Source organism: Sorghum bicolor, chromosome 3 (genome assembly GCF_000003195.3).
Source record: "Sorghum bicolor cultivar BTx623 chromosome 3, Sorghum_bicolor_NCBIv3, whole genome shotgun sequence".
Classification (NCBI taxonomy): Eukaryota; Viridiplantae; Streptophyta; class Magnoliopsida; order Poales; family Poaceae; genus Sorghum; species Sorghum bicolor.
The window spans coordinates 7,578,971-7,651,059 of NC_012872.2; the positions used below are offsets into that span (position 1 = coordinate 7,578,971).

At 41.8% G+C, this 72,089-nt stretch overlaps 4 protein-coding genes across 7 annotated transcripts; 3 read left to right on the forward strand and 1 right to left on the reverse strand.

Annotated features, from left to right (window-relative positions):
- On the forward strand, positions 24,437-26,879 carry LOC8073365 (transcription factor MYB2). The gene is made up of 2 exons (XM_002455216.2): positions 24,437-25,348; positions 25,453-26,879. The coding sequence occupies exons 1-2, from the start codon at positions 25,168-25,170 to the stop codon at positions 26,439-26,441; spliced, it is 1,170 nt and encodes a 389-aa protein (XP_002455261.1). The 5' UTR covers positions 24,437-25,167; the 3' UTR covers positions 26,442-26,879.
- Positions 44,640-47,567, forward strand: LOC8073366. Of its 2 annotated transcripts, none has more exons than XM_021455920.1 (5): positions 44,640-45,009; positions 45,111-45,224; positions 45,422-45,538; positions 45,639-45,902; positions 46,163-47,567. In XM_021455920.1, exons 1-5 carry the CDS (start codon positions 44,838-44,840, stop codon positions 47,401-47,403), a joined length of 1,908 nt encoding a protein of 635 aa, XP_021311595.1. In that variant the 5' UTR covers positions 44,640-44,837; the 3' UTR covers positions 47,404-47,567. The 2 variants fall into 2 exon arrangements, with proteins under 2 accessions (XP_021311595.1, XP_002455262.1); XM_002455217.2 differs by having other exon boundaries at positions 44,643-45,009; positions 45,335-45,538.
- On the reverse strand, positions 52,082-58,068 carry LOC110433293 (mannose-6-phosphate isomerase 1-like). Of its 3 annotated transcripts, XM_021455109.1 has the most exons (8): positions 57,579-58,068; positions 57,289-57,456; positions 55,469-55,681; positions 54,459-54,523; positions 54,182-54,254; positions 53,049-53,315; positions 52,570-52,672; positions 52,082-52,479 (listed from the first exon to the last, which is right to left on the reverse strand). In XM_021455109.1, the coding sequence occupies exons 1-8, from the start codon at positions 57,915-57,917 to the stop codon at positions 52,352-52,354; spliced, it is 1,356 nt and encodes a 451-aa protein (XP_021310784.1). In that variant the 5' UTR covers positions 57,918-58,068; the 3' UTR covers positions 52,082-52,351. The 3 variants fall into 3 exon arrangements, with proteins under 3 accessions (XP_021310784.1, XP_021310783.1, XP_021310785.1); XM_021455108.1 differs by having other exon boundaries at positions 52,082-52,672; positions 57,579-58,061; XM_021455110.1 differs by lacking the exons at positions 54,182-54,254; positions 54,459-54,523 and having other exon boundaries at positions 52,082-52,672; positions 57,579-58,047.
- On the forward strand, positions 67,522-70,261 carry LOC110433613 (serine/threonine-protein phosphatase 7 long form homolog). The gene is made up of 7 exons (XM_021456091.1): positions 67,522-67,784; positions 67,868-68,172; positions 68,254-68,462; positions 68,949-69,243; positions 69,338-69,424; positions 69,519-69,648; positions 69,747-70,261. Exons 1-7 carry the CDS (start codon positions 67,748-67,750, stop codon positions 69,986-69,988), a joined length of 1,305 nt encoding a protein of 434 aa, XP_021311766.1. The 5' UTR covers positions 67,522-67,747; the 3' UTR covers positions 69,989-70,261.

Consider the following 72,089-nt stretch of genomic DNA (forward strand, 5'->3'; position numbering starts at 1 on the left):
GACATAAATGCTCCATTAACATGTTTGGAAAATGATATATATTTTTTGTTAGTAAATAAATCCAATAAAAGTTATAATTTTGTGTTGTTATGCATTAGAGAATGCATATATTAGCACTTAGCTTGAGATGCCTACTTATTTTAAAGCTAAAATGTAACATACTAATATCGTATGGAGGCAAAGTTTATATCAAATGTATAGAGCCCGAAGAGATATACAACTTCTTAGTTGATGAAATTTTCATTTGAAATTATTTGAGGTCCATAAAATATGTTTTAAATTATTAGAATTTCAAACTTTAATTTTTTTTGAATCTTTCAAATGACCTCAAATAGAGATACAACCTAAACCAAAGTTATAGTACTCGATGAGATATAAAACTTTATAATTCAAACTTTTTTATTTAAAATTATTTAGGTTCTCAAATATTCATTACAAGATCCACTAAAGTGAAAACAAAAAGAAAGAAACATTCACTTAGTCAAAAAAACATCGTGGTGTAGTGGTAAGTTAGCTTCACCCAGATTCTCAAGTCATGAGTTTGATTCTCAGCTACAATAAATATGAGATTATTTCTCTTTTTTCCCATGCATATCCTTGAGGGTCATCGGCACTCAAGAAAACATCTATCCTTGGGTGTTTTTACATTTTCTTGGGTGTCATCGGCACTCAAGGAAACCTATATCCTTGGGTGTTTTTATATTTTTTTGAGTGTCATTGGCACTCAAGAAAATCTATATTCTTGGATGTCGTTACATTTTTCTTGACGATGTTAAAAATCTGACCACTGATTTATTTTCTTGACGGTTCAACCCTCAACGAATTGATTTGTGGCGGCCGGCACTCAAGGAAATAGTATTTCCTTGTCTCTCTATCTTTGGCGGCCATTCCTTGAATGCTAGCCTCCAACATTGATTTTCTTGATGAATTTAGGGGTTTTCTTGAGGGTTTGTGACCCTCAAAGGTATTCAGTTTTATGGTAGTATGCAGTGGCGGACTGGCAAGTGCAGCCACAAGTGAGCTTGGCAGCGGATTTAGTGCAAGCTCTGTAACAGCGTGGGCAATAATAGACTAGAGGGTGTAGTCACAGGTGGTAACAACACAGTTGTAATACAAATAGTCAATTTTTATCGATTATTACCGCTGGTTACCGCTGGTCCGCCACTTTCACTATTGGTTTGTACAACTAGTGGCGATGGGGTCCCCAACCAATTGTGTTGATATTTTCGTAGTAATGATGTAGTATGTAACTAATAGTCATGAACTACCAATAAGTCAATTTCCATAGAAAATATCTTCATTTTCATAAACATTTGGCTAGTGCGGGTACACTTCCTTTGCCCTTTTTGTTGATTACTCACAAAATACTATATTTTCAAGATGATATTAAATCCACCAACTACAACTATACATGAGACAACTATAATAGTCTACTGATGGGATTGTGAAAGGTCCTAATATAGCTAAAGAAAGAGAAGGGGTGAATAGCCTATTAAAAAAATCTACAAACTCACTAGAGCAAGAGGTTAGTAAATAACAAAGCAAAACCTTTTGCTCTAGCTCTAATGGAGTGTTTGCAAGCCACCTATCCAACAATTCTAGTTGCTATTGTCACTAGACACACAAAAGCTATGTTTCTACTTACGCTAGAAAACTACCTAAAGTTTCTATACAAGCAAGTAAGCTACTCTAGTATGGAGGGGATGAACCAATCACAATAATATGAAGTCTAATCACCGAGAGAAATCCAATAAAACAATCACAATGGAGACATAAGATTTTTCTCCCGAGGTCCACGTGCTTATCGGCATGCAACGTTCCCGTAGTGTCGACCAACACTTGTTGGTTCAGCGGCTAAGAGGTGTTGCATGAACCTCGTCCTCACTAAGGACACCACAAGAACCGACCCACAAGTGAGGTAGCTCAATGATACACACAATCCACTAGAGTTGTTTTTGGCTCTCCGCCGGAAAAGGCACAAAACCCCTCACAATCACCGGGAGACGGCCACGAACAATCATCAACTCGTGTCAATCCTCCTCCGCTGCTCCAAGCCGTCTAGGTGGCGACAACTACCAAGAGTAACAAGAAAACCGCAACCATGACGATCCCCAAGTGCCACTAGATGCAATCACTTAAGCAAATGTACTTAGAATCACCTCCAATCTCACTATGATGATTAATCTATGAAGGAGATGAGTGGAAAGTGTTTGCTTAGACTCACAAAGATGTTAAGTATGCTAGAATACCAAGAGAGTGAGTCCCAATCTGGCCAAACGCTATTTATAGACACCCCCAAACAAATAGAGCTGTTGACTCTCTCATTAGACAGAAAATAGGGGCATCGAACGCGCAGACGGTTAGCCGTCAGACACTGGAACCCAACATCTGATGCTCAGATGATAGCCACATGTCTAGCTTTTGAATCTCACGCATCGATCTCTAACGGTCATTTAAACGTTTGAGTTCGTTTGAGTTCACAGGTTCAAAGCATTGAACGCATCAGGTGGTACGCACCGGACGCGCCCTTCAACACTAGACGCTACTCAGGGAGCTCTGCAAAACGCACAAGCGTCGGACGTGTCCGACGCTACCTCACCGGACGCTCCCTGGCATCCGATGATCACAGCTAGAGAAGCTCACTCGCGCACTCGTTGACGTTAGTACTCACCGGACGCGTAGTTCAACATTGTGCTGCTCAACTACTATACACCGGACGCTGGGTCAACGTCTGGTGAGTGTTTTCCAGTAAAAAACACTCCTACGACTTCTTCAAATTTTTCATAGACGCAATAAAAAAATATGCATTCATTTTCACAAAAGCGCCGACAGTGTGTATATATATATAACTATTACTCTATAGCTAGCTAGAAAATAACTTATTATGTAGCCACTTAATTTGAGTTACGATAATTACTATGTTAATTTATAAGATTATAGTAACTCCATACTAAGTGGTTTAATATAACATTATGGTAAATATCTCAATGAGTTATAGTAACTCAACTATTATAAATATGTATTTATATTATCGTAAATTAGTATATAAAATTATCGTAAATAGAGGTGGCTATAAAATAACTTATTTTGTAGCTGGCTACTATATATATATATATATATAGTGTTAGAAAATAAATAAGGAGAAAAATATGAAATTTCATACAAGTAATTTTTATTAGCGAGAGATAAATAACTAAAGCTTATGTATTCTAAGACCAGTCTCAATGTATAATTTCATGACACTGTTACCAAGACTATAAACTAGGTAACCGTGTCGTATGAGTTTCATGGGGATGAAACTCCTCTCTCATCTGATGATACTCCTTCATTTAATGACTCTGCCAAGTCAGCAATTTTACTTATATGGCACCCTATTTAATGTGCATGACACTCTTATGAAACATGTATTGAGACTGACCTAATAGCCCATGTAAAAGCACAGTTTGATAGACTAGTAACATAAACAAGAGTAAACACCCCTAATATTGCTGCAACTAAATTACATCTACTCCTTCCGTCATATAATATAGTACATTCTAACTTTTAAAATTTGTCCTCAAATATAATGCATTCTTGAGGAGAGAATTTACATTAAATAATTTTTATTTATCAACCAATCACCATTAATCACATTAATAATAACATCTAATTAGAAAATAAAATAGAAGTACATGTGTTTTTTATATTTTCTCTTATTTTTTAAAAAAATTTTAAAATACACTATATTACATGACAAAGGGAGTATAATGTAAACAAAAAGAGAATAGAATAATCCACACCGTGCTCTCCATTAAAAAAGAACAGGTCCTTTTCAGACTCACATTAAAAGAGCTATAGCCTGTACCCAAAGTCCAGCGCATGCTGATGCAAATGCTTATTCCATTTTCATATTGCTTTGTACATTTGCGAGATAATTATAATATGCAGTGAGCGGTTTCGTGATCCAGACAGATGATAACCCCTTGGTTACGGTAGTGCGTGGTCCATAGCGAAAGTTTGCCGAGTGTTAAATTTTGGACCACCAATTAGATTTTTTTTTGTCGTCTGAGCTAGTCTAGTTGTTTGTTACTTTGAGCTAGAATTATCGTGAGCATTCCTAGCTAGAGTACTCGAGATCGATCAGCAACCTAGGTTGGTCCATTTAAGCTATGTACACATAGATGATCTATATCATCACACACATTCTAGTTTATTATGCGAAGGAAAGTTGTAAATAGCAGCATTTAGCTACAAATAATTGATTGGACTACGGAAATGAATCAATACACAATAATTAGTCAGATATATATTGTACCACATGGTACTCAGATAACATTGGAGCAGGTAGTATATATTGTATCACACGCATGATCCTTAATTAGTTCAACCCATGAATCATACTGGCTAGCATGTACCTATTATATGTAGACTAAAATATAGCACGTTCTGGATTAATTCTTTTGTTTTTTGAAGTGAGTGCAAAAGATCAAAACATGTTGTCGCACATGTGTGGATTTTCATAGGCGGCACGCTGGGTTTAAGAGAATCGAAGGTCGTAAGGCCCATAACAACCATTGTACATATATAGTTTCCATCTCATAAATCAACTAGCTGAACAAATAACAGAAATGAATATTATCAAGCAAAATTTGGTAGTCAGCTAGGCCTTGTTTACTTTAAAAAATTTTACAAAATAGGAATAGTAGCACTTTCGTTTGTATTTGACAAATATTGTTCAATTATGGACTAACTAGACTCAAAAGATTCGTCTCGTCAATTCCGACCAATCTATACAATTAGTTTTTATTTTCATCTATATTTAATACTGCATGCATACGTCTTAGAATCTGAAAAATTTTGCAAAATTTTTGAGGAACTAAACAAGGCCCTAGGTTGTATTGGCAAATTTGAGCTTATTACTGGTCCATCAAACCCATGTTCTTGCATGTGTTAGGAAGACAAAAGGTTTGTGTATGAATAAATAGAAGGCACACACATAGTCATTTTTTTATATTTTCTATCTCAACCGTTCGTAATCTAACAAAACTTATACTGATACTTTCTCTTACATTTATCTAGTTGTGATAAACTTTTTTATATGATTTCCCATCCCCATTCATAGATTGTCCCTTTTCATTGCACCTCTATATGTACTTTACATGTGTTTTGTTGAAATCTTAATTTCAGCTATGTTATTAACATGTAAACTGAGATCCTCACTACTTCCTGCATACTTCCTCCATCCAAAAAAGAATAAAAACTCGCTCCCCAAGGAGTCAAATAATCCCAAGTTTGACTTGTACCTTAAAATAAATTTATAATGAAAATATATTTTACACTTAATCTAGTGAAACTTATTACAAATTGTAAATAGTAGTTTTTTATATATTTGATCGAACTTGTATTGTTTGACTTCTTTTGGTGTGAAAATTTAATTCTTCTTGTGGTGGAGGAATTATATACATATCTATGTGGTTCACATGGTGACTGTTGCCCAAACATCACAAACACAAGGGTAGAATAAATCCCAGAGGTCAGCTGGACCAATGGGTCGCCTGGATTAAATTTGAAGTTTGCAAAACTACTTTTACAATAGGGTGGCTGCTGCTTATATAGAGTAGGGCCTCTACAAACTACTCAGCATATTCTTGCATAAAGCAAGATGCTCTAGGCTACTTGGTCGCCAAGGCTTCTTATGATCAACTTGAGGGACAAGGAATCTATAATGCATAAAGTAAAAATGCAGAAAAGTAAGATACAAGGGCTGAGCTTAACACTGTCAATCTCCCCCTTAAGCCTAGCACTAGGTGATCATCTTCAAGCCGATCCTCTCGCTCATCTCCTGGAACTTGGTCTTGCCCAAAGACTTGGTGAGAATGTCAGCTAGCTGATCTATGGTGGGAATGTAGTTGGCCTTAATGCTCCCTTCTTCCAGGCAGTCCTTGATGAAATGTCGTCCCGCTGGTGCTTTTGCTTGTGTCGATGTCGTCGGCGAGGTCACTGTCGCAGTAGCTGATGAAGCGCACGGTGTCGGGAGCCCTCTTGTAGTGGAGCACACGCTTGATGCCTTGCTGATGCTCCTTAGTTGGTCGTTCCATGAATTAGCTTAGGTACTCGATCGTGAATGCTAGGTCTGGCCGAGTGTGCACGAGGTACCAGAGGCTACCGATGAGCCGTCAATAGTGCATAGGGTCCACCTTCTTCGTCGTGCTCTCACGAGTGAGCTTCAGCTTCTCCTCCATGGGCGTGGCAGCTGGGTTGTAGTACTCCATCTTCCCCAGCTCGAGAATAACTATACATAGTGAGCTTGACAAAGAGTGATGCCCTTGGCATCTTGATGAACCTCGACACCGAGATAGAAAGAGAGGAGGCCGAGGTTGCTCATCTCAAACTGATCCTTCATGGCGGCCTTGAAGCTTTCCACCTCCTTCCAGTTGGCATCGGTGATGATCAGATCATCGACATAGACGTCGACTAGCAGGACAGAACGCCCACTGCCCCGCTGGTACGTTGCCGCCTCGTGTGCGCTCTGCTGGAAACCCATCTTCTTCGGGGTGGTGTCCAGCTTTGTATTCCAGGCATGCGGAGCTTGCCTTAGCCCGTACAAGGCTTTATGTAGCCGGTACACCTTTCCTTCCTCTCCGGTGATGGTGAAGCCTGGTGGCTGGCGCACATACACCTCCTCCTTGAGGTCTTCGTTGAGGAAGGCGAACTTCATGTCCATGTGATGCACCTTCCAACCTTCCTGTGCTGCTATTGCAAGGAGAACCCACATGGACTCCATCCTTACCACAAGCGCAAAGACATACTCGAAGTCGATGCCTTCCTGCTAGACGAATCCTCTTGCCACTATCCTCGCCTTGTGCTTGGTCACCATCCCCTTCTCATCCTTCTTGAGCTTGAACACCTATTTGAGTGAGATTGGTCAGTGGCTGGCGCGTAGGTGCATGAGATCCTAGGTCCTGTTCTTCCCCACTGCCTAGAGCTTCTGCTCCATGGCAGCCTCCCATGTTGGATCACCCTTGGCTTTCGCATAAATGGTCAGCTCACTAGAGTGCGTGAGGTGGAGCTGGGCGAAGAGACATGGCACTAGTCATGGAGGAGATTCATCGCTGATGATATTTGTCACCATGCAATAGCAGGGGGCTCATCATCATAGTACGTGTCAAGCCGATTGTCGTCTCCCTCCAGTGGTGTGGCATGCTCAACTGGAGGTGAGAGGAACAAAGCTGGTGCTGCTGGTGAGATCTTAGCGTTACCCAGGTTTGGTGACACCCGGGGAAGGGGAATTGCCCCTCCTTGCTCTCTCGAAGCTGGTGTTGACGAACATGGCGTGGTTGGAGCAGAGCTTGGAGCAGAGAATAGAGATGTCGTAGAGCGTGTTGCCTCTATTTCATCTTCCCAGAAGTGCTCGATGCTGAACTCTTCCTCCGCTAGAGCTTGACTTGTTCCTTCCTTGATCCAGTCCCACACACAACTCTCATCAAAGACAAAATTGCGTGAGACGTGGACGCGCTGAGTTGTTGGGTCAAGGACTTAGTATGCCCTAGCGCTGTCAGCATAGCCGATGATGATGTCAGGATGGCTATGGTCATCGTGCTTCTTGAGCTAGGACAGATCCTTGGTGAAGGCCATGTAGCCAAATGTGCGTAGATGCCCCACCTCTAGTGTCTTGCTGTTGTAGGCTTCATATGGCGTCATGCCCTACAGTGCCTTGGTCGGCACCTTGTTCAAGAGATGAACGACAATTACCATGGCCTCACCCCAAAAGCGCATCGGTAGTCCTCCCTACCTCAACAGCGCTCACGCCATGGTGACAATCGTCTAGTTCCTCCGCTCCACCACATTGTTCTACTGCAGCAGTATGGAGTGTTGTAGTGGTGCTAGATGCCCTCCTTGGCACAGTACAACATGAAATCAGCAATGATGAACTCGACCCTATTGTTCGTGCGCAGTGTCTACAGCTTCTTTCTGCTCTTCTTCTTGCCACAACCTAGAGGTGCTTGGTGGCATCCGCGGTGGTGTCCTTGATCATCAGTAGCGCCACCCACATGTACCACATGGTGTCATTGACCAGTAGTAGGAAGTAGCTACCTGTCGTCGGGAGCTACCAGTGTGATGGGGCCATAGAGGTCTCCATGGACAAGCTCTAATGGGTCTTGCACGCAGTACTTGACCTTGGACGGGAACGGTGCACAGTGATGCTTGGTGATGACACAAGTGTCATAGAACTATCCAACATGGTTGATTGTCGGCATCCCACACGCCATGCCACCCTTGGAGAGTTGGTGAAGAGTGTCAAAGTGGAGGTGTTCGTATCTCTCGTGCTAGCACTAGGCTTCATCTTCCTTGTGAGCGGCGAGGCAGAACAACTTGGCCATGTTGATGTGGAGGATGTAGAGGCAGTTGGTGCTATGGTGAACCTTGACGAGGAGCCGCCTACACCTGTCCCAAATCCTCATGACACCATCTTTGATCTCCACCTTGGACCCTTCTTCGTTGAGCTGGCCGAGACTCACAATTGAGTTTCAAAGCACCAAAATGAAGTACACCCCATGGAGTACTCGATGCTCTCCGTTCTTCGCCTCGAAGATGATGGAGACAATGCCTGATATGTCCACCTTTGACTCATCACCAAACTTCACCGTAACTCTACTCGTAATGTCTAGGTCGGTGAAGAGCTCTCAGCATCTAGTCATGGGTGGCGCCGCTGTCCAGGTACCAGCCATCGAGCTTGTCGCAACTGCCGGAGTCGGTGTTGAGGTAGACGGACGCTCAAGGCTCTTCAAGGTTGAGCTTGGTGTTCTTGGCATAGAAGGTGGAAGCTTGAACTTTTCCAGGGCTCTCTTCCATGTCCAAGAGCCCATGCACAAGGAACAAGGCATGGTCCTCCTGTGCTTCCGCCATGCACGCAGTGCCTCCACGCTCCCGATCACGACGAGGATTAGGGCAGTCACGTGCTTAGTAGCCAGTGCGATTACAATTGAGGCGGTTGTCATTGCGGTTATGAAAGGTCCAAATGGATAGAGGGGGGTGAATAGCCTATTTAAATTTTCTACAAATCTCAACTAGACAAATCGATTAGTAAAACAAATAGCGAAGCTATTCTAGCACTAGCTCAACTAAGCTATGCAAGCCACCTAAAGTCTAGTACAAGGCTGAGCACTAAGTCACAACAACAAAGCACAACTAAAGCTAACTACACTCCTAAACAAGAACTAAACTACACAGGCTAAACAACTAGGAAGGTAAGCAAGTAAGTAAAAGAGTGGAGAGTGATTGTTATACCGACGTTGCAGAGAAGAGATATATCCAACCAATCACTCGCAATCACAATCGCAAAGAGAATCCTCGGCAATAGATGACACAAGTTTTTTACCAAGGTTCACTTGCTTTCCGGCAAACTAGTCCTCGTTGTGGCGATACACCCACTTGATGGATCATGAGCTAATTGGCAATTCAAAGCCAAAACCTCAGCGGGTGCCACACATCCACTCACAAGATGGGGATCCTCCAAGCCACGAACAATCCACTAGAGTAGCCAATTGTGATCTCCCATGGACAAGGCTCAAGAACCCCTCACAGATCACTTGGTGAGGCTCGAAACAATCTCCAATCACGAGCTCAACACCACCGTTGCTCCAAGCCATCTAGGGCGTCGGGAAACACCCAAGAGTAACAAGAAATCTGCAGCAAACTCAAGGATCAAGTGCCACTAGATACAACTCTCAATGCAATACACTTGAATCTCACTCAATATCACTAAGATTAGCAATCAAGCAAGGAGATGAGTGGAGGGAGTGTTCTCTATCTCAATGTATGCCTCAAGTAATCAAATGTGCAAGAGAGAACCACACAAAGCCGGCCACCTTCTATTTATAAGCCCCTCAACAAATAGAGTCATTGGCTCTCTTATTGGGCTGGACTCAGGGTCACCAGACTCTCTTCAGCGAACCACCAGACGCTGCGGCCCTACGTCCGGTGCGTGGATAGCTACCACGCGTCAACGATTTGATTCTCATGCTTTGATCTCTAACGGTCACCAGTGGACCACCGGACGCAGACAAGTGAGCACCAGAGGTGTTCGGTACTCACCGGTCCCGTACGTAGAGAGAGTTGCAAAACGCTCTCACACCGGACGCTAAGCACTGGACTCACTCTAGTGCGTCCGGTGCTTTGTTAGAAAACCTCGCAGACTAGCTCGCTGATCCTAACAGACACTAGACACACGAACAGCAAAGCAAACCCCTTGCGTTCGGTGCTGCACGTCCGATGCACTCTGCTCACTGAGCTAGACACCGACAGTACACCGGACGCTAAGGCCAGCATCCGTGCCTCCACGCACTGTGTCCGGTGAGTGTCCCACGACTTCTGCAAAGAATTCCATCAGCACAATAAAAATTATACACTTGATTTTCTCAAAAACGTCGAGTCCCACCGAGCTTGCGAGATGTTGAGGGAGAGAGGAACCCAAACCCCTCTCAACCCAAGGAACTCCACCTCCTTTGTAAATGTGCTAACAACACCAAGTGTCCACCACCAATGTGCATGTGTGTTAGCATTTCACAAACATTTTCCCAAAGGAGTTAGGTTAGCACTTTACTAGATTCTAATGCATATGCTTAAGATATGGACCTAGTAGCACTTGATTTGAGAGATGACCGTGATTTCCCCTCTTGATAGTCGACTATCTATCCTAAATTCGGTCAATCACTTCTCTACTCAACTTAGACCGACAAAAGCAAAACCCTATGTTTATACCTTTGCCTTGATCACTTTACTCCTTGTCTATCATCATGATCTCCACCTCATGCTTCATCTTTTTGTAATCATGTGGCCACCATTTCATGCCACCTTGCACCTTCATCACATGTGTTGCTATGCCTAACTTAAATCACTTAAACACAAGGCATTACCAACTTGGTGTCATTAATTACCAAAACCAAACTTAGGCTTTTAGGTTAGCGTGGCGATCGCCGCCAGTGACCCATGTCTTGTATTTTCTACCACGATCTAATGCGCCACCATGATCCCCTGCCTTGGCCTTGTTCTTCTTGCCTCTATTGGGGTGTCAGTGATGCTCTGCTTGTTCCTTGGATGTCCCAGTGGCTTCCTTCTTCTTCTTCTTATTATTATTATCGAAGGACCACCACTGCTTAGCGGTGTAGAGGAGCTTCCCGGAAGCTAGCTTCACCTCTGGTGCACGCTCGCAATCCTAGACCGCCTTTAGATGCTCGGTAACATCCTCGACCGAGAGTTGCCTAAAGTTTAACAGAGTCTCGATGGAGAGCACCATCTGATCATACTTCTTCGTCATGCATCTGATAAACTTCTCCGTGGTGTGCTTGTCATCGAGATCGGTGTCACCATTATAGGCCATTTGCTCCATGAGGTTGGTGAGGCGCAGTGCGAAGTCCTTGACTTGCTCCCTTACACAAATTACAAGAGCTTCCCACTCACCTCAGAGCCACTGTAGGGTGGCACGCTGAATGCGCTCACCGCTGACACGCCTGGTCACAATCGCCTCCCAAGCGAGCTTGGCAGTTTCCTTGTTGGCAATGGTGGCACCTAGCTCTAGTGGGAGGCAGCACAGAGAGCCTCCAAGACGCACTGATCATCCTCATACTGCACATTGCCGTAGCAGACCGCCTCCTGGAGCCCTTGTGCCTGGAGCTTGACCTTCATTAGTAGGCTCCACTCGTGGTAGTTGGAGCGGGTGAGCTGCGGCCATGCACCATCAATGTCGCGGTAGACCTGCACCACAAAGGAGCACCCACGACGACTACGATAGCGCTAAGAAGACGGTGACACATGACAGTGGCGTTCCGGCTGCGCAAATGCTCGACCGGTCCACCCGCCTCCTCCCTCCTCAGCTCTGTGTGTAGAGCGGTGGCTATGCCACCATGGCCTAAGCCGTGGCTGTACTGCTGCAGCTGCCTATGTCACCTCTGTGGCTACCGCTTCTGCCGCGGCGAGATGGGCCTCAGGGCTGCCGGGGCCAATGGCCTTGCCGCTCCTCCTTGGTGAGCCATCACTCTTGCTCCCAACGGCTGCGGTGGCCAGATGCACTATCTCAGTGGAGTTGGAAGCCATGGAGAAGACGGTGGCAGCGGGGTGGGGGCTTTGCTAACCCTAGGCTCTTGATGCCAAATGTTGCCCAAACATCACAAACACAAGGGTAGGATAAATCCTAGAGGTTAGCTTGACCAATGGGTCGCTTGGATTGAATGTAAAGTTTGCAAAGCTACTTTTACAATAGGGTGACTGCTGCTTATATAGAGCAGGGACTCTACCAACTACTCAGCGTATTCTTGCATAAAGCAAGAGGCTACTTGGTTGCCAAGGCTTCTCATGATCAATTTGAGGGCCAAGGAACCCATAATGCATAAAGTAAAAATGCAGAAACTTGAGGGCCTCTACTCAGGGTGGGCACAATAACCAAAACCGAGGAACCGAACCGAAAGAACCGGAACCAAAACTAAAAGAACCGGAACCGAAAAAATCGGTTCCTTATTCGATTCCAAGTTTTGAGGAACCGAAATAACCGAGAACAATTTGGTTCCTACCCTCGGTTAACCGAAAGAACCGAAATTCATGAATTTTACTTTACTTACTAGTATTTTGTAAGACAAAGTTTGATTTTTGTGTGACGTCTCATACTAAATTACTATGTATTTATGTTACTATATTGCTATTGTAATCTTACCAATTATTATTATTATCTAAATTAGAAGTGGTGTTGCCTATATTTGCTTTAAAACCTACATATTTTTTTTGTTGTATTAACCTTTGCTAGAAAAATTCGGTTAGTTCAGTAAGAACCAGAATCGAACCGAAATAACCGAGAACCGAAATGCTCGGTTCCTATTTTTTTTGGAACAGATCAGTTCTTATGTTCTAGGAACCGAATTTCATAAATAACCAAGGAACCGAACCGAAACTAAACCGCCGAGAACCGAATGCCCACCCTGAGCCTCTACCAACTACTCACAAGTGCTGGGCTTAACACTGTCACTGACACAAAATATGTATATGTGGAGCTGAATTTTTCATATATCAATATTGTGGTATAAATGGGTGATTTTTAGACATATATAGGACTATTTTGAATTTGTTTTGGTCATGGAAAAGAAAATATTTTAGGTGAAGATTTAAAGATAACTATAGGTTGTTTTTAATAATGATATGTGTAGATAATTTGTATGTAGAATTAGAGGGTTACTATAGTAAGTACTATAGATGAAGATTATGTTGTTATTTATAGTTTTTATAATTGAAGAAGGGTTATATAGAGTCCTTCGACTATTATTTTTAATAATTGTTAGAGTCTACTGAATTGATGACTCGATTTCTAATCTTTTAAAGGATATTAAGTTTTTATTTTTCCCTAAAATGTCTTGTGAGGGTTATTATGGGTTCCCCAGCCAATAATTAGATTCAACAAGGTCTATTCTTTTTCTCATAGGCAAAGGTACTCAAACAAGCTAAAACTACAAAGGACACAACCTAGAGACAGAAAAACTAAGACTCAACTAGAAGAGATTGTTGGCCTAGGGCAGCCCTCCTCTTATTTATAGAGCTATTACACATGCCCAAGCTTGCCTTTAGATATTTTGGCTGAACCACCTAATCTGAGGGGCATAATGGTCCAAGTAGAGATCAATGGCCACAAGCCTTTCTTGACAATGCTTTGCCTCGATGCAAGCTTCCCGATGACGCCACGTCCCGTCTCGAAATCCATCTCGAGCTTTGAGGCCCAAACACATAAAACCATGTGCAAGTAGTTTTGAGGCTCAAACAACCAAACCCAGTTGGAGTCACGTATCCACTAAACTTCCTCCATGATCTCGATGCTTGTCACCACTATTCTTGCGCCCCTGCTTGACTTGGTCAACATTTGTCTTAACTTGGTCAACACCGTCTATGTCGTGTCCTCTTGTACACTTGCTTGTTGACCGTCTACCGTCTACTCCATCCATGGTCAGTGTTGACGGTCCTTAAGTACTAAAATTAATAATCAAATAAACATGAAAAAGGATCAATATGAAACAAACATCTAGAATTAGGGTTTTATCTGACAGAATTCCACGAGTTTTGGTGTTTATCTATTTCTGCAGGGGTTTATCAGAAAATATGGAGAGAAGGTCCACATGTCATGTTTACAACAAGATAATTACGTGCCGCGCAATTTTCCTCAATCTAGAAGGATCCAGAAGCCATGGGAACGAACGGAAAGCGATTCGGGCTCGGGGGCTGGGCGCCCGCCCACCCCCCTTGGGCGCCCGCCCAGGCCAGGAAGCCAAACATGACTCTGCTTCGGGACAACGCTCCACCGACCTAAAGGATCAATCTAAACCATACAATCTATGTCGGTTTGATCCAATGGCTCACGTTCACTTGAGGGGACTATAAAACCAGACCCCCTGGCCCCTGGAGGAGGGGAGGAGAAATCATTATTCAGAGGTAGCCATCAAAGTTAGGGTTTAGATCTCTCTCCCACAGAGAATTAGAATTAGCTACTCCCTAATCCTTCAAGTTTAGAGGTTTGATTAGATAGCAATTAGAGAAGTAGAGCACTACGCTCTGGATTCGGATCTTCGGTAATAAAGATTGGTATTATTCATATCTTTCTCTAATTCTATTGTTCTAATTACATTATGTCTCTAATTATTTTGTTCTTAGTTTGCTCTAGTTCTATATTTGATATAGTTCTAATTGATAATGAGTTTATGTATAAGTTTGCAAAGCGCTTAGCTCTTGACGCGAGGGAGTTAGGTGATAGATCACATGTGAGCGTGGTGCTTAGATGTTATTTATCTGCAAATGTATCCTATTGGCCGAGTCGTGTGGTAGTTCGCGATAGTGACAGCTTCGTTGATTCTTATATAGTCCACCCTCCGTTGATAGGACAGGCAGAACCGGTATTGTGGAGTAAGTCATGCGATGTTCTGATTTACTTTATCAATGTTCCTTATACATGAATGAAGAGTCTTTTATGCTATACATGATCTTGTAGATAACTAGAGTAGATTATGACTTAGTAGTTAGTAGATAACTTAGAATCCATTCTCTAGCTAATCCGACATCACCTACATATATGAGGAGTAGTCTATTTTCTAATCGCTGTGTCATCTACCCATGAACTTATACTTTATTATCATTATCTTTATGGTTTACCCCCTGCTAAAGTATGTGACTGTGTGACGAGTTTCTTATTAGTAATCATGTTCTTGCAAGTTTATCTCTAGTCTATGCCTTGATAGATTTTGTCCCTTGATTTAATTCCATCTTCTTGAGATCCCTAGAGCAAAATTATAAATAACGATACCTGGAATACTTATCCTAGTGAAATGCTACAATGAGGTGTTTTATCTGTGCGCTTGCGGATAGAATAGATTATTTTCTAGAGAGCCTTTACATTTATAAATACCTTTGTACACTCTGGCGCCATGCTAGGGATGACAACCTAGTATCTAAGTGGTGTTAGCTAGTGTCAACAAGCATTTCTGGCGCCGTTGCCGGGGACTTATAGGAATTATACGAGTCTCAGGAATAAGTCATAAAAGGGAACAAAAGGGTAATATTAAGGAAAGCCAGAAAATCAATCAAGGTTATTCATATAAAATATTAGACTAGACTATAGAGAAATAATTGTATAAAAACAGCTACTAAGTGAGAAATCATAACAAGGCACCGCTGCTTTGGCAGGTTCACCCTGTTGTTTTTCTATGTTTATATTTTTATACAGGGTATAATAGGATTGACTTTGGGTACATTCAACTCTCCATCATCAGAACCAAAGCAATCAAGAGAAGAAGAAGCTAGCTACCAATTGCTGAAGCTATGGCACAAAAGACCTTGCAAGAATTCTCTGCTCCAAGCCTTGAGAACATTCCAACTGGTCCAAGATTTGCAGTAGAAGAAGGAATACCTGAGTTTGAGCTCAAGTCAAGCCTCATCAATTTGGTGCAAGCTACACAATTCAGTGGAAAGGCATATGAAGATGCTAGTGCACACTTGCAGAATTTCTTAGATATTGGAAGCACAATCCACATCAACGGAGTTGACAAAGACGTCATACTGCTTCGCCTTTTTTCATTCTCACTAGAAGGGAAAGCGAGGAAGTGGTTCTACACTCATCAAGATAACATCAATAACTGGACGAACTTGTCAGATGCCTTTCTATCAAAGTTTTTCCCTATAGGCAAAACAACTGCCTTAAGAGGAAATATTATCAGTTTCCAACAGTAGAAGACAGAAGTCATTTCAGAAGCATGGGAGCGTTTTCAAGGATACATATCAGATTGTCCTCACCATGGAATGGCCACATGGTTACTTATGCAGACCTTCTACCATGGATTAACCCAGAAGACTCGTGAGTGCCTAGATGCATCTGCTAAAGGATCATTCTTGGAGCTCACAACTGGAAAAGCAGAGATACTTTTGGATAAGATAGCAGAAAACCAAAGCTGGTTCCAAGATAAAGCTCAACAATGTCATCAAACTGAAGAAATACCAGAAGAAGTAAATGCATTATCAACTAAGATGGAAAATTTGCTCCATTGGATTGACCAGAGGGCCAAGTTCAAAGAAGATCAAAGGGCCATTGAGACAGCATACAAATATCAACCAACTTCGAGTCAACCCAATAGCAAAGGTATGAATTCAGGTAATACTTTCAAGCAACTTTCATTAAAAGAGATAATTTCTCAACAAACCAAAATTAATGATGAAGTTAAACAAAGGCTAGATACAAATGAATCGTCTCTAAAAGATATACATAATAAAATGGATTTTCTACTAACTGCCTTTGATGAGCAAAACACTCTTAATAAAAGGGTAGAGCTTAAATTAATAAAGTTAGCTGCTGCACTGCCTGTTGCTACTAACATTGAGCAGGTAAAGAATATAACTACTAGAGGAGGCAAAGCTACCAGAGATCCTCCATACCCAAAAGAGAAACAAAGAACATCAGCACCAGTGCAACCAGCAGTGATAGAAGAAGAAAGCCCAGTTGCAGCAGAAGATCTGCTCCAACCACCAAGAACTGGAGAAATGAGGAAAGATTTTTACGACACCAACTATTTGCCATTTCCCAGAAGAAACAGAGGACTGCAGTCGGATGAGCAGTTTGGTAAGTTTGTAGAGGTCATTCAGAAATTATATGTCAACATACCTCTGCTCGATGCCATACAGGTACCTACATATGCAAAGTACATCAGAGATATTCTTAACAAGAAGAGACCACTGCCCACCACTGAGGTTATCAAGCTGACAGAAGAATGTAGTGCGGCCATCCTCAACAAACCACCAAAGAAGAAGGAAGACCCCGGATGCCCCACTATTGATTGCTCGATCGGAAACCAACACTTCAACAATGCACTTTGTGATCTCGGAGCAAGTGTCAGTGTGATGCCAGCATCAGTCTACAAAAAGCTTGAGCATGCAACCTTAGAACCAACATCAATGTGCTTGCAACTAGCGGATCAATCGGTTCGACACCCGCTGGGCATCGCCGAGAACATTCCAGTCAAGATCAGAGATTTCCTTGTGCCAGTAGACTTCGTAGTACTGGACATGAGTCCTGACTCGAAAGTGTCCATCATCCTTGGAAGGCCATTTCTGAGCACTGCCAATGCCCACATTGATGTCGGGAAGGGAGAAATCAAGTTCAACATAAACGGTCAAGAAGAACACTTCACATTCAAACCCAGACCAGAGAGAGACTCTACAGTGAAGGAAGTTCATGAAGAACCACTGGAGACACCATCTCCGGAGGAAGGTAACTCAGAAGATTAAAAGATTTGGAGGTCCAGCTTGGGGGACCTAAAAATCCCAAACCCTCACCGGGAGGTAAATCGGTATTTATCCGCATTATTAATTTTCTCATATTTAAATTCTTGCATAATTAATTCTTGCATTAGTCATATATATTCATAGCATAATAATCAAAAAGCCCCATACAAATAATATTCGTGGTGTGTAACAACCCATATTTATTAATTGTGGAGGCACAAAAAATATTTTCCAATATCATTTTCATTAAGTTTCAACTCTCATAGATTTTCCTGCATTATATTTATTTATATTGATCTTCTAGAAGCATGACCCACACTCTTTGGGTCCCACATGTCATACACTTCACCTCACATACATCCCATCACATAATTTCATCCATCAATATGTTTCCACTCACTTGACATCTTTCCACCGTCCAACCACTACCAACACAATATTATTCTGCGTGAGATCAAAGCAAGGAAGCAAGTGGAGGAGGCACACCCAGGATGGACACCAGGAGTGGGCACCCGCCCACCTACCTTGGGCGCCCGCCCTGTCCCCTGCTCAGCCTATAAAAGGCCACCTCCAGCTCCCCTTCTCTTCACACAAACACTTCAGAAAACCACACAAATCTCAGTTTCCGAGAAGGAGCTTTTGTAGTGAAGAAAAGAGAGTAGAGAGAAAGAGAAGAGTGGAAGGGAAGGTTGGAGTTCTTTTGAGAGAGTGATTGTCACCTAGCAAGTAGTGATCCCGTTGTCTAAGCGGAAGTAAAAGTTGTTTAGGGGGAGGCTCTACCAAAATAGAAACTTGTCTTGAACGATTAACCCCTGGACTACTGACACTCCGGACAGCTGACCACTAACATTTTATCTCACATTTTCCACCAGTTGTGTTTTTTGCCAACTTTTGTTTGCAGGATGTTTAAGAAGGTGAAGAATGCAGGGAAGGCTCTCAAGAACATTGGAACAAGGAGTTCCGCCCGACACTCCTCACAGCCATCAGAGATGAGCGTCGACCCGACACCCACACAAGCTCCATCATCTTCATCAGGCCAGCAAGTCAAGGTCCTTCTCAAGATAGGAGACCTAGGACTGAAGACCCGAAGAGAGAAGGAAGTCTATCAGCAATTGAAGAACAAAGATTTCATTCACACCCCTACTATCGATCCAATCCTACTACGAGAAACAGGTATGGACACTGAATTTGACTTAATTTTTCAGATGATGGGTTGGACAAATTTTTGGAATATAACTGAGCTGGGTTCTCGTCTTCTCACCCTCGAATTTCTTTGCACCTTACAATACTATGAGGGGGGAATTGTTTTTCGGATGTTTAAACAGGAAATTATGTTATCTTGGAGAGAGCTGAGCGACCATCTTGGTTTCTCTTCAAGATGCATCCTGAACATTGACTCCGATTTACCCAATTTTGAGAGACAGAAGTTTTGGAGAGAAATATCTAGAGATAATTTTTACAGTCAAGCCCGAACCAGTGACATGGAACACCCCACTCTTAGGATGTTTCACAAATGACTTGGGTACAATCTTTTCTATCGTGACGATATTAGAAAAGTAAGAGTAGGAGATTTACAACTTTTATATGCTGCTATTAGTAAAGTACCCACTTCACCTGTTACATTATTAGTTTCACATTGGCTTAGTATACCTAGTCTTCAGGGACCAGTAGGATGTACTTCACTTATCACTCGTCTAGCCACTAATCTTCACTTACTAGAAAATTCATCGTTGGACTTCATAGAAGAATTAAGAATTTATCATGGCTATGCCACATTTAGACAAGCTCGGATGTTAAAAAAAGAGGGAAATATAATGTATATGCTATATGATGATAAAGGCAAGATTCGGTTACCTAACCCGAACCTTGGCCTCTACTCTGTGCAAAACTTTTTGATTGAGATTGCAGCAACACCAGTGAACCAGAGAACTCCACAGCGAGTGGCATCTGAAAGGATAACCACTCACCGAGAACGCACTTGGTATGGAGCTGACCCTGGACCAGAAGAAGCAGCGCACCTGCATTATTGCGATTACAATCCACGAGTCCTTCGAGACCCATGGGCTCGTCATGCGCAACCACAAGAGCCAACAGAGGAGACATGGCCGGAAAGCCAAGATCACCAGTGGACAAACCCGCCTTTTCATACGGGCAGGTACTCCACTGATCCATATGGAGCTTCAGGATCCAGACCTCCGCCCCAATTTGATGCAGGACGATACTCCGACGCCTCCTACGCTTTCACGAATGACTACTATCAAGAGGCCGGTGCTTTCTTCACTCGTACCGACAACACCCTTCTCGACATCCAGAACACGCAAGCAGAACATGGAAGACTCCTGGAAGAACAACAAAAATGGAACCAGGACCATGCCGCTGCAGTAGAAGAGCTGAGACAAGATACAACAACAATGAACGACAACATCACAACCATGATGCGGTTCTGGAACATCGGGTAAGACCGACGTCAACATCCAGCTTGGGGGAGTTCCTCCCTAAATTTATCAAGTAAGTTTTTATTTGCTCTTCTTATTTATTCTATTCTGTCTTAGTATTTAATTTATCTTAAAAAGAAAAAACTAGAAAACCAAATAAATAATTTCTTGCTTTAATTTACTGCATTCTATAAACATGAAAACAAAATAAAAAGAGTGTGTAGATAAGTGTGCTTTATTTTTCTGCTAAGTTTAATCTCTAGAAAAAATAAAAAAGACCAAAAATATGCATGATGGAAATGATGAACAGTTGCTCTGTTTGCTTACTTACAAGTACCTAGCTTTTATATTAGAATTCTTCCAGGAATTACTAAAACTAAAATTACTATCTTTGGGAAGCATAAAACTAAAGTCTAGGTGAGAGAAAGGCATGATATAAAGTTGAGCTACTGTTTATCTTGTTCCTACTACACTAAGTTCTAGAGATTTATTTTGAAAACTAACAAGTCACATGATGAGTTCCTAGCATAACAAACTACCTACCACAGCCATATTTGCTCTAACATCTTTTACTATAATTACATTGAGTTTGATCGAGCTGTGTTGACCCTTAGGAGCTTTTCATGTGATTAAGTTAAGATATTCACTTGCACACATCTACCACAGCATTCATCAATCATTAAAATTGCTAAAAATATATTATCACTCACTGTCCCAAGTATTGTTATTCTCTCTCTCTAAAAAGATTCAATGCAGAAGAGGCATGGGTTATGCAAAAATATACGAGGAAATAAAAAGGGGCAAGTGCCCGGAACCTCGGAAAAGAAAGAAAAAGAGTGAGACGAGAGGTAAAAGTGGACAAGTGTCCGAAGTAGAATTAGGGGTACAAAGATGCCCACTTGAGCGGAAAAAATGGACAAGTGTCCGACAGTAGAATTAGGGGTATCTACTACCCACCTGAAAAAAAAAGAGAAAAAGATAGCTCATGTTCTCCCAAAGCAAAGATCAAAGAAGAGGAGAAATAGCAATATAAGGAGCAATGAGAACTAAATTTTATTATTATCACTTATGCATTTTCATCATCACTATCATTTACTCCATCAGACATGCACATCTTGATTTAATTATATGCTGAGTTCCTTTGGATCCATGGCTCGATTAGACAACATATGTATGAGCTGTTTTCACTCCTATGAGCTCCACTTAAATATTCTATTAGCTATAGGCAAGTGATATCATGGTAAGGATCCACAAATACCACATATAGAGAGACTTGAGAGATTATTGCTGGGAACTCTGAGTTTTATTTTGAAAACTTATGAAAAACTCTGGAACAAAGGTGAAGTATAGACAAGAGGGATAGTGCTTGACTTAACTATTTTGTCTTTCGATTACTTAAGATTTAAGTGCAGGTACTAAAACTTCATAACACTTCACTTTAATCTGGAAGAATTTTTATGTAAAAGTATGTGTGCCTGTCAGGAAAGAAAACATCGAAGCAACTCCTGATCCGTCTGAGTTTAGCTGTTTGCTCAGGGACGAGCAAAGGGCAAGCTTGGGGGGGTTTGTTGACGGTCCTTAAGTACTAAAATTAATAATCAAATAAACATGAAAAAGGATCAATATGAAACAAACATCTAGAATTAGGGTTTTATCTGACAGAATTCCACGAGTTTTGGTGTTTATCTATTTCTGCAGGGGTTTATCAGAAAATATGGAGAGAAGGTCCACATGTCATGTTTACAACGAGATAATTACGTGCCGCGCAATTTTCCTCAATCTAGAAGGATCCAGAAGCCACGGGAACGAACGGAAAGCGATTCGGGCTCGGGGGCTGGGCGCCCGCCCAGGCTAGGAAGCCAAACATGACTCTGCTTCGGGACAACGCTCCACCGACCTAAAGGATCAATCTAAACCATACAATCTATGTCGGTTTGATCCAATGGCTCACGTTCACTTGAGGGGACTATAAAACCAGACCCCCTGGCCCCTGGAGGAGGGGAGGAGAAATCATTATTCAGAGGTAGCCATCAAAGTTAGGGTTTAGATCTCTCTCCCACAGAGAATTAGAATTAGCTACTCCCTAATCCTTCAAGTTTAGAGGTTTGATTAGATAGCAATTAGAGAAGTAGAGCACTACGCTCTGGATTCGGATCTTCGGTAATAAAGATTGGTATTATTCATATCTTTCTCTAATTCTATTATTCTAATTACATTATGTCTCTAATTATTTTGTTCTTAGTTTGCTCTAGTTCTATATTTGATATAGTTCTAATTGATAATGAGTTTATGTATAAGTTTGCAAAGCGCTTAGCTCTTGACGTGAGGGAGTTAGGTGATAGATCACATGTGAGCGTGGTGCTTAGATGTTATTTATCTGCAAATGTATCCTATTGGCCGAGTCGTGTGGTAGTTCGCGATAGTGACAGCTTCGTTGATTCTTATATAGTCCACCCTCCGTTGATAGGACAGGCAGAACCGGTATTGTGGAGTAAGTCATGCGATGTTCTGATTTACTTTATCAATGTTCCTTATACATGAATGAAGAGTCTTTTATGCTATACATGATCTTGTAGATAACTAGAGTAGATTATGACTTAGTAGTTAGTAGATAACTTAGAATCAATTCTCTAGCTAATCCGACATCACCTACATATATGAGTAGTCTATTTTCTAATCGCTGTGTCATCTACCCATGAACTTATACTTTATTATCATTATCTTTATGGTTTACCCCCTGCTAAAGTATGTGACTGTGTGACGAGTTTCTTATTAGTAATCATGTTCTTGCAAGTTTATCTCTAGTCTATGCCTTGATAGATTTTGTCCCTTGATTTAATTCCATCTTCTTGAGATCCCTAGAGCAAAATTATAAATAACGATACCTGGAATACTTATCCTGGGGAAATGCTACAATGAGGTGTTTTATCTGTGCGCTTGCGGATAGAATAGATTATTTTCTAGAGAGCCTTTACATTTATAAATACCTTTGTACACTCTGGCGCCATGCTAGGGATGACAACCTAGTATCTAAGTGGTGTTAGCTAGTGTCAACAGTCAGCCCCGATATCTTGGTCTCTCGGTCGAAGTCTCCACGTCTGTCCTTCAATGCTCCTAGTTTATCGGCATGAACTCGCTTGACCTTCTCCATTGTCATCAACCATCTCAACAGTCAACACTTGCACCCATCACAAGCCAAAAGACATAATGCACAACACCACACTCATGCCATGGTCACTCGTGATCACAACATACATGGGCACATCTCAACTATGTGTTCGCAAAGACCTAACCTAAAGGATAAAGGTTCTAGAGCTAATCTCTAGGCCCATCATTAGTCCAACAACACCTAAGTTGAATGTACCCAATCATTGTTGTTACTTGTTTACACTTTTATATGAACTTATTATGATTTGATCCAACTTGACCATCTTAATATGATTTGTTCATTTTTCTTGTGCATGACGCAGTGAACTTTAGAGTATGCTTTGTTGTACAGAAAATTCAGTCAAGAAGGTTGCTAATTGGGAAGCCGCAAAACAACCACTTCGGACGACAAATTAGGTGAAACACAAGGATTATTTGACGGCCACTGCTCAATGCCATCCAAGCAACTGTGGCAGCATCATTGACGAACTATTCAAGCTAGCTAAACCTTTGAATTAATTTTTTACCAGCATGCCTTCCTGACAGTTAGGTCAAAAATCATTAGGTTCTACGAATATTTTATTGATTACCCAGGAAACATGTGCAAGCATTCCTACCTACCTAATCTTTGCTTACTTCCCAGGGCGCTGTCTCCAAAGCTTAGTGTTTCATTGGCTTTTTGAGGAAACAAAAAAACAGAACTGCAAAAAGCTACATGCTTTGCCAGCAGAAGTCTCCCTGATTGATTGGTTATTCTTTGCTTGAGGTAGACTAGCTCTGGCCGGCCAGATGGATTCAGTCCAAATTAATTGGTATTTTTTTTTGTTTTGCACCATGTGGTTCTGATTCAAGATAGTTCAATGTCGAACATAGGCTCATCATCTGCTTGAGTGAGTAAAAAATATGCTTTTTTGGAAAGAAATACACCAATGATTTAAGAATAATAAATAAATAAATAAATAAATGTGATTCTATAGCATTCATGTACGTTTCAGTTTGGACTGGATCTTATCCCAAAGAATAATATATACACTAAAAAAATCATATGTCGAGGAATATTATTTGGCGTGTACGTGATTTGTTTATTTCAGTGATTGAGCGCAAAAGGAAGGAGGTGGTTCACCTCCTCTCAGCTCCATCTCCAACAGAGATGTGTACATCCAACAATTCGCCCATCTCTCCATGTCACTCCCCCTCTCTCGTCTAATCCCAATAGTGCAAGGGTGACAAATTGTTCAGTCAAACACGCTTCATGTAGCGAAGAATCTAAAGGGTGGGCAGTGCTGTTTCAACAAAGCCTCCTCCTCCTCCTCCTCCTCTTTTCTCTCACACACTTGGAAGGTTTTGCCCCTTTTTGGTGTGTAACTGCGCTAGCACTACACTTGGCCTTCTTCCCCTTGCCTCCACCAAGCACAAGAAGCTAAGGTAGCTACCAAACCACTCTCCTGCAAGTCCTCAAATCTTAGGACTTAGGATCAGCATCAGCTTCCCTCTCATGAGGCATCCCTGCATATGATGGCCACAAGTCATTATAAAAGGGAAGCCACCAATAAGTTCTCTCTGTCTCTGCATGCAGCCAGGCCCCTCCTCTCAACTTGTTCTTCTTCTAACTGATCAGCTGCTTCCTTTTCTTTTCCAATCCTCCCTACGCCTACACACCCACCCACAACTTTAAGGTAGCTGCTAGCTAGTGCTAGTGCATGGCTATATATATGCATCTATAAGTAGAGTAGGTTGCACCCTCCAAGGGGTTCATCATTCATCAGTGTCATCACCTTAGAAGGTGCATGCAAGGAGACAGGCCACAATAATGTCTCAGAGGAAAGGGGCCTCCATGGCTGCTGCAGTGACGAGCAGCAAGCACCATGAGGATCAGGAGATGATGATGGAGCTCAGGAGAGGCCCCTGGACGCTTGAGGAAGACAACCTCCTCATGAACTACATTGCTTGCCACGGCGAGGGCCGCTGGAATCTCCTCGCCCGTTGCTCCGGTGAGTATACATGCATGGAGTCCGATTCCATTTCTCACTCCCAATTAATTAAGCTAGCTAGGGAATTAATCTCCTCGTCTTAATCTTCTGCATGCTTCAATTAGGGTTGAAGAGGACCGGCAAGAGCTGCCGGCTGAGGTGGCTCAACTACCTCAAGCCTGACATCAAGCGCGGCAACCTCACGCCGGAGGAGCAGCTCCTCATCCTCGAGCTCCATTCCAAGTGGGGAAACAGGTGGTCGAGGATCGCGCAGCACCTGCCAGGGCGGACGGACAACGAGATCAAGAACTACTGGCGGACGCGGGTGCAGAAGCAGGCGCGGCAGCTCCGGGTGGACGCCAACAGCGCCGTCTTCCGCGACGCCGTCCGCTGCTACTGGATGCCGCGCCTGCTCGAGAAGATGGCCGCCACGTCGACCGCGCACGACCTCCACGGCGAGCTGCTGCCGCCGGCGCCGCCGCTCCACCCCTCGCACGTCGTCGCCGGCATGGCCTCTTCCTCCTCGCCGATCCACGGCAGCCATGACCATGAGCAGGACCCGACGAGCAACGCGCCGGCGGGCAGCGGCTACTACCACCAGCGGTACCCGGTCGACCCGAGCCCGAGCACGTCGACGACGTCCGGGTCAACCTCGGCCGCCGCGCTCCCGCCGGTGCCCTGCTTCTCCGAACTGAGCTGGGTCGACCAGTACGGCTACGGCCCTTACAGTTACACCACCGACCTCGACGGCGCCGCGGGCGTGTCGTCGTTCGACGACGACTCGGCCGCGCTGGAGAGCCTCGGCCTGGACGGGCTGGACCTCGGGCCGGCCGAGGCCGACAGCGACGTGTTGTACTCGGACACGACGCTGCTGGACTACCTCAACTCCACATGCGCCGGCGGCGGCACCATGATGACGATGATGGGCGGCGGCGTCGGCGGCGGTAGCGTCGTCCACAACAGCTGCGGCGGCGCCATGGGCGGATGCGGCGACGACGTCGCCGAGTACGGGCGCCCGACGTCGTCGTCGTCGTGGCGGACGGACGAGCTCGTGTTCCAGGCGTCGGCGAGGAAGCTCGGTGATCATCAGCATCAATGGGGAGGAGGAATCTAGAAGCAATCGATCGAATCGAGAGAGGTTGCTAGCTAGCTCACTAAAGCCTAGCTAGCTATAGGCTATAGCTAGAAGGATGAAGATGATGATGATGATGATGGGCGCGCACAGCAGGTTGCTTCTTGCGACGTCTCTCTCCCAAAGCGATGATCGAGATGTCACACTAGTTAAATTAGTGGAGCTAGCTAGATGCGTCAGTGGCGATCCAAAATCGACCTTAGCAGGCGAGCGACGTACGTACGTTCCGATCGATCGATCGAGATATCTCTTGCTGTTAATTTGATCGATCGTTCGAGATCGTGGTTTGTGTAGTCGAGATGTTGAGTTTGATGGTGCACGTACGCATGTATGTATGTGCGTACACGTGTTGTTGTGTTGTCACTTTTATTGTTAGTGGCGCGTATAATTCACGTACATGTGTGTGTGTGTGTTTCGTTATTCCTTCTTCCATAGTTTTTTTTTTCACAATTCATTCATGCGTGTTCTGCTTCATCCGTTACTGAAAGATTATGAAAGGTCGTGTTGGGTTATTGGACGATCGATGGATCGATCAGGGAGATCGAGGTATAGTACGTCGTTGTCCCCAAGTGATCGATCGATCGACGGAGAGGGATATATCGGATGTGGTGTTTGTGTGTTGGTGGGGTTGCGTGTACGTGGTGGGTGGTGTGATAACGTCGTCTCTAGCTCAGATTCAGATGGATGGATACGTACGTGAGCGACGATCGGGATGGTCTCGATCGTACGTGCCTCTGCTCGTCGGCCAGGGAAAGTCGGCAATGACACGTCGCTTCAATTCGAGATCGATTCCCTCCGTCGTCGTCGCCGCCGGGCCGTGTGTGGTGCCGATCGAGTTTACAGCTGGTGGCAACTGCTTTTTGGAGGGATCGGATGATCGATCAAGCTCACACTCGGGGTTTGCGTTTCTCCGTGGATTTATACAGTGTAATAATGCCGCATGGCCACGGAGAGAGAGCTCTTGGATTTTGACCACGCACAAGCTAGGGGCGTACGCGCGTACCACCTTTTGTGTTCCCTCAGCTAGGGTTATTTTGTAACCCCTAGCTAAGCCTACTTAGCTTCACACACCAATTTTTTTTCTTAAAGTAGTGATATTCATCACTCCTCATAGACTTCAATCACCCAAAATGATATATATCGACTGGGTAAGACATGAGTTCAAGTCCTTGAATTGACATGATGGGTTCTTATTTTTCTTTAGATTTTTCCAAGATTTAACGATAACTTTCTAAGACGATGTATCTATCGACAGCGAGGCGTTTGTGGTGACGTTAACTTATATATTACGGATGACCTCCCCCTAGAAAATTATTGTATATTCTCTCTTTCCTAAAAAGAATGTAACATTCTAGGTTTAGATAAGTCAAACTTTTCTAAGTCATCAAATTTCTAGAAAAAATTGTCAACATCTATATCTCCAATTAGATTTACTATAAGAAAGACATTCCACACAATCAATTGAATACAATTTATTCGGTATCATAAACGCGATGTAATTTTGTTATAGATCACGGGCAAACTTATTGTTTGATTTCTCGAAAAGTGATAATTGTGTTTTTTTTAACGGAGGGAGTACCTTCAGTTATGGTGCATCATCATCGCCTGCCTTGATGTAACTTTGCAAGCTCACCCTAATATAAAGATGATTCATCATCTTCCCGTCACCACTTTTTTTTGGGATAATCATGTTCAAGTTCTAAGTGGTACGCCTTGGCGCCTAGATCTTGTCTCTAACAGATCAGGGGCACTTGTTAGTACAAGTTTGAAGAGATGTTTTGAACATAAAACTATCGACTCTAACCTGAATTATTTTATTTGTTTAGACAGTGACTCTTGGCTAGTAATACCAAAAATTGTTCATTTCTAATTCTGAAAAGCTTTGCCTTTCGATAGCAGTCGTCGTACCATCCTTGTGAAGAAAATGCCAATCGTTCCATAATGAAGAAAATATGTACAAACACATTATATATCCCATCAAATATGACGGGGGAGCGAATAATTATTTGTGCATTGATTGCTACGATTTAATTTCCTTGTACTTATTTCAATATCGTACTTTTATGGATGGGGAAAGGCAGAAAAGAAAATTCGTACCTATAGTTGATTCCAACTTGAAAAATGACTTGATAAGACCCATGGTGCTTTCAAGCTCACTGTGCTAGTAGACTTCCTCTTAAAGGGTGTGGGACATGTCTTCTGAAAGAGAATGAAAGGAAATAAAAGTGTTGTGATCAGATGAAAAAGGGAGAGCCCTGATTGGAGAGCATGATGAGTTCCGGCCGGCCCTTTAAATTACCCCCTTTATTTTTTTCTCTAAAAACTGTGGGAGAGTGCCTCTACAGTGCATATTGAAGACATATATATATGTGTTATTTAGAGGGAGGAAATTGTGAATATGAATGGAAAAATATATAGAGTAACTAGTAACTTTATCACAACCAAATATATATTATAGAGTATCTATGTGTATTGTGCTAGAAAATAAAAAGTACTTTTTACTAGTTATAGGTATTAAACACAAACTTAGTTCTAATGTTTAGATTTAGCACGTGCAAGAGCATGGATTAACGAAGGGTTAGTATCTTTAATACCAAATTATAATTTCATTAGATTATGCATGAAATATGTTTTGGTAGTTCACTAATTTAAATTTGTAAATGTTAATATGGTTTTTAAAAAATAGAAAGAGGTCTACTTAACCCTCTCAACTACTGGTGGTTGTCTACTTTACCTCATTGCCTATAAAACCAGTTATTCTACCACTTAAGCTATTAAAACCATATAAATAAACCCCTAAGGTGGGTTTGAATTTGAAAGTTTTTCATTGATGTGGCATATATTAAAAAAGTCTATATAACCCCCTCAACTATACATTATAATCCTTGAAACATCTACTAATAATGTTCAAATGATCCCCAAATAGTCTTGCATGGTTGTTTGGAAATTGTATCCCACCACACTGGCCTAAGCATCCATGCTTGCATGCAAGCCCATGGGCTACCTGCCCTTTGCAGGCTTGCGCCACTGCCTAATAAGCACCATCCTACCTCTTGCTCCACCTCATGACACTTCTTGATGGCATTGAACTCATGCAATGTGCATGCGCCATCTGGCCCCTCCCACATCCTTGCCCCTCTCTTTCTCTCCTCCTATGGCTACCTAAAAAACTAAAGGATGACCGGATGAAGGATCAGGCCCGTCGGATGGGGGGGTGCAGGCAGTGCACAGGCCAGGGGCCTATAGCCTTGGGGGCCCATGAGTATACCCATGTATACTACATGTATTCAGTGCTTGCTTCCTATCCCAGGTGAGTCACGATGATGCGAGTATGTGACCCTTCCAATTCCTGAACGCGATCGTGATTTCCTTTGTGGTGATGGCTGCTCGGTGGCCTCGCGGGAATCACGGCCGTGGAGACGTCGATTCATAGTTTGACGGCGGCGGCGCGGCAGGCGTGACCTTGTCGGCGTGCTGCAGCCTTGCGGCGCTGCAGATCAAACACGACATGCACTTAGCAGGTTCAGGTCGGCGCCGAACTTCGTTTCAATTGATCTTCTAGTTTTCTTTTGATCCATGAATCCCTCTCTCCTTGTCTTGTCAATTGCATTGACTCCAATCAGTTATCTGTTTTTAGTTCAATTCATCAGTTTGGCATTCCACGACTCTGACTCTGTGGCTAGCGGTAAGTAATTGTTGTGAATTTACACTTCTAATTTAGTTATCAGTTGTAGGGATCTTATTTTCTAAATTTTAAATTCTAATTCAAATATATGCTGAACTAAGTATCTTATTTTCCCAAGCACTATATTTGAGGTAACCATAATAATTATTTTATCATTCTTTTAGTTTCTTCGATGTAATGACATTTTCTTATGAACTAAATATATCCTGAAATTTTTGTCTTATTAATAGTATTATATATTTCAATCGTCATATTGAAACGCTAGATTGCCGGGCCTTAATGTTTTGCTTGCACAAGGGCCCTAAAAATTATTGAGATGGCGCTGTGGAGGATGTGGGAGAGGTTGGATGACGAGGGTGTTGGTGTGGTGCTTGAGCTCAATGTCGTCAAGGAGTGTCTGGAGGTGGAGTAGGAAACAAGATGTCCCATGCTGTTTATTGGGTAGTGGATAGCCTACAAAGAGTAGGTAAGTGGTGGCAATAAATGGGTTTATGCGCAGCATAGGTAAGCTAGTGTGACGAGATACGGTGTTCCAACGGTCCTACAGAACCATCTAGAGGGTTATTTAAATACCATTAGATATTTTAATGGCTACAATATCATAATTTATAGTTAAGACGGTTATGTTGTCAGCCCTTGATATGTTAGAGGGTTATATTTATTTTTTTAATATGGTATATTAGGAAAACCAGCTTTAAAACCGTCTCATGGGGTTACTTATATGATTTTTAATAGTTTATTTAAGGGGTATAATAATTGATTTTATAGGTGACGGGATACGTAGACAACCATTATTAATTGATAGGGTTAAGTAGATCTTTTCTAAAAAAATAGAGACATTCAATAAAAGAAACTAGTTTTTTTATTAATATAAGTTGGAGAAACTAAAGGGAGCCGGACAAACTATTATCCAACGTCGGGCAAGGCCCCACATATACACATGCACTGGGCAGGATTACCTTAGAATTCGTGGCCAGTGTTGTCTTTCGTGTCCTACGCTGGTATGATATATTTAGGTCTTGTTTGGCACGGCTCCACTCCACCATTGAAGCCGTTTTTTAGCTTCAGCTCTATAAACAGCTCTATCGGTGAAGCTAGAGCCGTTTTGGTAAATTGTTTGACAAAATAACTACACATAGAGTTCCTTAAAATATACTCCCATACGATGCCATGTAGGATAAGATGAAGCCAGGAGTAGACACTATTTTTTATTTCTTCTTACCCTAAAGCTCTATAAAAATATGTTTTTAGGGGCTTCATCGGTGAAGCTGTTTTATTTTACTCGTCTGGCAAAAAAACAGCTCCTAAAGCCTGCCAAACGGGACCTTATGCTCTAGTCCAATGCACTTGCAACTGCAAAACCAAGCACGGAATCGGTGTATCAAAGCCTTTTAGTTCCGTGTGGTCGCTGCGATTGGAGACCATCGATCGACTCACTACGGCACTGGGAAGGCCTTTTAGTTCTCGCTCTAAAATTTTACACTATATTCCATCTAATGTTGGAATATAGAGAGAGAGAGCATTATATATAGATAAAAAATAATTAATTTAACAGATTGAAAATATTTTTCAAAACGAATCTTTTAAGTCTAATTAATTTATAATTAGACACTAATTGCTATAATATATTTTTATTAGTATCCAAGCATCCTATGCAACATTCCTATATGGCATCCCATATATATAACACCTGGAACTAAACAAACCCGAAGTAAAGGAAATGGGCCGGGGATGGATCGATCAAGAGTACACCTGTGCTAATTTCAGAATGAAATCCAACCGGCGACAAGTACAGCAAGAGACGACATAGGTCGCGGGAAAGAGGGGACTGTTCGAGACATCAGGTACAGAAATATTCCGCTCAGACATCATGCAGAATGGACGGAGATCTACAGCTACACGCATGAGCATGATGCAAGCCCGGCCATGCCCCCCTGCTGCCCCTCTTGCTTGTTCATCATGACCGCCACGGACAAACACACATGTCCAAATTTTGCAGGGTACTGCTCATCTACTCCTCCCCATGTACCCCTACCAGCTGATTTACCTATGCTCACGCGCGCATGCATGAATCCCTGCTGCTAGCTATTCCAGATTCTTACAATAATCCAAGTAGGATGCTTTATATATTTGACCAAAGTTCGCCCAAAAGAAAATTAAGGCCTTGTTTAGTTCGCAAAAGTTTTCAAGATTCTATGTCACATCAAATCTTTAGTCGCATGCATGGAGTATTAAATATATATAAAAATAAAAACTAATTACACAGTTTACCTGTAATTTGTGAGATAAATTTTGTGAGCCTAGTTACTCCGTGATTGGACAATGTTTGTTAAATAAAAACGAAAGTGCTACAGTAACCAAAAACCATACTTTTTACGAACTGAACAATGCCTAAACATTCAGGCACTAATATATCCACTAATATATTAATGCTGCTATAGGAGCTCTAGAGGCTAGAGCAGCATGGAGATCGATATATATTGCAGGATGTCTACAACCAACCAGACATTAATATGGCGCTGGAATCAAAAGTAGAAAAGAAAATTAACACATTTTTGACAAATTAGCAGCAGGGTTCAGTGGTTTGTTCCGGTGTGACGTGTGGAGGAGAATTATCTCTGAGTCTTTTCAATATCAAATCCATCTGACTCAGTAGCTATAGAGTCAACATTTCCACCACTTAGTTCATTCCTGCAAGCAAGGGCAAGTAGGAGCTAACCTAGTGCACAGTAGTGCTAAGATATATTATGCTGTCTTGGAGACTTACTAAATATAGAAATTATCAATAAATCGTATGTAACACCCTACCCTTTCGACAACAGTAAGGTTAGCAACTTAGCATTGGCCCATCTGCAATTATTGTGCATTAGTTAATGTTCAAACTGATAATTGTCCTGGTCTATTTTTATATTATTTATTTATCAATTGATTTTTCCTAGCCATTTTTTCTGTTTTTTTTTGCAGGACTCAGTAAACACAGGCAGCCTGTTGAACTGTTCCAATCCAATTAGTTAGGGCCTCTTGAGTTTATTACCATTGACTTGGCTGTCACTGTGCATTTTTCCAATGGGTAGTCCGTGGCAACATGCTGGAAAATGACTTTGTGTATCTCCCCTGCCTGTTTTTTTCTTTTTGATGTTATAATGGAACACCACCAATAAGATTTTTATAGCATGTTATGCAAACGTCACAAATTAAAATAATCCTACCACAACAAGGCTTGTTTTGTTTGGTGTCCTCAGTTGTCATTATCAATCAAGCAAAAAAAAACCATGGTCCGAGGAATTTGGACCACCGTATGTGGTTTAAAATTCTGACACCCCAATTGTTTCTCAACTACATATTTATAGACGTTTGTTAAGTTGAAATCCACCAAATATTTCACTTTATTATGGAAAACATAATACTTCTTTTGTTCTAAATTATATAGCATCGTCCTTTGATATAGTAAAAAAAAACTATGTATATAGAATAGGCAGAACAACTTACAATTTAAAATAGATAAAGTACCAATCATAAAAAGAATGAACTTTTTTAGAAATACAAAAGAATAAATTTCACTATGCTTGAATAATGTGTGTTATTATTTTCAATCACACGCCAGATATAGCGACTAATATTATACGTTTTTGGGCTTGTTTGGATTAGCAAGATCTAGTGACTATAGATGGACTTAAAATTAGGTCAAATTAACTAAAGTTAGCTAGCTAGTTGGTTAATAACGGGTAGAAAACTTAGCTTAAAAATTAGCTCACTTATTATAAAATGATGTTAGCTGAAAAAAAACACAGTGACAACGGCAATGAGGACGAATATCTCCATCATGCACGCATCGCATCAACAGGGAAACCATCCCATCCAATCAGGGCAGGATCATATCCGAAATTGACCGTTCATTGTCATCTTGGTGTGACCCACCAGATGCATTCATTTGAAACGACAGAACTCAACTCTTGGAAAAACAAGAGAGGTGCGCATCGGTGGGGGGCCACCGGTCACACGATGCAGGGCCGCCTCAGCTTTTGGCTTTTGGCCTTGTTTAGTTTCCCAAAAATTTTACAAAATTTTTTAGATTCCCCGTCACATCGAATCTTTAGACGTATGCATGAAGTATTAAATATAGATGAAAATAAAAACTAATTGCACAGTTAAGTCGGAATTGAAGAGATGAATCTTTTGAGCCTAGTTAGTCTATAATTGGACAATATTTGTCAAATACAAACAAAAGTGTTACTATTCATATTTTGCAAATTTTTTTGAAACTAAACAAGGCCTTTGCTAACGACTTGGGTATGTACTCTCGTTCACAAAACTATAGGCCTTCACAAAAATCAAAAAGTTTTCAAAATTTTCCGTCACATCAAATCTTTCGGTACATGCATGAATCATTAAATATAGACAAAAATAAAAACTAATTGTACAGTTTACCTATAAATCGCGAGACGAATCTTTTGATCCTAGTTATTCTATAATTGGACAATATTTGCCAGAAACAAACGAAAATGATACAGTAGCGAAATCCAAAAAAATTTCGCATCTAAACAAGGCCACAATTCTTAATTCTAAAGAAGTCAAATAACTTATTTAAAAGTTAACTAAAGTTATATAAAAATATTATCATTTATTCTATCCGTGCCAAAACAAACATCCTTCTATTTTTTAAAAAAAATATCAAAATTACTTAGAAATTACATATTTATCCGTACCAAAAACTATTTCAGCATGTAATTATTACACTTTTTAAAGACTTACTAGAACTAAAGATGGACAATACCTAGAATTACATTTGTTTTAGGAAAAATTTCAAATGCTAGAAGTACACTTATTTGGGACAGAGAAAATTTGATATAAAATAAATGCTAAATTAATTATAAAATATATTTTTATAGTAAACCTAGTTGAAAACATAAATCTTAATATTGTTCACTGTAAACTTGATCAAAATTAAGTTATTTTGACTTGTACAAATCTCATAGTTGTATCCTTCTATGTGGATTGAGGGAATACTAGCTTGTGTGCAACTCATAAAATTTATCTAAAAATCAAGGGCTCTTAAAATAGGTGCAACAATAAGGTTGGTAGTTGTTGGGAAAATGCGTACTGCACTCCCCAGCGACATGATAGATTGGGAACCTTCTCACTCGGTGCCGTGAGAGGCTAGACAACAATGAACAGTGGGCTCAACAGTAGGTGAAAACAATGAATGCTTTCCCCCTTAATGACGGTATCACGCCCCTTATATAGGGCTCGGAAACCGACCTAAGACAATTACAGAAATGCCCCGTGACGGTGGAGGAATATCCCAGCATATTCTCATATTACAGTCTACTGACCCTAAGTCATTCGTGTAATTTCACACTGCGAACCCTGCGTGTCCCCTGTCTAGGGCTTCAGCTGGTCGGAGGTCCGAATCCTCCACTCGGCTGCCGATCCTTCGACGCTCCTTTGTCGGAGGTTCCTCAGTCTAGCCGCGCCGGAGGTTCCTCGGCTCGGCCACTCTGGAGGTTCCTCAGCCCGCTCGGCCACCGATCCTCCGACGCTTCTTCGTCGGAGGTTCCTCAGCCTGGACGCGTCAGAGGTTCCTGAGCCTGGACGCGTCGGAGGTTCCTGAGCCTGGACGCGTCGGAGGTTCCTCCCCTCCACCGCGTCCCTCGCCATCCTCGGACCTGGGAGGGTCGGAGGTTCCTCCTTTCTCTGCTTGCGGTCCTCCGTGGGTGTCTCAGTCCCTGCATACACTTAGCACGAAAAGACGAGTCATCACCGTTAGTCTTTCTCAGGATCCTCCGCACGTATTCACACGAAGGTTCCTTGGGTGAAGGATATCCTTCAACGCTATCAGAGAGAAGAATGCGTCCAGCCCCAACAGTAGTGAATTGTATTTTCATTTACTGCTTCCTTCTAATATAAAGATATGTACAATCGTGCGTATTCGAGAAAAAAAAAATATTTTTGCAGATTTTTTTTTCTAAGAACATCAACGAAGTGTAGACAAGAACCAAAGGCGTAGGTAATTTTTCGATGGGCGCAATACCCACTTTTGCTCCAACATAAAAAAAAATAATAGCATAGAAGCTAGGTCTACTCCATAGGTGTAAAGTGTGCTTGTTGTTGCTACCGTACCAACTCAATCGGAGTCTTTCAGATAAGCGTGTAAACATTTAAGTAGCCTTTACATTCTTCAAGATAAGAGTCAATGCAAGAAAAAACTGTAAGTCATCCCTGTCATGTCTTAGTCAAATTGTGTCATTCTAGAGTATGTTCATTGAACCTGTGGAACGTAACGAAGCAAGAATTGCCCTACTTGTGTTAGCACAGCGGTTACACACGAGAACAAGCTAGCTATAGCTACTTACACTAGGCATATGATGTTAGCTTCCATCCATGAATTTCTGCACGTTTTTGCCTGGCCCCCGGCCCTCAAAGTGAATCTTGACTGCTTGCCTAACTTTGAACGTGCATAATCGTATATAATAGGTCAAGCACCAGTTTTTAGTTACCTCTCTTCAACGTCTAGTCGTCTACATATGTAACTTACTCGTAGGAGCAAGCTAACTATGGCGAACAAATAACCTTCTCTATTCATCGTCTCCTCGTAATCTCCGATTTAAGGTTTTTTTTTTTGAGGGAAACCGATTTAAGGTTTCGCTACACATGGGTCATAACTCATGATGTTAAGGCCCATGGTCATTCTTTTTTAAAAAAAAAATCAGAAATGTACTCTCACATAGCATCCAACTTAGCCACCACTCCAAAACTTATTATATTTATGACCTGTTTTTTTGGTGGTGGGGGGGGGGGGAGGAGGAGGGGCTGAAAAACTGTTTTTTTGGTTGTTGGTATTTTTTATTTTCTATAGATTTTTTAAATAAATTTTGAACTTCTCAGGACATTAAAAACACATCTCTCTACTAGCTTTCAGTTTTAGTTCATTTTTTTAGAAGCCAGACTTTTAATTTTCTGAAGACCAACTTAAAAGCTAGTTGTTTGTTTCAGCTTTTAGTTTCTTACTAGTAAAAGCTAAGAAATGCTGAAACAAACAGTGCCTTGGTTAAAGAGTGGTAAGCAATTTTTTCCATGGCATTTTGAAATCATCATAATCCTTATGATATATAATTAAGTGGCACACAATCATGCCTCACCCTAGGGATAATTTGGAAGCAAGGGGGAGACACACTCAGGGATGGAAAACCCTCTATGAAGAACTAAATAATTATTTAAATTATTTCCCCACGGATTTTTTACCCTGGAAAAACCAACGGATCCCAAGGGTATCTAAGTTTTCAAATTAGCCCTTTTTGACTTCGATACTTCCTTATGTTTGGCGCAAATAATTGACAGTCTAAGAGAGCGAGAAAGAATCAAATGCTTAGTTTTTTTACATTTTTCATATGAGAAGGTGTAAGGAACTCTAAGTGGCTGGGACGAGGAGTATGTTAGGCCACTAAAACTTAACCTAGACTTCTACTTGATTTCACACTAGATAAAAAACTAGATCGAACTAGTAACTTGTGCACTTAGCTACTTACCAAACCCACAAAGATATATGCTGACCTAAGCTATAGAGTCGAACTTATGACCTAGCCTAAAACTAATCTAGTACTGGTAAATCTACATAAACAAATAAAGCACATATGAAAACTTAAATTTGGTAAGTAGTTCAAGTAAGTGCAGACTCCTGTGATGATGCAATGTATCCTTTAAGCCTTGTTTAGTTCGCAAAAGTTTTCGTTTTTGGCCACTGTAGCACTTTCGTTTTTATTTGACAAAAATTGTTCAATCATGGAGTAACTAGGCTCAAAAGATTCATCTCACAAATTACAGTAAAACTGTGCAATTAGTTTTTATTTTCATCTATATTTAATGCTCCATGCATGCGACCAAAAATTCGATGTGATGAGGAATGTTGAAAATTTTTACGAACTAAACAATTAGTTGTCGGTTAACAAAATGCAACCTCTACTCTGCGTTGAAACTCCATAGAGGTACGCTCTCTGACACCAAATCTTTCTCGGTCAGGTATCCTGCAACAAAGGCTCCCGCCGATGAGGGCCAATTCCATAAGCCACTGGGGCTCCCCACCATTGGTCCACTACCCCATTCTCCTAGACACCTTTTAGTTCATCCACTATGGAGTTTTTCCACCAATAAAGGGGTTGTCCCCTGCAAACCAAGTCATTGTTGCTTCACAAGTTATTGCGTCATCGATGTTGCCATAGTGGAGTGTTCCAATACTTGCGCTAGCTTCCTATAATTAACCTCATGGTAACACACCTAAATGACCCGTGTTATGCGGGTATATATATATATATAGCTTCTCCAATGAAATATAGTTGCCGGCAAAGGATGACAAAATTTGCACTTATGAAAGAGTTTGGTTCGTATGTTTGCCATCATGCATGGACCGTCAAGTGAATACTAGTCATTGCCCTACCGCAAACGTCTTTCGTCTAGTGATGTCCCAAACCGTGTGTACACATCTCTATTCGTTACTAGACGAAAACCAATAGGCCAACGTTTTGTTTCTCTATGTTAGCGGATCCTCCGGCGAAAAATAATATTCCTAGGAACCCTTCATCTTTGTCATTGTCGTTGGACGACGATTGGATTGACCGATGGTTCGGTGAGTTCATTTTCGTTGTTGTTGAACCGTCCGGCAATCATTTGTTATTGTTGTTCTTTTTTTTAATTTCATTTTCGAGACTTCAAACCTCTTCCTTCCTTGCATCAGTAGCGGAGCTTCAGCGTCGGCCACCACCAAACCTTGAGAATGCCATATGTTGTACTAGGGCATTTCAGTTCCATTAGCCTAGAGCCTTTTTAGTTCCAACAAATTTTTAAAATTCTCCGTCACATCAAATCTTTGGGCACATGCATAGAGCATTAAATATAGATAAAAAATAATTAATTGTACAATTTGTCTGTAATTTATGAGACGAATCTTTTGAGCCTAGTTAATCTATGGTTACAATAATTGCTAAATACAACGAAAGAGTGTTACAGTAGCCAAACCCAAAAATTTTCGCGAACTAAACAAGACCCTAGATATCGTGGACTGTAGCTCATTGTTCCGTTTGCTAGTTATGCCGCCATATCTTTTTTTTTTATTTGTTCTCCGCCACTGTAAATAACACATCTTGCCACACATGTTGTTCTTTTGGATCATGTATGTCGTTTAGTAACCAAAAACGATCGAGTAAATACATGGCATAACAACCATGTTCACTAAAGAAGGATATAGCTTTTGCCAAACCTTGAATTATTTCGACACTACTACGTGCTCTGCTCTAATGTCGTAGTACACTCTATCTGAGACTGAGGCAGAAGTATGTTGGTGATACACTCTATCTCAGAAGGTATATATATGTTTTACACACATGCTGTAAAACAATATATATGCTGGTTCAACTCACCCGAGCTTTCCCATCAATAGGCACGAAAGCAAAAGGAACAAAGGTACAGAAAAAAAAAAACACACCACAGCATTAGTCCAGTCCAGCACTCCAGCCTGACATGACCATACAGGGAGATCAAAATTCCAAGCTTTCTTCTGTGATGTGCTAGGTAACTAATAATTAATTACATTAATTACACAAAATCGGTAGACTATGCTCATACTTTTTACTCTTGGCCGCCGGCCTTCAGCACCAACCGCACACCTGTTCTAGTCTCAGCGTTACTTCAGGAGGAGAGTGAAGCTAGTGCAGTGGAACGACAGGGAAGAAAAAGGAATGCGAAAGCTAGCTAGATTAGCTTACTCTAGCCCCTGGTCCGTTGCTTGAGCCCGTGAAACTCTCTGACTCTCTGAAGTCTTGACCACGGGTCTGAGTCTGACGGCCGGAATTCCCCACGTTTGCATTAACAATGATCGCGCATGGAGATGCAGATCGATGATCGATGCTAGCTTTTGGAACGGAGATGATGATGTCTCTCGTAATAAAGCATGGGATCGATTAGCCGCGACGGCAGGGCACTTGGACGCCGTAAACTAACCACACATTGATGGTATTGTTTGTTTGAGTTTATTTATCAAATCTGTTAGTTATTCAATAGTATTTTTCTCTCACACAAAACAATATTTTTAAAACAGTCTGACGAAGACAGTGGTTCCTAGTTTCGTCTGTCTCCGCGCGCCGCTGTCCTTTTGACGACGAGAGACGACGAGACCGGGCATGCATGCATGAGGGAGCACGCGGGCAACTCGCGGTTCTTTTTTTTTTTTCCTTGCTCTTGTGTGTACCTGCAAGACCGCATGCAAACGGGATTACGCAACGGTGACACAACACAACAACCGGGGCGGGCAGTGGTGCAGTAGTAGTGCAGTGCAGGTGTGCAAGAGCAAGACGACGAGATGGTCACTGGGGCTAAGATTTGACGACACGAGCTGTGACAAAAGAGACCTTCTCATGTGGGTCCAGGACGGCACGACGAGACGACTATTGCTGATAGCCCCATGCCAAAATGCGCACTGTTGGACGGCCATGATAATTGATATGGAAAGGTGGCGTTTTCGTTAACCAGACAGAAGATTGGGCCGTCACAGCGAAGATAGTAGCAAAAAATAATAATAATAACAATTAACAAACGAAGACGGACTCTCCGATCGATGTCCAATCCTAATGCCCAAGAAAGGATATCGTCGCTTCTTGGAAACAAAAAGCCCACTGGGCCGCTGCGCGCACCACCTCAGAACCAAGTGGCCTTGCCGTCGGAAGTAGCAAGGGGAAAACGGCACTAGGACAATGCAAATTGACGTGCACTAACATAACAGCCATGACTGAGCAGTAGTTGCCGGATAAAGAGGGAGAATAAATAGAAATCGGCATGCACTACTAGGTCAGCAGTGGGTAAAACAAAACATCCAAAAGCCATCGGCAAGGTTTTTGTAAGAGTAGCGAGTTAAAAACCTCGTTACACATATATCAGCTATATATGTAAAAGGAGATGAGTTGTGTCCTGCGCGCTCAACTCTATATTGGAAGTTTCGGTGCGGTCGGAGGTTACGGTGTACATCGAAAGTTTCGACCCACAACTTTGTCATAGTGACCGATATATCTTGGATTTTATTCAAGGGTATGCCATCTAAAAAAACTTATATGGTAAAACCATTTAGCAATTTGGTAATAATTGTAAAAAAATTGACTGAATAACAATTATATAATTCACAATATAATTCGATATACATGTATTAAATAACATGATAAGTCTTTAATTCGAAGATTTAAGTAACATCCATAAGTTGTAATATAAAATAGTTCAAAGACTATAATGTCAGTCCAAAATAAAGATATAAAAAAGAGGAAGAGACCTATACAATACTATTTATCCGACTATTTTAGGCAACATTTCCTAAGGATATTGATGTCTCAGATTATATCATTTTCATCTAACTCAAAGAAAATATCTCGCTCAATTAATATTACTAGACAGTCATCCAAAATATTATCACGCATCTTATTTCTTCATTCACTTCAAGAAAAAAAAGTTGCTCAACGGATGTTTGCCATTAAAGTAGACAGGGCATCACCGCGTGGAGCCCTCGCCGGCCTCCAGTCGTGCGGCGGCTGCAGGCTGCAAAGACTTCATCGCGTGGGCCGTGGGCCTGGAAAGGCTGTAGAGCAGCCGCACGCTACAAGTCCACTAGCGGCAGCGCCGTTCTCCGTTCAATCTTTTTCATGTATTTTTTTTTACAAATTTTTTTAGATAAAGGATATAAAAGCCGGCTTCATCTATCCAAAGATAGAATCAGACTAATTATTGCAACATCTAGCAAAGGGGCAAAGTTTGCTGTAACCACGTATAGCCCCACACACACGGCTACTGGGACAAAAAGTTATTTTTCTAAACAAAACCAACATGTCTTTGCGAGAGCCATCCGTTGGAACCGAAAAAATCTAAAGTTGACGTCTCCAGATGCTCTTAACTGCAGAAACTAGTTGATCCTTAAGATTATCATGCCGTTGCAGACTTGTCCATTGACGTAGCCAGTGAGTCCCTCAGAAAAGTACCTGCAAAAGAGATTTTGGTTTGTGTTTATCAAAAACTATTTCATTCCTTGTTAGCCAAACTGCCCATAATAAAGCAGATGCTGCTGTTAATAACAATGTATTATACTTTTTGTTGCCCACCTTGGACCAATTTTCAAACAGATCATCTATACTTGTAGGTGGTAAAATTCTAAAAAGTAAATGAATCGAGCGCCACAAAAACTTGGCATAAAAAGCACTCAAAGAATAGATGTTGATTGACTCTGGTAAGTGACAGAAACAACATAACTTGTCTCCATGCCAATTCCTACGAGCTAGGTTGTCTTTCGTAAGAGTGACACCCCTCTTCAAGTAACACAAAAAGATTTTTATTTTCATTGGTAGTTTTATTTGCCAAATATTTTGTGACAATTTGACCCCATTGTTAATTAAAGCAGCATACATAGATCTTACTGTGAACGTTTAGAAGCCTTTAAACCCCAAATGAAAGTATCCCGTTCCTCAACTAAGTTAACTTGTTGCAAAGAAGCGACAATACGCTGCCAATTGGCTAGGTTTGTACCCACTAAATTCCTTTGAAAAGTGACATTTAGTATGGGAGAACTCTGACGCAATAGAGTCTTGCTTCCTTCTTACAATATTAAACAAAGAAGTAAGAAGGGAGTTGAGGTCGTGCGCCAGCTTGGTTAGCACGGTCGTGCGGCGGCTGTGGCTGTAGTAGGCCTGCAGGCTGCAAAGACTTCATCGCGTGGGCCGTGGGCCTGGGAAGGCTGTAGAGCAGCCGCACGCTACAAGTCCACTAGCGGCAGCGCCGTTATCCGTTCAATCTTTTTCATGTATTTTTTTTTTACAAATATACACACATATAGAGAGAGAGGTTGTCTTTCTCGGTCCTTCACACTAAAGGTTTAACTTGAGATAACTCTAAAAAATAATTTATTTAGGAAGTGTTACATTACTGTTTTGTATGCTTGAAACTAACTTTTCTATTATCTTAATTAGGCTCGTAAATCAACATCCAACTGCGTGCAAAATTGAGTTGTTATTGTTAATCGAACTGGCTAGCTTTGGTTGTGTTTGCATAATAAGTTAGTTTCAACTTTCAAGTACCATCTCTGTACAAAAAAAATCTAGTGTAGTGTCATGTTTTAGTATCTTAAGTTTGACCAATTATATAAATAAAAAATCACTACTGCAATAATATTTATGGCGACGGGCAAAAATAATTAATCGAGTCGGTTTTCGCAACCGCCTCGTATCAAAGGTCACGATAAATAACCTATTTTTCGAGATGGTTTTCTGCCCGTCTCGGTTAATCAAATTAAAAAACAAAAAAAAGAAAACCCATTCCCAGCCGTAAACGGGTCTGGATCTGGGCCGCTGCCGCCGGAGGAGCAACCGCACCATGTGCCCCCATGGATCCGCCCTGCTCCTGCACGGCGTAGTCATGGTCGTTGGTGGTCGGAGAAGCTTGCCGCCGCTCCGTGAGGACTTGATCTGGTTGGGATTTCGCCCAATCCTCTGCTCTGCCACGCCGCACCCGCACCGCCACTCCATGTCCGTGTTGCCGCTCCGCCGCGGCACGCCCACGCCGCCACTTCACCATGCCACACCTGCTCCGTCGCGGCACGCTCGCGCCACTGCGCCGGGCACGCTCTGCCATGGCACGCCCGCGCCACCGCTCCACTTGGGAAGGGGGGAGGGGAGGGGGAGTGGAGGAGGAGGGCGCCGGATGGGAAGGGGATCCCGGGAGGGGAGGGGAGGGGAGGAGGAGAGCGCTCAGGTGTCAGGATTTTTGGGCGAGAGAGAGGAGCGTGGTAGAGGACTGCGGGTGCGGCTCGGGAGTGAGGAACTGAAGCTGAAACCCTAGGTCTGGTATATATATGTGAGCTTACGGTTGAGTCTTTTTTTCTGGCGGGCTGGGCCTAATTTACCGAGGCGGTTGGAGTTATAATGGCCGCCTCGGTTAATTATTTACTGAGACGGTTATGTTAGGATGCCCGCCTCGGTTAATATATATTAACCGTGGCGGGCAATTTAAGGTTGTCCGTCTCGGTTAATCAATTTTGTGAGGCGGTTTTTTTATAACCACCTCGATTAATAAAAAAATGACCGCCTCCGTTAATGCTAAGCATTACCCGAGACGGTTGAAATTCGTGCCCACCTCGGTGAGTGTTTTCAAAAGGTCACGGTAAATCTTTTTTTAGTAGTGAATATCTTATAATGATATCAAATAAATATCATTAAATTAATTACGAATTGTGTTATCATAATAAATAATTTGTAGTAAAAATATGAATATCATTTGCTATAAGTCTGATCACACATAAATTATTTTAATCTATAATTACATTTTTTTTAGGACAGATAGGTACTCTCAACTCTTTCATTCAAATAAAAAATAATGATATTGTATTTTTTAAAGAGAGTGGGCTGGGCAGAAGGTTCCATCGAGTGCCACGGCCATTACTCACACGCCACCTCGTTATGTGCACCATTCCTAAACTATTCCTAGAGCTCGATCTCATAAACTATTCCTTTGGAAATTGGAAATAAGAAACAATAATCTACGCTTGCAGTACGTACTAGTGTTTGCTATTCTAGCATTCGTCTTGCCAATTGCCATAGGCATTTGAAGCTACTATACAGCGAGCGAGGCGCCTGGTGTCTGGCGGCTGTGCGCCTGTGCCGTGGTTGACGCGAGGAGCAATGGAGGGCGGCGGTGGGAAGTTAGCATACAGCTACGGCGGCGTGGAGCCCCGCAAGTTCGGGCTCGGCCTTGTCGCCGGCCTCCTCCTCGTATCCTGCGCCTACTTCTCCACCGTCAAGCTCGACGCCGTCCACCTCGTCATGAGCAAGCAACCGTTTCAACCACAAGCATGTAAGAATCCATTCAGAGTTTCAGACCGAGTTTTCTCACTATCTGCTGAACTCATCCGAGAGTTTGACGACCCGGCTTGCTCTTCATTTCCAACGATTTAGATTCAGGCCTGCAAGATCAAGGTTCATGGTCGTCGTCGAAGGAGGGGAGCAAGGCAGAGGTGCTCGAGAAAGACGATGGCGACGGCAGCAACGGCATTTCCTCTTTCGGGCAAGGTGAGTCAGGCAAGCATCCATTTGGAGGTTTCATTATGCCATTCCATGGGGACCGAGGAGCTGACCTCGTGTTTTGGTACTTTCGCTGGTTTGCAACTTTTGCACGCAAGTTCCTGTAAGCTCGCTCGAGGAAAACCAGAAAGATGAGACGTTTGCGAGGAATAATGGTGGTGTTGTTGTCTCTGCGGCCTCACCAGATCCAGCAGCGGATGGTGGCAAGGATGAGGTTCCTGAGAAGGATGATGACCCAAGTGCCGCTGCTGCTCTTCCTCCCTTGTCAACAGATTCCTCAGACAGCACGCAAGAATCATCAGGTCAGGAAGCGGCCAGCTTGAACTAACCCAAAGCGAGCTTTCCAGGGTAAGTTTGTTATTTTAATCAAAGACCTTACTTTGTTCTTACTTTCCTGGCCAGGTGTTCTTGAAGATCAGGAATTACAGGTGCAGAATGCCGTTGCAGCAGCTGCTAATCCACCCAAGGAAAGCAATAGTATCCGCAGCAACGACAACGGCAGCTCCTCTGAAATTCCGTCTGATCCAGCTGAAATCCCTGTTCCTGCTCCCTCTCCAGAAATTGAGCCCCCTTCTTCTGCTAACGAGATTTCTGCTGATTCTTCGGAGCTTAAGGCGGCCCCTCCATTTCAGATGACTCCATCTATTCCTGAGGTCAAGCAAACAGGTAAATGATTCTTCTTATTAAAAGGTTCCATTTTTTCCTCTGGCAGATAATTTAGTAACCATTTTGTATTTTTTATTAACCATTTTGCATTTGGAGCCATCTTGGATTCTAGCTAGCCTGGCCAAATTTTAGCCTCCCTAAAAGAATCGCCACCATTTCCCACACAAGAAGTTTCGTTTTGCGTTTTACCTGGACCAGCCGGCAAAATCCATGTAAGACCATAACTGAACAAAGCATTTATTTAATCTAATGGTTGCAAGACTTGGAGGCGCCAGTGCGTGAGTGGAAGCCACTGTGCGACCTGACGTCGAACTATCGCATCGACTGGTGCGAGCTCGAGGGCGACGTCCGCGTGGTCGGCTCCAACGGCAGCGTCACCCTGGTGGCGCCCCCTGGTGCCGATGCCGACAACCACACCTTCCACGAGGAGTCATGGAGCATCAAGCCGTACCCGCGCAAGGTGGACCCGAACGCCATGCACAGCGTCCGCGCGCTGACGGTGCGGTCGGTCGTCGCCATGGCCACCGCCACCGACGCGGCGCCGCCGCCGGCGTGCATGGACTGGCACGACGTGCCGGCGCTGGTGTTCTCGGTGCGCGGGTACACGGGCAACTACTTCCACGCGTACACCGACGTGATCCTGCCGCTGTTCCTGACGGCGCGGCAGTACTCCGGCGAGGTTCTGCTGCTGGTGACGGGCTTCCAGGCGTGGTGGGTGGGCAAGTACCTGCCGGTGTTCAGGAGCCTCTCCAAGTACGCGGCGGTGGACCTGGACAGCGACCCGCGCGTGCACTGCTTCCGCCGCGTCCAGGTCGGGCTCACCAGCCACCACGACTTCAGCATCGACCCGCGCCGCGCGCCCAACGGCTACTCCATGCTCGACTTCGCCCAGTTCATGCGCGCCACCTACGCGCTCCCGCGCGACGTCGCCCTCTCCCCCTCCCCCTCGCCGGAGCGTCGACGGCGGCGCCCACGGCTCCTGGTGATCGCGCGCGCGCGGACGCGGCGGTTCCTGAACACGGAGGAGATCGTGCGGGGCGCGCGGAAGGTGGGGTTCGAGGTGGTGGTGTCGGAGGGGACGCACGAGGTGGCGCCATTCGCGGAGCTGGTGAACACGTGCGACGCGGTGGTGGGCGTGCACGGCGCCGGGCTGACCAACATGGTGTTCCTGCCCCGGGGCGGGGTGGTGGTGCAGGTGCTGCCGCTGGGGCCGCTGGAGTTCGTGGCCAGCTACTTCCGGGGCCCCGCCGGGGACATGGGGCTCACCTACCTCGAGTACCGGATCTCGCCGGAGGAGAGCACGCTGGTGGACCAGTACCCGCGCGACCACCCCGTGCTCACGGACCCCATGAGCTTGAGCAGCAAGGCCAAGGACTGGGTGTCCTTCATGGGGGTCTACCTCTTCAAGCAGGACGTCCGCCTCGACATGAAGCGCTTCCGGCCCGTACTCAAGAAGGCACTCGCGCGGCTTAGGGCCAAACCCAAGAATAACAACAACTAATCACCTCGTCGTCTCGTTGTAGTTTTGGTACCTCTGATCCTGCTGTAAATCTTTGGACAGAGAGCTTTTTTTTTTACTTGTACTATAGTTTTATATCGGCCTCTTTTATATTATTACTATAAAAAATTCTTCTCCGTCATTGAGCCGATTGAGGTAGCCGCACATTTTTACCGTCTCTGGCACGTTGTCATGTGATTATGTATATGATACGACGTACCCCAGTATAATTAAGAAGCGCAGCTAGGTCAACTTCCTACATGCTGCGTATTCTATCGCGTGGCAAGGTAGGCGTTGTTGTTTAGCTGAAAAACTAGGCTGTTCACTGTACAATTACTGTGCAGGAAACTTCTAGTGGCCGCCATCGATCTGCATTGCCACTACAAAGGAACATGGGATAGCGGCACAGCGCTAGTTCTGGAGATTTGTCGGCACGTTGACCGTGATTAGGGTCTAGGGATGCACGGCCTCGATAGCTAGTTGGTTTGAAGGAACCAGTCGATCTATTGACTCAGAAGTATCTCGATCGTGCGCCCAAATGTTGAGCTCTCAGGCTCTCTGGAGTAGATTAGGGCCTGTTTAGATTGGGAACGAAAATTTTTTAGTGTCACATCGGATGTGTCGGAAGCATGTCGGGAGGGGTTTTTAGAAACTAATAAAAAACAAATTACATAGCTCGTCAGGAAACTGCAAGACAAATTTATTAAGCATAATTAATCTGTCATTAGCATATGTGGGTTACTGTAGCACTTAAGGCTAATCATGGAGTAACTAGGCTTAAAAGATTCGTCTCGCGATTCTCAACTAAACTGTGTAATTAGTTTATTTTTTTATCTACATTTAATATTCCATGCATGTGTCCAAAGATTCGATGGGATGGATGAAAAATTTTTGGGTGGATAACTAAACAGGGCCTTATTCGAGGAATCATCGCATGGACAAGCATATGTAAGTTGGATTCTCTCGATCTACCCGCTTTTGTAATATGTTATATGTGTACTCCATTCGATCTAAAATATACTCCCGTCCCTAAATAGATCACCTCTTACAGTTATCTTAAGTTAAACTTTTATAAAAGTTCAACTAAATCTATAGAAAAAAAATTGCTATGATTTAAAACATCAATTTAGTATCATAACATGCTCGTTTGGTGTTGTAAATATTCATGTTTTTTCTATAAATTCAGTTAAAATAAAAGGTTGAGTTAAGGCAAATCTAGAAATGGTTTTATTTATGGGGATGAAGGTAGTAGATCATTATAATTTTGGTCTATGTATTCTGATAAGTTCATAGGAAAAAACACCATCTATAGTTTTGTTAATTCATAAAAATGGTTTGTTAAGTCCATCATAAAAATATGTTTGTTTTGTGTGAACTGATCATAGATCAGTTGATGAGGTTCCTTGTGGTGGAACCTACCCATCTGAGTTTAAGTCTTTGACTTGGCACGAGTGTTCATATTTTCCTGCATTTATTTCAGAATTTATGGATGCTATGATTTTAGGGGTACACAACGTTCTCGTCGACAGCGAGGCGTCTGTGGTGACTTCGTGAATCTCGTGATCTGCCAGCTTAGTCCTTCGGATGTGTTCATAGGGGTAGAGTTCACGTATGTGTGTGTTATAGGGATGAGTGTGCGTGCATTGTGAATGTCTATGTTGTACTGTGTAATTCTCAAAATAAATGAGTTTTGATAGTCCACTTATTTCATATTTATATAAACTTGGTTATAATTAGAAAAGCTTAGCTTAGGATAAAACTAAAACAATATAATGTGTATTTTCAAAATAGATTGAGTCACAACCAAAACGTAGATATGTTTAGGAAACAGAAAGGCTTGCTTGGTTTGAGTCTGACACTATACCATAAATAGCAATGGACAATCCGTTGCTTGAAAAGGGTGTATAGCAATGGACAGTACATTGCTAAAGGCTATAACGACGGACCGCTGCCGTTGTAATGAAGTCGTTGTTGTATGTATACAACAACGGACACATGTTATTTAGCGATGGACAGTTTGATGCTCCAATATTTCGCAACGGATAGCCTGTTAGAGCTTTTAGCAACGGACAGTTCATTGCAATAAGGACTTTTAGCAACGAAAAGTCCATCGACCTCAATTTAATAGGTAAAAAAATAATCCACATGTATTTAAAACTAGAGTAAACATCCAGATCAATACAATATTGAATGACATATACAAATGTGCACATTAATCATACTCACATTCATGTATATCAAATGAGTACATGTCACCAACCGGTTGACATCAAGCAAACATAGAAGCATATAGCTGAATACAAAAATAGTTATTTAAAGGAAAAATACAAACGGGATTTCATTAACTCACTTTTTGTGCACTATGCCTAAGTGTTGATGCAATGTCAAGGTTGGGCCATGCAAAATCAAAACTACAGTACATGCATCTTCAGACCAGCTACACTTATCATTCTCACTTCTCATGCTCTTGCAACATGTTGCATTGAGATACACTGCTGCAGAAATCCTCAAGGTTTATCTGTGAAGCGGCAAAATTAAGATGTAAGAAAATAGGGGAGAAAGTATAATAGAATTGGAGGTTGAAAATAAATACTATATTTACAGTGCTTGTTCAACATTGGCAACCACGAATAGATCCATATCCATTGAAATGCAGGGTGTGTTTTCAAACATTTAAATCAGTAGTGAATGTACATCCTACTTGGTTGGCTAAGAAAAGGAATTGGGCGGGTACTATAGGTTTATCTTTCAAATAGGTGACAAGAATTTCAGCGTTAAGAAGCTGACGTTCTTGTTGCCAAGGTTACTCCAACTTTCAATTAATCCCCTATTAATGGACTGGTTAATGCAAATCCATGACAAACTATTTTAGCAGGTGCATTGTTCGCCTAAACGGCCGTTTAGACCGTTTAAGTAAACGCTACACAGTGATACACCGTTTCCGTTTAATCATCAGTTTAGTCCATTTAATCGACCGTTTAGCCCGTTTAATAGACTGTTTAGCTCGAATAATGGCTAAACGACAGGTGACCGACTGTTTACCGTTTAGCATTTTGGAAAACATTGAGCAAGTATGTGTTAAGATTGCAAAATTCGATCCAAAACAAAAGGGTGGTCAACTATTCTAAATTCATCGATGACAACACGAACCCTAAATATGCTTAACATTTCACGGTGTCAAGTTCAAGTACAATCAACATAGAACCCTACTATGCTAAGTAGATTAAACTCATTTCTCCCCAGAGTGACAGAAGCATCAGCGATTTTGCTTGATGCCTAGGCCGCCATATTGCCAGATGCCCATGCTAACCATGCAAACACTGAGAAAATATTCAATGAAAACTACATGTTTAATGAAAACATGAAAACCAACTCAAAAAACATATTTATATTACTTGATAATTTTTGGAACTCAGCACATGCACAGTGCATTTATATAAGTACTTACATGCAAAGTTGGTATGCAAAATCACTTTTGAAAAAATACATACAAAAATCGTAAATTTCATATGTCTGTGCACTAGAATACAAAACTGCAGGAATTGTCTTCCATTGCATATGTATCTGAAATTTGTCATTTTTATATAATTTTTTCTAGATGTGTCATTTGCATTTTAACTTTTACATGTGAGTACATATATGAACTATAGATGTGCCAACTTCTAAAAAATGAGTGATCGAACTATGTTTCTTGAGTTGATTTTTATCTCAAAATTTAATGTAGTTTCCACCATAGTATTTTTTGTCAAATTTCAAAAAAAAAATTGAGTGATCGAAATATGTTTGAGTTAGTTTCTATATTTTCAAAGGTTGATATAGTTTCAATCATGTATTTTCCACAAATACAGCCAGGCGCTAGTTTTCCAGAACTCCACTTCCTGATTCTTGAGCCTCACCCCTTAATTTTAGAGTTATGCTGGTGTGGAAGCAAAGTGGGAAGCAGATGAAGTGATTCTAGTGGGATTCTTTTAGCTCTCAACTCGTAGGTTAAATGGAAAAATGATTCTTTTCAGCTTCCTATTAAAGTCTAGTTTTATTTTAATTGTTTAATAGAGCTCTACAAAATCCGCTCGATGAAACTAGGAGCATGGCTCCATCAAAACAGACCTAAATTTAAACTATAAAACAGACCTAAAACTTTGTCCATCGCTGCAGTTTCTTGACTATCTCCAACAATTGTTACCCAAAATATAATACCCATTTGTCCTTTGGGTAGCGCTACAGGTAGAAGGTTCCATACCTATTTTTAGTCTTCTCCAACAACAAGACCTAAAAGACAACACTCTCTGCAAATAGGTCTCAAGGAGAGAGGATACCCAAATTTGGGTTATGCCTCTCCTGATACCCAAAATGGATCTTCTGTATGGGTACCCTGTTTGGGTACTCTGTTGGAGGCTATAGGTATTGTGTTGGAGACCCATTTTGGGTTTGGGTTCCCAAATGGGTCTCCTCTTGGAGACAGCCTTATTGGAAACAAAGCCCACTGGGCCTCATACCGAGTACAAAGTGCTAGTGAAAATAGCAATAGTACGCGAATTGACGTGCGTCTAGAATGAACATACATGGCTATTCCATGCCGCCTCTGCTTGTAAACATTTGTTTCCAGTGATCCACATGTTTCAGGGCAGGAAAATTGGACAGCTCCCACAATATAACTATGAACAACAAGGCAACCAAATAGTTGATACTAATCATCATTTTTATTTCTTTCTAGCGCATCCAACGTGGATTGCACTGCAAGGCATCTTTACAGTAAATTATCAAGATATGAAAGGAACCAGTTATTCTTTTATCAGCCTGAAGCCCTATACATTAGTATATGAAACCTTTTGCTAACTAATCATTTCTTTTCTCGTATATTTCTTAGCTGGAGAAAACTTCCCTAAATTACAGTGTGGTCCACTTACGACAACCCAAAAATCCTCCTTCCGACCAAAGATCGACGCGCCAGTTAGCTGAAGAATCTGCTGTTTACCCCAGCCCTGTACAGCAGCACAGACTCGGGGCCACACGCAGAGATCTTAACCTCAGTGTATGCAGGAACGAAGAAAACATCACCTTCCTTTGCCTTTTCTCCACCTGACATAGAATCCAACTGAATCTCGCCTTCCCCGGTCATTACGAGAAATACGGATGGTCCTGGTACCGGGGATATGACAAGCAGTTCACCTGGAGGAACCAAGCAGCAATCGACCTCAAACTCGTTAAATGGTGGCGTGTAGCGCCTTACGTGTGGCTGCACAGGAACTCCGCGCAAAATTTCTGGGAAGGCCTGAATTAAAAAAAAAAGAGACACAGCAGACCAATTAAAGAAAATCACAAAATCATGACAGTGGCATGGAACTAATTGGTCTCTTGCTAGATTACTTTGCTTGATTAGAAAAATCTAGGTATCTAGGATTTTTCACTAACTTTTAACACCAAAGAGAATATGAACCTTTGTACTAACTTGTAAGGTTCATCATAAGACAAATGATCCATGGATAACACTTTAACAGTGCACTGAATTCTGAAGCATTTGCTCACTGCGAGCATAGTAAACAAGAGAGAGGTACTTGCCAAGTAAAGAACTTATGGAACAAGTAAATATAAACGAAGAAATATACTGTATATGAGAATTGAGAAACAATAGTAACAATGACACTCACCTGTTTGTATGTTAGCATTGAGCAGAGAGTTTGCACATCTCTGTATTTAGGTGTCAAACCAGCACGTACAACGTTGTCTGAAGTGGCCATAATTTCAATGCATTCCCCAGAGAGGTATGCATGCGGTTCATTTGGACCAATATAAAGCGCTTCACCAGGACTGAGCTTCACATAGTTAAAGAAAAGTGCTGCTAGAACTCCAACATCGTCTTGATATTGTCTCTCCAGGGACAAAACCAGCTGTTCTTTGTCTGTTAAGTTCCTAATCTGAATAGAGCAAGACATTGTTATTCAAGACACAATTGATGGCTTCTGAATCGTTGTTCATCAGTTTTTTACAAAAAAAAAATGCCAAGGTGTGGATGGTACATTAGATGATATACTGATATAACATGTTCTTTTTGGAGAGAAAGGAGCCTATTTGTTCAGTTGCTTATCAGTTATCGCCATTCAGGTATCTTTTTGAACCAGAAGAAATTGCACTGGACATGTACATTTGAATTGTTGCAAATACCAACCTATACAAATACCAACCATACTTCTAAAATAGGGCACTTTACTACTTATAGATTCAATTTAGTGCATTATTGACATTTGAGATCTGCTTGTAAAATTTTGCTGTGCCAAACCCAAAAAAAAAAGGTGATGAAATATCAACTTCAAAAGATTAGCTGGCCATAAGACAAAATAGGAAATGCATAGGTGCTCCAGTGCAAATTTGTCTGTACTGCAACAGAGAAACAAAAAGGATAATGCATGCATATAAAAATGGCAACATGGGGAGCTTGTAGCATGGAAACTTTCTAGCTTTCAATCATTTACTATCTGTTAGTAGCAAATGCTTGCAGTTTCTAGTGTCCCAAATGAAAATGAAAACATTTAAAATTGGAGGCTTTGTGATCAACGATAACCACTTTTTTAGGAAGCATCGTGCTAGTTAATATCTGTTAATTAGCGTTGCAAGCAACAGATCACCTTGTAAGCTACGTGCAAGCTTAGCATTATCTCATCTTTACATTATCTCCAAAGTTCACACTTATAGTGTAATTGTGCACTCATTTGAGACAACAGCTCTTCCATGCCTCTTGGGAGTAGTGTTGCAACAATCCACAAGCCAAATTTCCTTTGCTTACCAAAATGAGAAGTCTTAATTTTCCAATGAACTTTGCCAATTCATCTCCAGGTGAGCTACCATCTCTCTTACAACTATAACAATAAAAAATGGTTCTAGTCAATATTCTTCTGCTCATCATGCTCATTGGTGCACTGGGTATCCTGAAGGGTACATATCTTTTTTTTTCTTTTTGAACACAATGAAGGGTGCATATCTAGTCTATCTCAAACCTTGTACATACCAATCCCAACATACAACCCTCTGTGTTGTCCAACTATAATATCTATAATGATTACCTTCTCCTTAACCATCCATAAGCTGCAGCAAGCCACAGATCAGACATCTCAAGGTATGACCTCACCTACAGGACCATTTCAGAAATGGGAAAGCATTGGAGCAAGCAAACACTAGAAGTATTTAAGGGGCTAATATGTTTAATTGTTTTTTACTATGTTGCAATCTCTATAGCTTAATAGCTCTAGAGTGGTATAGAAACCAAGGAACCAGACCCAACATATCTAAAAAACTTTTTCATCATTTAAAAAGATAAGATCTTTTCAAGGCACATGGCTCAAGAAAAAGTAAGTCCTATCATAAACGAAGAACCAGAGAGACAAATTTGGTAGCAACATCCAGGATGTGAGTTTTTTTGGCTTGTGTTGAGTTAGGCGTCAAATGTAGCCTGCTACCATGACCTCTACACAGCTCGAGTCCGAAATGTTTCCCAAGGGTGGGGGAGTGTTATGGGGTTCAGCTAAGGTACCTAGGGCCCATAGGATTAATTTAGAGGGATTGGACCAACTAGAGATATGATTAGATATGGGTGAATTATAGATAGGATTAGATATGTTTTGTTAGGATTTGATTGGACCTTCCTTAGGTGGTCAGAAATCCTCTACATATAAAGGGAGGTGATGTATTAGGGAAGCAAGAAATGCAGAAGAATTAATCACCAAGTCCCCAATACTCTAGTCCCCCTCCAAGCCGACTTTGCCCAGCTATTTTCCTGGCAATGTTTACCATAATGATCTAAGGATCATAACCTAGTTCTAGAGTGGTATAAAAACCAAGAAACTAGACGCCGCATATCCTAAACAACTTTTTCATCATTTTCAAAAATAAGATCTTCTCAAGGCAAACGTCTTAAGAAAAAAGTAAGTCCATCATAAATAAACAACCAGAGATTGAAATTTGATAGCAACATTCAGGATCTGACAATAAAATGTATTAGTTATTATAACTGATGTCACAACAAAGAACAAACTGTAGAAGCTCGTAGCAATTATAGGCCAAGATTATCTCTCACCTTGCTGTCAGTATTCAGGCGACTGATCAGTTTTGCAACTGCTTCAGAAACCATGTCTTTACTTGCTGTCATTAGCTTAGCAAAAGCTGATCGCAAACTGGACTTTACTTCACTAACCCCATCATACTCCTTCATGTTCATCAGCTTGCCAGTATCTTCATGCCCAATTAGGCCTTCAATTTCAGGAACTGTCCTCAGGACATCCTTGAGCTCCTTCAGAATGGTAAAAATGATATGTTATTTTAGATGTAACTGTTTGTGTTTTCCAGACTAGAAGGTCAAATAAAATAGAACGTGTTTCCTCTTTAAGAAAGATCAATAAAAAACAAAAGGAGTGAGCATAAAATGGTCGCTCTATAACGAATAAGCTTGTTGCAGCTGGCTCTTTTCCTGGTATAATCAATCACTTATAGGATATATTTAATCTAGTATTCATTAAAAAAACATTCACAATGGACTACGAAATGAAAGATATTCAACACCTGATGATAATGACGATAAGATAAATTTTCTTTTGCAAAGCATAAAAAACAGAGCTATGAGAAAACCAAATATTATGTAATGATGACAAGATTCCTAAATGACCCTGCCTGTATTCTCTACAGTTTAAATTTACACTCATGGCCTCCAGCCCTACACTGAAATAATAAAAACTGTGCCCCAGGGCTGGCTGCTTTTCAATAGAGCATGCATGTTTGCGCAAAGTGACGGCAGGTAGTGAATGAATGTATATAGGTACAAAGAACCAAAGCTCAATTTTATGGTTCATGCCTATAAGTACTTTTATGGTTTATCTCAGAAAAAGCTCAATTTTGTTATTCCTTAGTACAGTCAACTTTTAGACAAAAGTACAGGGGAGGGCAGCTATTACCTGTCAACATATTTTATCTCTAAATCATTCGCTTTTTTCTAACTGCTGGATTGAAACTGAGCAGTCCTTATTCGCACATTTCTCCTTATTCTACCATGCTTTCCTGCAACATGTATTTAGTTTCTCTACTTCGAACATTGTTTCTCTTAGACTGGAACATTACAGATGGGCCAAAAAAACTTTCATCAAATAAATAGAATTTCTCAAATAAAAAGTAGCATTTTGTCCAATATTTTTCCCGTCTAGCAACGACATGTCCAAATATATATCATAAAAATGTGATTTCAGAAGAAGACAAAAAAAATATGACTGTTGTCCTGCAAATTATGCCATGACAGTTACGTGGGATAATCCTAAGAAGTTAGTTCCATGTCAATCTGCTTTTCCAACTTGAGAAAGCCGACAAAATTGACATATCGGTGCACATTATTTGTTTCAATCATTTGTTTCATTTCATTATTTGTTTCATTTCTTTCCTATAACCCATTAAACAAATTTTCTTGTGTCAGCTACTCACCAGAAATTTTCTTATGTCCAGTACTAGCAACTTAAGGTATCAGAATTATTGTTACAGCTGCACATCAAGAATACATATACCAAACCATAACGTCTCCTAACTAATTTATTCACGAGACCTCAAATTATAGACTTCCTTTATCTTAGGTCTCAGGCTCTCAGCCAACCAAACATCAAACAGAGAGAAAGAAATCATTACAGTTAAGCAGATCAAAACCAAGCGCGTTGTAGGCTTAGGCAGTTGTAGGTTTTTAGAATAACAAGTTGGTGCCAAATTAGTTGGTGCCAAATTTGAAGAAGCAAACACGTACTTTCCTTTCGTATTTTCATGTGCATTTGAACTTGCTAGCCGATGGTTCAACGACAAACAGTTGGCTGAGAAAACAAATAAAGAAAAACTCGGCGACCAAGAGCAGGAAAAAAAAACGGTTACCTCAATAGGGGCAAAGCCGCAAAGCGCCCGGAACTCCGTGAAGGCGATGGCCATCTCCGGCTTGTGATTGTCGTCCTTGTAGGTGGACGGCCGCAGCGCGTGCAGCACCTCGGCGAGTTTCTTGTCCGGGTGCGCCTGGATCGAGAGCGCTTTGGCCACCGACAGCACCTGCAACCGCAAACGGGTAGCCGAGTCAACCAGCCAGCGTTCGAGACGGCAATAAGAACGCGAAGCAAGCAACGACCCAACCCAAGGCACGGAACCGTTCGTCCACGGCCCAGTCGTAGTACCTTGAAGAGGAATGGGAGGTCGCCTCCCCAGCGCGCGGCGACGGCGGGGCCGAGCGCGTCGGGGTTCCGCGCGAGCCAGTCCCTGAGGAGCGCGCCGTCGCCGAGGAGCGTGGAGGGGCCGGACGGGTGAGTGCCCATCCAGAGCTCGGCGTAGGGGCGAGCCGGGTCGGGGTTCTGGTCGGCGAGGCGCGCGACGAGGGAGGCGGCTCCGTGCTGGCCCCACTCGTAGTGCTGCACCGCGCAGCGCAGCCGCAGCAGCCTTTGCGGCGGCGCCGGGGAGGCCTCGGGCTCCGGCTCCGGCTCCGGCTCCGGCGGAGCAAGCGCTGGTGGGTCCTCCATTTGGGCGGGGATTTGAGCTAGGCTTGACGACGGTTGGAGGGAGGGGGGGGGAGGAGCGTTTGGATTTTAAAGGGGAGGGAAGAGGAGGCCGCGGGCGGGTGGCGGCGGCACAACACAAAGGGGGAACCGGGGAAGACGACTCGCCCGATGCGTGAATTGACCGCGTCAGTTGTCTTCCGTTCCGAAAGTCCCGAGCGAGTGATGCGTTGGCTACTAGGCTGTGCCTGTGAGTGTGATGGGCCCCGCCGGGGTGGGGACCACTTTGCCTTCTCCTTTTCTTAAATACAGTATAAATCGCTTTTCCTGCTTCAGATCGATCTTTATACTTGTCAATATAGATATTCGTATTTATATCATGTTATAAATTTTAGATTAGTACTTGAATCCAGTTTTTATGATTTTTATATTTGATTCTAGATCCATATTCAAAAAATAATATAAGATATTTGATTTTATTGTATCGTGAAGAAAATATCATCTAAAAGTTATATTTATGACTAAATAACAACAATAAATGATAATTATTTAAATATAACTTAGTTCAAAATATTTAAAAGTTGTCTCATAAAGGATAAATTGAATTTATTATAATTTAAAATATTTAAAACTTATACGTATGATATTTTCTATATTATTAATTAATGATATGTAAAGGTCTAGTTTAATTAACTTTGGTATGACTAATCGTATAAAATTTAAGTAATTTAGTTTATTTGTATATTTATGATGTTTATATATTTAAATTTATTATTAGTGACTTTTAAATATTTATCTACACTTCTATTGTTATTTATATATTTGATTATTGAAATAATTATTAATATGTATATGTTGTTTTTTATAGTTGTCTTTATCTTATATAGTCATATTTTAAGTCCCTACGTACATATTGATATTATTCTACTATAGAACTATTAATAAGTAAATCTAAATATTATATTCAAAATCAAGTAAACATCTAAGTGCGAATTTGAATTTGAGATCTTCATTTTGTATCCAATCTGATAATATTTGTATCCGCATTGAAATTCAAATAAAAATATGATACATATAGTGAATCTAATCTGAATCATCCCTATTCCTAGTCATTTTCAAATAGACCCTTGTAAAAAATAGGCATTTGGCTATTTCTTGACTAGCTCTGTTTTTTCATCCACGACTCATACGGAGACGCACAAAGCTTTTTTCCTAGATGGATGAACCATTTTTAGAAGTGAACTATTGTCTTTTATATTTTCCTAGCAAAAATGCCCGTGCGTTGCAACGGGAGGAAAAAAACTATCAAATCTATCTATATCTTTATTACCTAATTGTATATATAATAACAAACAGGCAAAAATGTTTTTCTTCCTTGGTGGCCTCACCTTCCTCGCCTTAGGTTAGCTACAAGACCCAGTGCGCACCTCTTGCATCCATCCACCTGGAGCCACGACTTGCATGGAGGAGACCCATGCTCTCGTCTACCCAGTGCCACAATGAGTCGCGCTGCCGCCATAGGCTCAGGAGCTCGCCAGACGTTGCTGAGGTGTATATATTATATATACGAGCCTATTTAGTTCCCCACACCATTCTGCAAAATGAAACTAAACACCATCTAAAATTTTTGGCAAAATAGTTGTCATTTTGAATTTTGGCCTCAAAAGCCAAAAAAGTCAAAAAAAAATAGCTTCATATATTTTGGACCCTAAAATTTTTAGCATTTTGGATAGAACTAAACACATTCATAAAAAAATATATTTTGTATTTTGTATTTCACGGGGAATTAAATACAATCTTAATCAAAAGAAAAATAAATAAAGGAGAAAAAAGTACCTGGCCGTACACCGACACGCGAGACAGCCACCTCAAAACACGGATTGATGATGATATATTGGTGGCTGACCGAGTAGGACCTGAGCATTTTCTCCTAGACCACCACCACTCCCGAAGTGAAGAGAGAGCTTTCCGCCTCCGCCTTGGAGCGACGCTGCCGTCGGAGCTCGATACTGATGGGTGGCTTCAGGACCTCGCGTCCTACCTCCGTCGCCCTCTACGCCTTCCTCGTCTTCCTCAATCTCTTCGCCTTCGTTCTCACCGTCGGCGCTGAGCACCGCCACAACACCGTACGCTCCCTTCGCTCCTCCAGTCTCTCTGCATCTCCTCCGCGCCTACCGCTACATGCGTTGGTCAGATCTTCGTGCTTGATGGGCCTGATGCAGAGGAAGGCACAGAGCTGTTGCCGTTGAATATATAGTACTTGATTTGTACGTGATTTTGTTTTGGACTCGATCTGGATCTAGAATCTGGTATATGGTACGTGATTTGTATTTGATTTTGTTTTGGACTCGATCTAGAATCTGGTACCAGGCGAGTTCTCTGAGGCTCGAGATCCAGCGGATTACTATGTTTTTTATTTTGCCCGATGATATTTTCTTGTATATCGTATGGACTCAAGTCTCCACCCAAACGAAAAATTATCTAACGAAAATTTAGGCTAGATTTGAACCGGGGCGGACAGAACAGACATGGCTCGGACATAGTGGCAGAAGAAATCTATTGGCAAACTGAAATTTTGACTCTTTATAGATAGGTATAGATTAGGAGTGAATTATTTGAAACTATTAGAATTTGCCTTTTTTCAACATGGACTTTTTAGAGAAAATTTTAGGATACCCTTGAAGATGCTCTAGTGCTCAATTAAAATTCACTACTATCCCTATTTATTGCAGACAACTTATGTTAATTAACGAATAATAAGTTGCTAATTAAAAGAATGCATGGAGCCATGTGAACCATAATTTCAAATTAAACAGGCTGAGGAGCTAAAACATCAAAATCTTTAGACAAAATTTGAATCATAAAACATCAAGTCCATGTGACGAAGAGAGCATATAAAAGAATGTACACAAGAAATAGCATGAGACAATAACAATTCGTCATATTCTATATAAGTATTAAAAGTTTTGTGAATGAGTTTAGAATGTAAAACAAATTAAATTTTGTTACCTTTAGCCGCTCTCTATTAACTTTCTATTACAACCATTCATGTAATCTAATAGTCCATATCTAATTTAATTAGAAAATATATCAATTACTTTTGTATGTGTTTCCATCATTTGGGTAGGACATGTATGAGATTTAATATATATTTAGCTAAAATGTTAGTTTAAGTGAAATATTGAATTTGTATTTTGGCTTGCAACTTTCGGTCCTATTGACTCTTTTTATTTTTTAACAACATGTTAAGGTTAAACTCCTTTACTTTTTCTACTTCAAAAAAAACTCCTTTACATATTATACATCTTATTTAAGATTTTCTTCTATATTTTATTAAAAATAGATTCCTAGACTACACTCTCACTACAATAGCAAAAACAATTGTTTCAATCACACCCTCGTACTTATGATAAAAAGTAGAGTTCTTACAACTAAACTATTAGTATTGATATGCCATAATGACTCCGTCAAATTATATAAACCTACATAAGGTTTTTTTTGCGAGAAAACCTACACAAGGTTATAACTTACAAAATTGAATTGTTGTGACCAAGTTTAATATTATTTAAAATGAATTGCTTGTGTTATTGGTATGCGGTCTATTAAGGTAAGATTTTTCATGATCGATAAAATAAAACCAATTTGTTGCTAACGTATGCATTATAGTTACTTTGAATTTAACTTTGGTAGAAGTGAATAATTAAGAAACACATATACTCTAAAGTTACTAGTTCTTTATTATATTATCTTATATTAGCAGCAACTTAGACATAGATTTTAGGGTCATTTTTCTTTATTTTTTAGATGCAAATTAAGGATACTACTTTTGCATTAGCTTTCATATTGTCAAACGTAATTAAATTAAAATAAATTTTTGTGGGAGTTATCTTTGAATGTTTTTCACAATGGTATATATGAGTGATTTTCATGTAAATTTAGAATATTATTTTAAATTATTTATTTTTATAATAAAAGAGGTGGGTAATTTAGATATCAAAGGAAGATTAAGGATCAACCAAAATGTTAATCTCGAGAAGATATTAATATTTATAAATATTTTCATCATTGTTGACTCTCAAAAATAAAAAAAATACTAGAGAGGCACCTAAGTTCTTTCCACTATTCAAGTTGTTTACTTTTTTAATCAATGAGTATACATTGATTTTTAGTGTCATTAGTATATGTGTATGTTAAATTTGTGACTTTTGGAACATTAAGAAGTATGTATTTTTGTATCCATGTAATTGATGTGTGCAATGGCCACATTATCTATGTTTACATCAAGTTAGTTTTCATACAGTAACAACGTAATTTAAAAACATATATATGCAGCGTCGTGACTGATATAGTTATTCTAAAAATTAATAGACAATTTTGGTAACTTAAATGTAGTTTTAATGCAATGGCCACTTTTATAGAGGATTATGTTAATACCTATGTAAATTTAGGTTATTTTAATTACAATATTAACATATGTGGATTTAGATGCAAATTTGTGGCGTTTATGTTTTTTTTTCATAATAAAAATCTACGTGGGTATTTTTTTAGAAAACTAAATAGTCTAGTGACTAGTATTATGTGTCGGGATTATAAGGCTATCGGATTGGTAGCTACTCAGTTCCAAATTATAATATGTTTTGGCTAATCTAGAAGATATATATAGCTTTTGCTTTGCATTTACACTATGTCTAAATGTGCAGTAAAAGTAATATTTAGAAAAATCAAAACATCTTATAATTTGGAACTAAGGGAGTATATCTTTCCATTATTTATGAAAATTTTATGATTTTTCTTAGCAAACCTGAATAGAGTCTCTTGGAGGCCTCCAATTAGTTAATATAATGATACAATATTAAGAATAAGAATAAGATGCTAGAATAACTATGGTCGTTCCAAACTTCCTGGGTCACCAAATGGATAAGGGTGGTTTTGGCATTTTTCCTGGGTTTTACACCAAAAATAGTTTGGGATTGGGAGTGGAGTACGTGAAATCTGGCATGGGGTGGGCCCTTCCTGCACTGTAGTACTACAAGGAAAACGGTTGCCGCCACCGCCGGAGAATCAACACCATCGCATCACGCACGCTGCACGCATGATGGAGCGGAAAACCGCCGTGCCTCCCATTCACCCAACGCATCCGTCACACTTGGAGATTCCGTGATGAAACGGGAACGCGTCGTGGGTTCGTGGGTGGCGCGCGCTCATCGGCCCAATTTTTTACAATTTGGCCCTTTTTTTAAAAAAGTTCACAATTAGATCTCTGAAAAACTTAAATGCAGAAATGGATCCAGGGGGTCGGCGCCATGAATCATGGCGTCGAGGTGTCACGTCTCGGCGTCATGGATCACGGCGCCGAGGTCCTGGACGCAGCCAGCGTACTTTCTGACGTGGCAGTGGCCAAAAAAAAAGGTCGGCGCCACAGATCACGGCGCCGAGCTCGGCGTCACGGATCTCGGCGCCGAGCTCGGCGCCACGGATCTCGGCGCCGAGGTAGGATAAAAAGTGGGGGGCTGCCTCCTCGGCCCTGCTCACGCCGCGCGCCGCGCCCGACTGCTGCCACCGCGCTCCGCCGCCGCTGCCGGCACCGCTCGCCGCCACCGCGCGCCCCACCGGTGCCGCGGGCGCCACCGCGCGGCCCCGGCCACCGCGCGGCCCCGGCCGCCTGCGCGCGCCCCGCCGGTGCCGCGGGCGCCACCGCGCGCCCCGCCGGTGCCGCGGCCGCCACCGCGCGGCCCGCCGCTGCCCCCGCCCCGCGCGGCCCGGGCGCCGAGGCCGCTGCCCCCGGCCGCCACCGCCTGTTGCCCGGCCCTCCCGGCGGCTGCTGCAGGTATTTTTTTTTCTTTTCCTAGTACGATAATTGTTTAGATAATGTGGTTTGTTTTCTAAGTTGTATAATTTTTGAAATAATTCTTGTAGCAATTTTCTATATTGGTATTATTTATATGAATATTGTTATGTAATTTAGAGTTGTTTATTTAATTTAGATTAGTTTATTTAATATTTTAGAATTTAGTTATGTAATTTAGTTAGATAAATCTAGTTTGTAATTTTAGTTATATAGTTAGTTACATACGTATTTTATTAGATAGATATTTAGGTGTTTTATTTGTATTAGTTATATGTCTAGTAACATGGTTGTTTTGTATATCAATTAGATGGACAATTTAGTAACCTTATATCATGGAGGAAGTGTGGAGAAAGATCAATTTGGCAATGTTGATTTTGTTGGAATGCAAACGGTCTCTTTGATGTTTGATGAGCGGCCCTTGTTTTCTGAATTGATGGGTAGTGCTCGTGATAAGCTTAAATGTAATTCGAATGAATAAGAAATCTTAATTGAGGGGGTCATTCACCATGGCGGGTCAGGGACAATTTTTAGGCGGTTGGTCCCAATTGTATCCGAGGTTCAATGGGACAAATATGTCAAAACTGTCATGAAGAGTGACTTTAAATGTTTGGATTTGGTTGTGCGCAACTTGTCCAAGGAGCCAGGCCCTCTAGTGGATTCTCCACTTAATTGGCAACCACCCATTGGTGAGTTCTCACCGGAACCGGACAATCCGGCACCCTTAGCTTCTCTTATACCCATTCAGGACGTGGGTGTGGAAGATGTGGTTGTCGTTCCTGATGCTCAATCCGGTCCCAATGAGGTTGGCTGCGTACATACCCCTATGACCCAGACAATTCCATGTAAGTGGCGTAGTTGCATTATTCATTTTGTTAGCATTCCTTCGTTCGATTTAGTTGTCTCAATTGTATGCATATTTGTGGTTTGTTGTAGGTGACAATCCAAGTAATGATTGTTGTCATCCTGTGCCTCCAACATTTAATGTTGACGCAGCTTTTATAGCATCTAATAGTTTGGATGTTAATATTGAGGATGATGAGGAGCCCTATGGCACAGCTAGAGCTGTTGATTCCGATGATGACCGGCCAGTTGCACCTTTAAGTGAACAAGAAATGGAGCTTATCAGACGTTTTTGTCCTGATCGTGATCCACTAGTTCACGAGTTTAGTGACCTCAGTCATTCTCAAAATGCTTATGCAGAGGGAAGAGATGATGAGCTGCTGGAGGCTCCTGAGCCTGGTGAGAGTGTGCAAATTCAGAAGGGCATGATCTTTAATGATTTGCCCAGCTTAAGAAGGTGGTTGCAACAATATTCTGTAATACGTAAAAGACCCTTCAAGGTGATGCACTCCCATGTTGAGCGCCGCTACACGGTTGTGTGTGAGATGTCCGATTGCAACTGGAGGGTCTGTGCTCGTAAACAAAAGGCCACCGGGAAGTTTAAGATCACAAAAATTGTAGGTCCACACACTTGTGCCCAGACTGACCTTCAACAGAAGCATCGACAGTTGACCTCTACACTTATTGCTAGTACGTTATGCACAACTTTAAAGGGTCAGCCCAACTTGAAGGTCAGAACAATTATGGACATGGCTCAGAAGATATTTAAATATGACATAAAGTATGGCAAAGCATGGAGGGCAAAGCAAAGGGCCTGGAAGATGATATATGGGGACTGGGAGGAGGGGTACGAGCAGCTGCCAGCAATGTTCAATGCAATGAAAGCAGCTAATCCAGGCATGCATTACGAGTACATTCCGAAGCCTAATGAATGGAGGAATGGGAGGCAGATATTCTTTCGTGCATTCTGGTGTTTTCCACAGTGTGTCCAGGCCTTTAGGCACTGCCGTCCAGTGTTATCAATTGATGGTACTTTTCTGCTTGGCAAGTACATGGGCACTCTTTTGGTAGCCATTTCCTATGACGCTGACAACGTATTGGTTCATTTGGCTTTTGCTTTGGTGGAGAGAGAGAACAAAGACAGCTGGGGTTGGTTCATGCGCCTTGTTCGGATACATGTCATTGGCCCACATAGGGAGGTTGGTGTCATATCTGATAGGCACCAGGGCATACTCAATGCCGTATAGGAGCAGATTCCTGGTTATGCACCTTTGCACCATCGTTGGTGTACTAGACACCTTGCAGAGAATTTACTTCGGAAAGATGGTACGAAGGACAACTTTCCTCTATTCGAGGAGGTTGCTCGAATGCTTGAGGTGCCATTTTTTGAGGAGAAGTTGGAGCAGTTAAAAACCGCAACAAATGCAGAAGGTAGGCAGTGGCTGCTAGGTTTGATGAGGGAACCTGAGAAATGGACAAGAGCCCATGATAATGGTGGATGGAGGTACGAGTTTCAGACTAGCAACATGGCAGAGTCATTTAATAGTGTGCTCAAGGGTATACGTGCCATGCCAGTCAATGCCATTGTATCTTTTACCTTTTATAGACTAGTGGCCTGGTTCAACGATAGACATGCTCAAGCATTGCAATTACAAAGTAATAATATAAAATGGGCACCTAGAGCTAAGAAGCACCTTGACAAGGCAAAGGAAAGGGCTAGAACACATGACATAGAGTGTTTTGACCATGCCACTGGCAAGTACCAGGTCACTGAAAGGGGTGGTACAACGTCAGATGGTGAGATCCGACCATCAAGGAGTTATATTGTTGTCCTGACTGATTTTTCATGTGGATGTGGGAGACCAAGACAGTACCACTCTCCTTGTTCTCACTATATTGCAGCAGCTAGGCATCGCAACTTTGACTACGAGACCAAGATACCATGGGAGTTGAGTGTTGATAGCCTTGTGCTAACTTGGTCGCCCCGTTTTGAGCCTTTCCTAGATGAGGGGCAGTGGCCAGAATACATTGGCCCAAGGTACATTGCAGATCCAGGTGCTCGCTGGAACAAACGTGGAACCAGAAAGCGTACGAGGCATAAGATGGTCATGGACCAGATTTCAGGTAGAACGAGGCGAGGGAGAGCAACCCCGTTTGTTACTGACCCCGAGCAAAATCAATGTGGCAAATGTGGTAGACTTGGACACAACTCGCGTACTTGCCATTGGCCGCTAAGTCAGGTGCACTTAATATTCTATGTACTTTAGTTGTTAAATACTTTCATATGCAACTTACTTTTTGGCAGACATACATGTTCTAGTGCTCCTTTGTTTAATATAATGACATTGTAATGTATTATTTTTTTCTGCTTAATTACTAACTAATGGATCAAATTTGTTTATAGGATGGAGCAATTCCACCTCCTGGATCCATACTACGAGGTGAAGCACCGAGGACGACTCACTGCCGAGGGGACGGTACTTACTTTGATCTTTGCTTTTCATTTATTATTAATTTGTGTACTTATGCATTAAATAACTTGATTGTATGGTTGCAGGAACTACCCCCGCTTCGACCTCGAACGCATGACAAGTTCGAGAAGATGCGGTATGACGACAGGTACACACCTCTGCTGCAGAGGGCTGGCCTGGATGTCATATCGTATCAGGTTCGTCGTGGGTTGCCTCCAATTAACCCCGCGGCGATCACAGCTTTGGTTGACAGGTGCACCATTTATCTATAGTAATCGTATGTTTTTTTGAACAAACTTTATCTATCTTTCTGAAAACCCTAACAACAATGTTCTTTAAATTGTAGGTGGAGGCCAGAAACTCATAGTTTCCACCTACCTTGTGGAGAGATGACTGTTACACTCCAGGACACTCAGAAGATCCTGGGTTTGAGTGTTAGAGGTCATCCAGTTATCGGACACTGCAGGCCCGATGGTTGGAGGGCCAGAGTTGAGGCCTTCCTTGGAAGACCACTTCCTCCGGAGGCACCGACGCAGCGCACCACTGGGGTACCAATTGCTTGGCTTAGGCAGAGCTTTGGTAATTGTCCGGCACATGCGGACCAGGAGACAGTTGCCTACTACTGTAGAGCTTGGATCTTGCACCTATTTGGGTGTGTTCTTTTCCCTGACGCGACAGGGGACACTGCATCGTGGATGTACCTCCCGTGCCTCACTGACTGGGACACCACAGGTACTTTTCCCTTACATAGTTATTATTAATTTGGTTTCTTATGTTTACGTATGCATTGATTAAATTGATTGCAACGGTTTCAGGTACTTACAGCTGGGCTTCGGGAGTGCTGGCTTACCTATACCGTAGCCTTTGTGAGGCGTGTCGTCGGACCGCAAGTAGTTCTTCCGTTGGTGGTTGTGTTTACCTACTGCAGCTTTGGATGTGGGCTCGTCTTCCAGTTGGACGGCCCATAGTTGACGCTCCTCGGGAATGGTTTGCAGTGGGCAACCCTCGTCACCGTCCGACGTTTGCCCATCTTTGGGACCAGGCGAAAGTCGCCTTCAGCAGGACTTCACGTGCGTACGTACAGTATGCCAATGAGCTCGACACGCTTAGGCCCTCCATGGTGAGTAAAATGCAGTATTTCTTGTTTATTGTATGCTCGATAGTTTGTCTAACTTGCCATATACATGTCTTATGTTTGCAGGTTAATTGGGAGCCGTACACGGCGAATGATGCGCTGCATCTTGGAGTAAGCAGCATGTGTAGCGAGGATGAAGACTTGTACTTGATGATCTGTCCTTTGATTTGCTTCTATGCTGTTGAGTGGCACCTTCCAAATCGAGTAGCCCGCCAATTTGGCCTGTGCCAGCAATGGCCTGTCCCTCCATTTGATACTTCCGTGGAGCTGCACAAGTAAGTTATTTTGGTAATTTATTCCATGCATTTGATAGATATGTTGACTGCAATTTATTCAAAGTTCAATATTTATTCAAATTTCAATACCTTAAATGTTGCTGAAAATTACATGATTGCTGAAATTTATTTGCTACTTGGTCCAATATAAATCCTTGCTGAAATTTATTACCCCCTATATGCATGTTGGTACTTTTTACATGCTTGCTGAAATTTATATAAATGTTGCTGAAATTTACATGCTTAGTGCCTATCCATGCTTGCTGAAATTTATAAATGTGATATTGCAGATCCATGCTTGCTGAAATTTATATCCTTAGTCATTTCCATCGTATTTGAAGTGTGCTACTACAACCTACTTGCTGAAATTTATTTCATACCTACTATATTCATGTTGCTAGTTCAATATTTTAACCCCGTACTGAGTTTTAGAATCAATGTTGTTAAATCTGTGTTATTATTTTCATCTTTAATATTTAATTTTAGGATTGATCGTCAGAAGCAAAAGAAGACATTTGAGTTTGAAACGTTGCATCGTCAGTACATAGAGGTGTGGGACCAGTTTCATGACAACCTCTACGAAAATGAGCAACCACATACCAACTACAATTTTCGTGCATACCTTACTTGGTACCTAGGTGTTACACGAACAAGGTTGAAAATTCAGTGGACCCAAGCAGATTATGCGTACCTTGAATCATCTGAGGATGAGGACACTTCCTATGACCTAGCAGCACGACAAGGGACACTTATCGAGGCAGCACCTGTCTTGGACCGAGTGGTACATGTCCTTTCCACTATACAATTGTACGATTGTTGTCCTTTCCACTTTATAAATTGCACCTATATAAACTATTACATGTCTTATCTTATATGGCAACGCAATAAAGCAATCTGTACTTGACATCGAACGGTTTCCAAGAACAGGTGTGGACGAGCACACACTAAACAACTTTCTTGGAGTAAGTACTTGACATCGAATTTATCTAAGAACAAGTATTACGACCCTCATTTATCATATATCTAACAATATGAATTTTAATCTTTGCATAATAGAGACTAGCACGTAGGCTTAGGCGTGCTGCAGCTCGGTGCGGTTGCGGTACTAGTGCTGCGATGAATGTGCATGTGCCACAGGAACGACAATGCAACACACCTGTTGTGCATGGTACATCTTCTTTGGGAGGTATAATTTTATTAAATTTGTTGTTTATTTGAACTGAGCAATTTTCATGGTATGAGATAATGAATTAAGTGCACACATAATTTGAACAATGTTTATAGGATCTGGAGGACAGAGCTCGTCTCGGCCAACTATGGACACTTTTCAAAGCGATGATGATGAGGACGAAGAGGGGGTGGCCGAGGAGCGTGACTATGACGAGCTTGGGTTATCTCAGCTTCCTAATGCTCCTTCTACTCAGCCTACGCAGGTTGCAAGAAGGCGACGTCGTTCGCCTTGTAGGTACACTCCAGGCACCGATGCTCTTGGCCACAAGGGTAAGGGTAAGACTAGGAGGCAGTGAGGATGACTTCTGTGCTAACACCATGGTAGCAGCTTAGAATTGATGGCATAACTTCTGTTATTTTGCATGTATCGACACTGTGAACTTTGTGGACTATTTGTACTATATGGGACTGTATGGTCTCTGTGGACTATCTGAACTATCATTCCTGATGGCGTATGTGCTTGTGTTGTGATATTTGGATGAATCAATGTTTGTATTGTACTGTGATGTCTATTTATAACTGTGGATGTACCAAAAATAGGGGAAACTCTTGCAAATTTTTTCCATGAATTATTCAATGTAGTGCACATATTCTGTGGTCCATTCCTATTGGTTTTCGCAGTGTAGGCTTTTCAGAAACAGTCAACCAATATGGCTTTTCATTGAATCATCACATCCGAAACAGTGAACGAATCTAGCCTTTTCAGATGACAATCCAAATAGACTTTTCAGTTTTCAACTAGGCTTTTCAGTAATCGAATCTAGGCTTTTCAGGTGCATTTATTACTACAACGGCTACCAACTATTGGGTTCCTATATATATACGCAGTGGTGAGAGCGTTGCTACTCACTTGAGATTGTTCAGTTCAAGTAAAAATGTCTGGAGGGTCGTCTAGAGGGAAGGGAAAGGGAAAGGCGGCGATGAAGGGTAATCCCTTTCTTTGGGAGGGTCCTCTTGGTCCTAAAGACTTTGAGGAAGCAATTTATGATAGGTTCCCCCTTGAGAGCAAACATGATTTTACTAAAGAGGCACCACTGAGGGCATATGATGACCGAAAAGAAGAGTGGCCAAAATGTATGCATGGTGAGGATTGTTTGGTGCAGATGTACACAGAGGGGATAGATGGAGGGCGTCGTTTCTTCAAATGTCCACGAGCATGGGTAAGTCATATTACTAATTCAACCTTCAATAAGATACTCTCTTGTGCTAAAGCTACATACTTATTGCAGTCATCCTTGTCAAAAGAGAACTGTGGCTTCACCAGATGGGTCGATCCTAGACCTATTCATCCCCATGCAGAGTACATCTACTACCTGCAGGACCGTATCTTTGATTTAGAAACGGAAGTTAGTTGTGGTTACAAGGACGACGAAGAGGACGACAACAGCAATGCTACTGGCTCCCAAAACACAATATGCAATGATCCATACTGCACATGCCCTAATCACAAGAACAAGGGCCCTCCTTCACCACCACCCCCACCCCCACCACCAACAACGGGAGGATACTATGGAGAAGGGGCAACACAGTTTGCTATGTGGCCACACTACTAGGTAGAACTGAACTAATTCACAGGCCACATCCATATGTTTGTTGTTTGGTTTAATCACCTAAGGCATGTTAGGGTTAGTCGAAAGAACTATGTACCTTTGTGTGGTATATGTTCTCACATGCCATTCCCTGTGCTTGTTAATTGCTTGAATTACCTAAGGCATGTTAGGTTTAGTCTCGGACCTCTGCACCCTTGTTTGGTGCATGTTTTGACATGCCATTCAATGTGATGTGTGCTACTAGTTTTGCAATATACTAGTTCGTTAACTTCTATTTCAACTAATTATCCTCATTTCATTGCCTATGCAATACTCAAATAAAAATATTGTCTACTAATAATGAAACCAAATTAAAATTGCTAAAGTGCATTACATAACAACAAATTGAAAAGTCCAACACAAAATAATATTGTCCATGAACCAAACAAAGAACAAGAAGGTAATGTAACTACTGAGTGCAACGAGGCCACTTTCCCTTCCTCTGGGCATCTGGATTCTCATCAATAGCTGCCTTCGCTCGGCGCACACGCTCAAGCTTCTTTTCCCTCTCCTCCCGAGCCGCAGCAACACTTCTTCTTTTCTCCTCTTCCTTGTGCTCCCTCTTTTGAGCCTCCTCTCTACGTCTCTTCTCTAATATCTCTGCACGCTCTGCATCCCACTCCTTTAGGCCTTGTAGAAGCCGCTTGTCGGACTCCTTAACCTCAGTGTCGATCCACTGCTCAAAATCACACAATGGTGGAGGGGTCTGCAACAAATATATTTATTCAAAAATTTAAATCATGCTTCGTAGGACACAAATTAATAAGTGCACAATAGAAAAAATAACTTACAATAAAGTTACTGCGGC

Excerpts from the sequence above, each read along its gene's own strand:
- LOC8073365 (XM_002455216.2), top strand. The coding sequence starts at position 25,168 with ATGTCTCAGAGGAAAGGGGCCTCCATGGCTGCTGCAGTGACGAGCAGC. Across the intron at positions 25,349-25,452 it reads TCTCCTCGCCCGTTGCTCCG|GGTTGAAGAGGACCGGCAAG; the intron begins GTGAGTATACAT and ends TGCTTCAATTAG.
- LOC8073366 (XM_002455217.2), top strand. The coding sequence starts at position 44,838 with ATGGAGGGCGGCGGTGGGAAGTTAGCATACAGCTACGGCGGCGTGGAG. Across the intron at positions 45,539-45,638 it reads CAGCACGCAAGAATCATCAG|GTGTTCTTGAAGATCAGGAA; the intron begins GTCAGGAAGCGG and ends TTTCCTGGCCAG. Across the intron at positions 45,903-46,162 it reads TCCTGAGGTCAAGCAAACAG|ACTTGGAGGCGCCAGTGCGT; the intron begins GTAAATGATTCT and ends AATGGTTGCAAG.
- LOC110433293 (XM_021455108.1), bottom strand. The coding sequence starts at position 57,917 with ATGGAGGACCCACCAGCGCTTGCTCCGCCGGAGCCGGAGCCGGAGCCG. Across the intron at positions 54,524-55,468 it reads GCCTGAATACTGACAGCAAG|GTGAGGTCATACCTTGAGAT; the intron begins GTGAGAGATAAT and ends ATGGTCCTGTAG. Across the intron at positions 53,316-54,181 it reads AATTAAGACTTCTCATTTTG|ATTAGGAACTTAACAGACAA; the intron begins GTAAGCAAAGGA and ends TGCTCTATTCAG.
- LOC110433613 (XM_021456091.1), top strand. The coding sequence starts at position 67,748 with ATGTACCTCCCGTGCCTCACTGACTGGGACACCACAG. Across the intron at positions 68,173-68,253 it reads ACACGCTTAGGCCCTCCATG|GTTAATTGGGAGCCGTACAC; the intron begins GTGAGTAAAATG and ends TTATGTTTGCAG. Across the intron at positions 68,463-68,948 it reads ACTTCCGTGGAGCTGCACAA|GATTGATCGTCAGAAGCAAA; the intron begins GTAAGTTATTTT and ends ATTTAATTTTAG.